This window comes from Sus scrofa, chromosome 1 (assembly GCF_000003025.6).
Source record: "Sus scrofa isolate TJ Tabasco breed Duroc chromosome 1, Sscrofa11.1, whole genome shotgun sequence".
Taxonomy (NCBI): Eukaryota; Metazoa; Chordata; class Mammalia; order Artiodactyla; family Suidae; genus Sus; species Sus scrofa.
The window spans coordinates 220,611,130-220,683,218 of NC_010443.5; the positions used below are offsets into that span (position 1 = coordinate 220,611,130).

The window sequence follows — 72,089 nt, forward strand, 5'->3', positions numbered from 1 at the left end:
TCTTTTGTCCTAAGGTGAGTTTCTTGTAGGCAGCATATTGAAGGTTTTTGCCGTTTTATCCACTCAGCCATTCTGTGTCTTTTGATTGGGGCATTCAGTCCATTGACATTTAAGGTGATAATTGATAGATGATTATTTATTGCCATTTGATCCTCGTGTTCCAGTTGATTCTATGGTTCTCCATTCTTCCTTTCTTTTTTTTTTTTTTTTTTTTTTTTTTTTTTTGGTTGGATGGTCTCCTGTTATTATCTGCTTGAGTGTATTTTTTTTTCATTTTTTGCAAATGCAATATTTGGTTTTGGCTTGTGGTTGCCCTGTTTTTTAAGTATGCTAACCCCTTCCCATAATTGTGTGTTTTAGCCTGATGGTCCTGTAAGTTCAAACACTTCATTATTATATTAAAATTAAGAAGAGAGACATACATACAAACAAAAAGGATTATTTACCTCCTAACATCCCTTGCCCACATTTTATGGTTTTGATGACTCTTTTATTTTTTTCTTTTTAATTTTATTTTGTTTGAAGCATGTTCATGATTAAATCTGTATGCTGGCTTATTTGAATGACTGCTCTCTGATTGTATCTTCCTCTGTCCTAGTTCTTCCTCTTCTTCTTCTTCTTTTTTTTTTTTTTTTTCTTTTCTTTTTTCTTCCCTTTCCTTCCTTTCTTTTGGTTTAGAGAAGCCCTTTCAATATTTCCTTTAACCTGGGTTTTGTGTTGCTGTATTCTTTAAGTTTTTGTTTGTTGGGAAAAATTTTTATTTCCCCTTCTATTTTAAATGATATTCTTGCTGGATAAAGTATTCTAGGTTGCATATTTTTTCCTTTGAGCACTTTAAATATCTCTTGCCATTCCCTCCTGGCCTGTAGTGTTTCTGTAGAGAAATCAGCTGATATTCTTATGGGGGTTCCCTTGTAGGTAACATTCTGTTTTTCTCTTGCTGCCTTTAGGATCCTCTCTTTATCACTAACTTTTGCCATTTTTATTATGATGTGTCTTGGTGTGGGTCTGTTTGGGTTCAGTTTGTTTGGGGCCCTCTGTGCTTCTTGTATCTTGAATCCAGTATCCTTTAGATTTGGGAAGTTTCCAGCGATAATTTCTTCAAATATATTTTCCATTCCCTTATCTTTTTCTACTCCTTCTGGAATTCCTATTATGCGTAGATTGGCTCGTTTTATATTATCCCATAGGTCTCTTATATTGCTTTCCAGTTTTTTGATTCGGTTTTCTGTCTGTTGACCAGATTGAGTGATTTCCATTATTCTATCTTCCATATCACTGATTCGTTCTTCTGCATTATTCATTCTGGTTTTTACTGCCCCTAGTTCAGTTTGCATCTCTGCAAATGAATGTTCTAGTTTTTCTTGGCTCCTCCTTATATTTTCTAGCTCCTTTCTGAGGGTATCTGCATTGCTGTTCATATCTTCTCTTAATTCCTTCAGTATTTTCACTATTTCTCTTTTGAACTCCAGGTCTGTCAGACTGCAGAGATCAGTTTCATTGTTGACTGTTTTAGGTGAGTTCTCCTGTTGGTTTGACTGGGGGTGGTTTCTCAGCTTCTTCATCTTGCTTGTTGTCTTCTTTCTCCTGAGGGAGTTGTACTCTCCGTTATCGGGTAGTGTTTGCCTTGTCACTGCCGTGGAATATTTCCTGAGGGCTGTCGTTGTTGGTCAATCTTTTTTTTGAGGCAGTGTGGCTTTTCTGGAGTGTTGATGGGACTAACAGTGTTTCTTTGAAGCAAAGGAGGACTTCCTGAGGGCAGACAGGACTGGGAGGTCCACCCCACGATGGTAGCAGATTTCACTTGGTTCTCAGCACCCCCTGGGGTCTTGGGCGGGTAGCAGGGCCCTTGGAGACTCAAGAGGTTCCTCCCCAGGGCAGCCCGATTCAGAAAGACCGTCTGAGATCTTTTCCCGATTCCGCCAGGCTTGTTGCAGCTTTTCTGGGCTGCAGGGGGTCCTGCCTGGAGCTGGCAGTCCTATGCAGCTGGTCCACTAGGTCTCAGCACCCCTTGGGGTCTTGGGCGAGTAGCAGGGCCTTTGGAGACTCAAGAGGCTCCTCCCCAGAACAGCCCGACTCAGAAAGACCGTCTGAGATCTTTTCCCAATTCGGCCAGGCTTGTTGCAGCTTTTCTGGGCTGCAGGGGGTCCTGCCTGGAGCTGGCAGTCCTATGCAGCTGGTCCACTAGGTCTCAGCACCCCTTGGGGTCTTGGGCGGGTAGCAGGGCCCTTGGAGACTCAAGAGGCTCCTCCCCAGGGCAGCCCGATTCAGAAAGACCGTTTGAGATCTTTTCCCGATTCGGCCAGGCTTGTTGCAGCTTTTCTGGGCTGCAGGGGGTCCTGCCTGGAGCTGGCAGTCCTATGCAGCTGGTCCAATAGGTCTCAGCACCCCCTGGGGTCTTGGGCGGGTAGCAGGGCCCTTGGAGGCTCAAGAGGCTCCTCCCCAGGACAGCCCGACTCAGAAAGACCGTCTGAGATCTTTTCCCGATTCCGCCAGGCTTGTTGCAGCTTTTCTGGGCTGCAGGGGGTCCTGCCTGGAGCTGGCAGTCCTATGCAGCTGGTCCACTAGGTCTCAGCACCCCTTGGGGTCTTGGGTGGGTAGCAGGGCCCTTGGAGACTCAAGAGGCTCCTCCCCAGGGCAGCCCGATTCAGAAAGACCGTTTGAGATCTTTTCCCGATTCGGCCAGGCTTGTTGCAGCTTTTCTGGGCTGCAGGGGGTCCTGCCTGGAGCTGGCAGTCCTATGCAGCTGGTCCAATAGGTCTCAGCACCCCCTGGGGTCTTGGGCGGGTAGCAGGGCCCTTGGAGGCTCAAGAGGCTCCTCCCCAGGACAGCCCGACTCAGAAAGACCGTCTGAGATCTTTTCCCGATTCCGCCAGGCTTGTTGCAGCTTTTCTGGGCTGCAGGGGGTCCTGCCTGGAGCTGGCAGTCCTATGCAGCTGGTCCACTAGGTCTCAGCACCCCTTGGGGTCTTGGGCGGGTAGCAGGGCCCTTGGAGACTCAAGAGGCTCCTCCCCAGGACAGCCCGACTCAGAAAGACCGTCTGAGATCTTTTCCCAATTCGGCCAGGCTTGTTGCAGTTTTTCTGGGCTGCAGGGGGTCCTGCCTGGAGCTGGCAGTCCTATGCAGCTGGTCCCCTAGGTCTTAGCACCCCCTGGGGTCTTGGGCGTGTAGCAAGGCCCTTGGAGACTCAAGAGGCTCCTCCCCGGGGGAGCCCGTCTCAGAAAAACCGTCGGAGAATTAGGTCGATCTATTCACGGCCTGGCTAGGCTTGTTCTAGCTTTTCTGGGCTGCAGGCCTTTTCTAGGGGGCTGGTGGTGTTTGGTGCTGCTCTGTGGAAGTGTAGCCCCTCCAAAGGGCAAGCAGGCCTGTGCAGGGAGAGCCCCTGCGGTGGTAGGCTTCAGGCAATTGTTGAGGCCAGCCCTCCTGGATGGCAGGCAGCCCCAGGTTCGGCGAGAGCGTAGGGGGTGGCGGGGGTGGGGGGAGGGAATGCACTGGGAAGCACAGCTTTCTGCTAGCTAGCGGGCCTGTAAGCTTGCTGTGGCGTGGGGGGTATTCTATGGGGACCCACCCCTTCTTCTCTCCCCTCCCCAGCACGGGCGCAGACCAGGCTCTTCTCCCAGGTTCCCTCTGAGGCGGCTTTCCACTTCCCCGCCCCTAGAGTATTGCTCCCTTCCTCTGCGACAGCTTTGTTTTCTAGTCTCTCAGGCAGTCTCTGCCCCGTCAAATGGTTTAGAGACCTCCCAAGCAGTTTCCGCTCTTCCCCGCCCCCCTAGCCCGGGGACTAATCTCTGGAGCCGAGGTCTCGGTGCCCAGCCCCCACCCAGGCGGCGCCCCCCGGCCCTTTCTTGGGGACTAACCTTCGGAGGCGAGGTCTCGGTGCCCAGCCCCAACCCAGGCGTCCCCCGGCCCCCTCTCGGGGACCAACCTTCAGAGCTGAGGTCTCGGTGCCCAGCCCCCACCCAGGCGTCCCCCGGCCCTTTCCCGGGGACTAACCTCTGGAGCCGAGGATTCGGTGCCCAGCCCCCACCCAGGCGTCTCAATTTTTGGTGACTGTGCCCGTAGTTCAGATGGTCCGTTGGGTTCTTGATCGTTTTTCCGTACTCCGACTTACTGCTACACTCTTCTCTGCATCTGGAGATTCCTCCGGTTCGTTTGATCTTTCCCCCGGTAGGAGACTTTCCAGGGTGCGGGATCCCTTTCTCCTCCGCAGTTCCCTTTCGGGAGCGCCCGTCCCGCTCGGATTCACCTTCTCTCACTCTCCTCTTTTCTCCCGTTCTGCCCAATAATGTCACGAACTTCTTGCCGTTATTGGAGTTTAGGTTCCTCTGCCAGCGATTGGTTGTTGTTCTGTGCGAGTCATTTCTTCTGTAGATGTGCTTTTTTTGTTGTGTTTGTGGGAGAGGGCGAGCGTGTCCCCCTACTCCTCCGCCATCTTGTCCTCCTCTCTGTTCAGACATTCTTAAAAATTTTCCAATGACTTACTTGCATATCAATTTTTTGAATTTAAATTAAACATAAATAAAATGTCAAATTCAAAACGAAAATTATATGGGGGTCACCATAGAAACTTATCCTCTTTTTCTTTTTTTTTTTTTTTTTTGCTTTTTAGGGCCACACTTGTGGCATGTGGAGGTTCCCAGGCTAAGGTTTCAATCGGAGATATTGCCTGCCAGCTTATGCCCCAGTCACAGCAGTGCAGGATCCAAGCCACGTCTCGACCTACACCACAGTTCATGGCAGTGCCGGATTCCCGACCCACTGAGCGAGGCCAGGGATCAAACTCGCTACCTCATGGTTACTAGTCAGGTCCATTTCCACTGTACCACAACGGGAACTCCCTTCATTTCTTTCTAAAGAGGGGCTTCTTACAGTTCTGTCTTCCCAGGGCAATAGACCATTCTAAGAATTTGCTACCTAGATTTGGAAAGCCTTTCCCCAGTCCAGGTCATGCACGTGAACATCCTAGTAAAAGTGAGCTGTTGCATTTGGAACATTATCCAAATATGGAACCATTCAGAGGCCCATGCTCCCCCTTCACTGCATCACCCAGAGCCCCAAGATTAGCAAGGAGAGCCCGTAGAACTGTCTTAATTGAAGTAGAAGCACATTGCCAGGTTGCATGAGTCATCCTGGTCCAGCCAGCATCTGTTTTTCCCACCTGAATAGGGATGCTTCCCCCATCCATGCCTGGAAAACACCTCCTAATGACTATGAATGGTGCCCGTGAGAGGAGGAGGAAGGAAAGAGTCACCTTCCTGACCCGACAAGCAATCTGTTCACACCTGGCAGCGTGAGCTTTGATTATCCTTGACTCAGATTATATAACTACAGATGTCTCTAATTTTCAGAAAGCAAAGGAGCTCTTGTCTGGAATAAATGAGATAGATAAATTAGAGGGGGAAAGGAAAGAGTCAAAGGTGCCCCCCTCCCCACTTTTCATCTGTGGTGATCTGGACTCTCTAATCTATTGTACAAATGTCTGCACACAGCATGCCAACAATTGCTTGTAAACTCCAAGAGAATATCACCTGGAGACAATGAATAATGTCTGTTTCATGCCGTTCTCCCCTAATATACTTTTTGTTTTGAAGGCATCATATGGATTAAGTTAGTAACACCCATCCTCACATTTTCAAGCCGCTATCTCCCCCTAAATCATTTCCCTTTGGAACTTGACAGGTTATCACACCTTGTCTCATTTCATGCTGCAGCTTCCCATGAGCAGATTAGTCTTGCTCCACAAATCACAGGCTCCTTTCCTGAGTGAAACACCTTCAAAATTACAGCAAATTTCCCCAAGAGGGATCAAAGTTCTTTTTCCCCAGGTCCGCAGTGTTCCACCAAGGGGCTTCATTGTTCCAAAACACCACACCTTGGATCATCTCCTTGGCTGAGAGTATTATCATAAAACAGCAAGAGGAGAATTCACCAAACCCATGATAACTTCATCTCTGCATTTAACAGGGTGTCCTCCAGGCAGGGCTCCAGGTGGCCTCGGCCCTGAAAACCTTCAGAGAGACAAGCAATGCCTGGATCTGCCCTTCCAGGCCCAAGGTTCAGAGAGAGATGGGTAATGGACCATTAGCAGCATCCTAGGGGTTCTGAGGTTTACAAAATCCAAGTACAACTGCTTGCAATTTGCCAACTCATTCCAAACCATGGTTATACCAAACACAACCAGATGTGGCAGACCCTGTATACATAGACACCACAGAAGTGTCAAAGAACTTGACTGCTTCCTGCAAGTATTCCTATAATATTCTTCATATTTGTAGAGCTATCTATTGCTTCTACCCATTCAATATCCATTCCTTTTCTTGTGTGATTAGCACCTCAGTTTCTCCTGGAGGACCATATCTTAGTTTATAAAATTTGGTGGGACCCAACCCTTGGTCCTAGCACTTAAGGTGAACATTTGACCAGGCCTAGCCAATGAGAAGACACCATTACCCTGGCCACAGTGATTGATTCAACAACAGTGGTGTGACACATGTCTGAGAACTTCTTCAGGAACTATTAAGAAAAAGACTGTCCCTTTCTGCAGAGGTTGCTAATCTGGTAAAATGTAACTCTGGATCTGATGGTAGCTATGTTGCCACCACAGGGTGAGGATAGAGTAGATGTTATGTGAAAATGGTGCCCTTGAAGAAAGAAGTACTGTCAAAAGTGAAAGAAATAGAGAATATTGTTTGACACCTAGATAAAGCCATGTCTGAAGTCACAGCCACATTGTAATCTTAAGAACAAGTAAATTTCCTTTCTTTCTGGGCTTCCCTCTTGAAACAGTTTTAGCTGGGCTTCACGCTTGAAAACAAGAGTCCTGAATAAATACACTACCCAATAATTTGAAGGAAATAAAAGATATCAGTTGTCCCAGATGATTTATGCATTGATTTATTCTAAAAGCATATATTGAACACATAACTTAAGTCAAGTTCTATGTTTAGTGTTAGGGACACAAAGACAAAGGACACAATCCTTGCCTTTAAGCTTTACAACAAGTATCCAATTTAACAACAAAATCCATAGTTTCAATAGCTCAAGGGATAGTGAGGATTCTTGAATTTATTTTTATTAAGATATTAAACAGCATGGATTAGCACAAGTATCTAGCAACTTCATATATCCAGATGAGTGTGCATTATACCTAATATGCAATTTACTTCTATAACATGCTTTTGTGAAATGAGCTAAATGCCTATCAAATTCTGCAAAGAAAAATATGGTGGCCATTTATCATCTATGTCTGCATAGAGTCCATTCCTTCTCCTGATAATAAATTTGGGGGACCACCTCCACCATTGCTTGCCATCTTTGTGAGACTGTCAATTTGGTCATACTGTCAACTTGGTAAGACTGCTCACATCCCAGACCAAGGCATGGCCGTAAGATATAAGTTGGTCCAATCAATTAGATCAATCCTCCTCAGACCCCTTTTCAAGTACTCCCCTCCCCCATATACCTGCCTCAGGCCTATTCTCTTTTCCATACATTCACTCACAAGTTGATCTCAACCAACTCATGGCTTTAAAAACCATTCATACACTGATATCTCCTAAATTAATATCCCCAGCACAGACCTCTCCCCTGAACCCCATATCACCTACTTGCATGTCCAACAGCCTACTCTTGATACTTCCACCTGGTCTCGCTGTTGACATGCTCAAACCACACTCCTGAATTCAGCCAACTTGCTCTTTCTTATGGTCTTTTCCATCTTAAGAACTGCTCAGACAAAAAAAAAAAAAAAACTGGGGAGTCATCCTTAATTATTTTATTTTTTTCACATTCCACATCCCAATGGCAATCAAATCTGACAGCTCTTTCTTAAAAAGAGATGTAGAACCTGATCACTTCTTATCATCATCTCCACTAAGATCACTATGGCCCAAGCCCAAATCCCCCCACCTTGATGATTACAAAAGCTTTCTTATTGGTGATCATGATTCAGCCTTTGGCCTCCTTCAGTATTATTATCAACAGACCAGCAAGTGCTTTCATTTTAAAATTAAGTCAGCACTGTTCCCTTTTGCAGGAAAGCTCATCACCACATCAATCTCCTCTAGATCTTGAATGAAACATCACCTTATAGATCAGGCATTTTCTCACCCCTCAATTTGAAATCACCCTCCAGAATCCAACAACATATCAAAAATACAGTACACCACGACCAGGTGGGACTCATCCCAGGTTCACAAGGATGGTTCAACATACGCAAATCAATCACCATCATACACCACATTAACAAAAGTCAAAAACCACATGATCATCTCAATAGATGCAGAAAAAGCATTTGACAAAGTCCAACATCCATTCATGATAAAAAAAAAACTCTTATCAAAGTGGGTATAGAGGGAACATTCCTTAACATAATCAAAGCCATTTATGACAAACCAACAGCAAATATCATACTCAATGGAGAAAAGCTGAAAGCCTTCCCACTAAAATCTGGAATGAGAGAGGGATGCCCATTCTCACCACTGTTACTCAACATAGTTTTGGAAGTCCTAGCCACAGCAATTGGACAAACAAAAGAAATTAAAGGCATCCAAACAGGAAGAGAAGAAGTAAAACTGTCACTGTATGCAGATGACATGATACTACATATAGAAAACCCTAAGGACTCAACCCAAAAACTACTTGAACTGATCAACAAATTCAGCAAAGTAGCAGGATATAAGATTCACATTCAGAAATCAGTCACATTCCTGTATGCTAACAATGAAATATTAGAAAAGGAATACAAAAATACAATACCTTTTATAATTGCACCCAAAAAAATCAAATACCTGGGAATACACCTGACCAAGGAGGTAAAGGACTTATATGCCAAGAACTACAAAATATTAATAAAGTAAATTAAAGAAGATGTAAAGAAATGGAAAGATATTCCATGCTCCTGGATTGGAAAAATTCATATTGTAAAAATGACCATACTACCCAAAGCAATCTAGAGGTTCAATGCAATCCCTATCAAATTACCCAGGACATTTTTCACAGAACTAGAACAAACAATCCAAAAACTTATATGGAACCACAAAAGACCCAGAATTGCCAAAGCAATTCTGAGGAACAAAAATCAAGCAGGCGGAATAACTCTCCCGGACCTCATGCAATATTACAAAGCCACAGTCATCAAGACAGTGTGGTACTGGTACCATAAGAGACAACAGAACAATGGAAGAGAACAGAGAACCCAGAAATAAATCCAGACACATATGGTCAATTAATCTTTAACAAGGGAGGCAGGAACATAAAATGGGAAAAAAAACAGTCTTTTCAGGAAGTCTTGCTGGGAAACCTGGACAGATGCATGCAAATCAATGAAACTAGAACACCCTCACACCATGCACCAAAATAAACTCAAAATGGCTGAAAGACTTAAATATATGACAGGACACCATCAAACTCCTGGAAGAGAACATGGGCAAAATATTCTCTGACGTCAACATCATGAATATTTTCTCAGGTCAGTCTCCCAAAGAAACAGAAATAAAAGCAAAAATAAATCAATGGACCTCATCAAACTGACAAGCTTTTGCACAGCAAAGGAAACCAAAAAGAAAACAAAAAGACAACTGAAAGAATGGGAGAAAATAGTTGCAAATGATGCAACTGACAAGGGCTTCATCTCTAGAACATACAAACAACTCACACAACTCAACAGCAAAAAAGCCAACAACCCAATGGAAAAATCGGCAAAAGACCTGAATAGACATTTCTCCAAGGAACATATACACATGGCCAATAAGCACATGAAAAAATGCTCAACATCCCTGATTATTAGAGAAATGCAAATCAAAACTACCATGAAATACCACCTCACACCAGTCAGAATGGCCATCATTCATAAGTCCACAAATAACAAGTGCTGGAGGGGGTGTGGAGAAAAGGGAACCCTCCTGCACTGCTGGTGGGAATGTAAGCTTGTACAGACACTATGGAGAACACTATGGAGGTACCTTAGAAAACTATACATAGAACTACCATATGATCCCGCAATCTCACTCTTGGGCATATATCCGGACAAAAATTTCCTTTAAAAAGACACATGCACCCACATGGTCATTGCAGCACTACTCACCATAGCCAAGTGTCCATCGACAGATGATTGGATTAGGAAGATGTGGTGTATATATACACAATGGAATGCTACTCAGCCGTAAAAAAACATGAAATAATGCCATTTGCAGCAACATGGATGGAACTAGAGACTTTCATCCTGAGTGAAATAAGTCAGAAAGAGAAAGACAAATACCATATGATATCACTTATATCTGGACTCTAATATAGGGCGCAAAGGAAATTTTCCACAGAAAAGAAAATCATGGACTTGGAGAATAGACTTTCAGTTGCCAAGGGGGAGGGAGTGTGGTGGATTGGGAGCTTTGGGTTAATAGATTCAAACTATTGCCTTTGGAATGGATAAGCAATGAGATCCTGCTGTGTAGCACTGGAAACTATGCATAGTCACTTATGATAATGTGCAAAAATAGAATGTGTATGTGTATGGGTTACTGTGTCACCATGCTGTACAGTAGGAAAAAAATTGTATTGGGGAAATAATTTTAAAAATAAAATAAAAATAAAATAAAATGTTAAAAAAATAAAAAATAAGAAAATTAAAAAATGAAATCACCCTCCTTCTACAGGTCCCTATCCTCTGCCATCCTCCTTCATTTATACTCCATAACACTTACTACCATCTAACATACTAAATACTTATTTTCATTTTTGCTTGTTAGAATGTAAGCTCCATGGGTGGTGGGGGGGTTCTAGCTGTTCCCTACTGTGACCATAAAACAGAGAAGAGTATCCAGTGCTCCTGGTGTGATGAGTGGATGAATCAATGAATGACTGCATGAATGATGAACACATTGTTCTCTTAGAGGAGAGACCCAGCAATGGGAAACAGTACACATTCATTCCAAAAGAGACCACCCTTTATTACCTGCCACCTACATCTTCTGAGCCGTCCTTTTACCTTCACTGAGGCCCAGATCTTCTGCATTCCCTTGATTCTGTAAGCTTCCCTATCCAACCAATTTCTCAATTTATATAAGCCAGGGTCAGTTTCTGTTGCTTGCAACCAAAGATTCCTAGTTGAGAGTTCCCATCGTGGCGCAGTGGTTAACAAATCTGACTAGGAACCATGAGATTGCAGCTTCGATCCTTGGCCTTGCTCAGTGTGTTAAAGATCTGGCGTTGCTGTGAGCTGTGGTGTAGGTCATTGCAGATGCGGCTTGGATCCCACATTGCTGTGGCTCTGGTGTAGGCCGGTGGCTACAGCTCCAATTAGACCCCTAGCCTGGGAACCTCAATATGCCACGGGAGCAGCCCTAGAAAAGGCAAAAATACAAAAAAAAAAAAAAAAGTTTCCTAGTTGATTCAAGGAGCCAAATATCTACACTCTATACTACAACACCATTTACAGTCATAAAGGTACAGAGGAGGTATGGTGGCATGGTGCTGTGTGTCCTTCTATTCCATAATAAGAGGTAGAGCTTTAACTGCAAATGACACAAGGAGATCTGCTTATAACTTAAATTCATACAAAAGCATTAAGTAACTTCTGAGTCTCTCCTTCTTTCCCAAAATGATTATGCTGTCTTTTTTCTTTTTTTTTTCTTTTTCTTTTTGCTTTTTAGGGCCACACCCATGGCATGTGGAAGGTCCCAGGCTAACTCCAATTCCAAGGTCAAATTGGAGTTACAGCTGCTAGCCTATACCACAGCCACAACAACGCAGGATCCAAACCACATCTGTGATCTACACCACAGCTCATGGCAGTGCTGGATCCTTAACTCACTGAGTGAGGCCAGGGATTGAACCTGCATCCTTATGGATCCTAGTTGGGTTCATTAACCACTGAGCCACAAAGGGAACTCCCTATGGTTTTAAACCAACAAGATCTCATTCATTTATTATGTATATCTTTTCCTTATAAAACAAAGATACATCAAAAACATTCTAGAGAGGTTTTATAAGTTTGTGATGAACAACAGATTCATGAGTAAAGCAAAATACCTTCACTCCATGTTATCCATCAGAACCCCAACATCAGTAAGTCTGGGAAGATAAAACATTAAGGATACAAAAAACACAACACTTGTCTTTAAGTAGATTGACTCTAATTTTTATGGAAAGAGAGCTAAGAAAGAGAAGCAGAAGAGAGCATTAACAACAGTTCTAAGTAGAGGAATGGTGGTGGTTTGTATTTTCCTATTTAACCCTTCCTGAATTTTTACAAATTCAATAGTTAACAATTTTTTCCCTTTTTTTTTTTTTTTTTTTTTGAACAGCCACACCTGCAGCATGCAAAAGTTCCTGGGCTAGGAATTAGAGCTACAGCTGCAGGCCTACGCTAACAGCCACAGCAACGCCAGGTCCAGGACACATCTGAGACCTATGCCATATCTCACAGCAATAGGGATCCTTAACACACTAAACCAGGCCAGGGATTGAACCCACATCCTCATGGACATTATGTCGGGTTCTTAACCCACTGAGCCACAGTGGGAACTCCCCATAATTACTTTTAATAAGGAAACAAATAGTATTCCTTTGGAATTTGAAAAAACAAAAATATGTAAGAGGTATGAGACTCTCGAAAACCTCTCAGTGACACCTTCTAGCTACTAACATAAAGTCTTGGAAAATTAAATATGTTCCCCACCTTCCAAAACTCCTTTCCTTCCAGAAATCACCAGAACATTGGTACAGGAAGTAAAGAAAAAAGGGAACAGAGTCATCTATTTATTAGTGTTTCACAAACGATACTTAGAAAACCATCCATAACAGAATCTCTAGGGGCATGTCCTCAAAATAAACACTCCCAACAGCCATTCCAGGGTCAGGCCCAGGAATCTGCATTGAACAAATTTGCCAGTAATTTTGATGCCTGCTCAATTCCAAGAAATACTAAAAAGATAAAGGAAGCTAACGGAGGCTCCTTGGAGATTCACCAAGCCTCCGCTTGAATGATTTCAACTGAATAATAAAGCTTAAATCAGTAGAGAGAGAAAAATTCCATCAGTCAGAATCATGGCCAGGTTTCCACTTTGCTTTCTGTAGTGTAGACACAATCGCTATCAAACGCCAGTACCATAACATCTGGTAGCTCAACCCCCCTATAAATCCATCAGCCCATTATTGGGTAAGTTAGTGGAATCTTTTTATGAAAGTATATGACAAGTTCTGATAATTGATAGTTAAAACCATTTTTCCCAAAACAAAACTATCATCAGTGAGACCCTGCTCTAACACAATTAGCTGTAAATATATCTGTTAGTCCTCTTCCCAGTATTTTAAAAGGATGGCACTGTAATATTTAATCAGTTCCATACTTGTCTGGTCTTTCCCTTCTCTTCACTGGACATTTTCCTGGCAGAATAAATGACTCTCCAAACTGTTCTACACCTTGTTTTCCCTGGATGTGCCACATCCATTCCTACCTCTGTACCTCCAGGAATGTCCCTTCCCTCTTCTCTCCTCTCCACTTTCCCGGATTCTCTCTTTCAACATCCTACCATTTAAGACTTGGACACCTAAAGCAGAAACCCAATGACCATGGCTTAACCCAAAAGGCAGTGTCTTTTCTGACTTTCCACAAATACACCTTCCAGGGCTGGTACAAGTGCTCAAAGATGTGACCAAGGGTCCAGACTAGATCACATCCTTGCTCCACCCTGCTTAGCATGTGGCTTCTGCCCTCTAGGTTGTAAAAATGGCTCACCCTGCCCCGAGGCATCACATGTGTTTTACAGACAAAAAGACAAGAGGTGAAGAGTAAAGGCAAGAGTCTTTTATGCAAACCAAATCTGGCTCTATCTATTTTTCTTTAAAAAAAAAAAGTGGGGGGGGGGAGGGTTGTCCTGGAAGCTCTGCCTTGTTCATCTATTGGCCAGGAATATGTAACTTTACCACTTAAGCTGCAAGGGACTAGGTTTTTTTAGTTAGAGTTGACTAGAATGTAAAACTGGGGAAAAAGGCATTGGGTGGAGACTGGCAGTTTCTGCCGCAAATGTCTGCAATAAAGCCTTTTGAACTCCCTTTTCCCATTAAGATCTCTCCCATTGTAAAAATCCCTCATCATTTACTGTCTATTTTCAGCCCCATTGGAAGTCTATCCATAATCATGAATCTAATGCAGAGGTTTATCTACATACATCTACAGTAGATATGAATTTCAGTCTATAATCTTGATGTACAACATAATATCTTTCTTCATTTTCTTTAACTCAGATTAAATCTGACTCTTGGCTTCATCCATCCAGTGACATAGTCATTAAGTGAAGTGAAGAATACTCCTAGGTCACAGTGAAAGACAGAAGATTTGGTGTTTTATGAGTCATTTACCCTATCACCATTCTCACCACCATCCTTATTGGTTAAGCTCCAGAAGCTCTGGAGTTCCTGCTGTGGTGCAATGGGATTGGTGGCATCTTGGGAGTGGTGGGGCACAGGTTCAATCCCTGACCCGGCACAGCAGTTTAAGATTCTGGCATTTCCGCAGCTGCAGCCTAGGTGGCAACTGTCGCTAGGATGTCATCCCTGGCCCAGGAACTCCATATGCCACAGGGCAGGCAAATAAGAACAAAATAATAAAATAAAAAATAATCCCCAATTTAAAAATAAATAAATAAATAAAGTTGGAAGCTCTGTATACAAGTCACATATGGGTTACAGGGATTCTCATGGAAGTCGGGCTTGGCACAGAGCCAGCCTCTCCAAGATGCTATGCCATTATTTCTGATATTTTCCACTGTCACAGACCAAGAGATGGGCCCCACTGTTCTTTTAATCACCACTGATTTTGAGGGGTGGGGACTCTAACGTCAGAGAAATCCCTGTCCGCTACTCTTTCCTACAAGGTCATGACAAATAAAATTTTTCTGCATCCACTCCAATGAGCCTACACTTTAGGAAAAGTTAGCAAGAGGTATGTCCTGAAGTCAGCCTTTGCTTCAAGACCAGTTGGGCCATGAGAGCCTAATTACCTTTGTAGACAAGGTAAGGGAGAAATATAAGAGGGGAAAGAAAATGAGTCTCTTGATAAAGTTTCCTGCTATGACTCAAGTCCACATCTAGGGAGAAGCTCCCAGCACCCTCAGAAGATACTCTGGTCTTCACCCCTAACATGTCATGAACATAGTACTGTTCAATAAACATCTTTCCTGTGACACTGACCAAGTCACCCAAAGTTTTGCTAAGTCACAAGAGTGAGAAACAATGAGGAACAAATTCCAGTGTCTGAAGACATTGCACACAGCTACCAACCTGGTACAACTTGGTCCCTGAAGCACATTTCCTCAGACTTCATTGTAAGTACCAGGCAATGTCATAAATTTGGGCTGCAAGTCTTAAACCTAGTGAACAATTATTAAAATGTCTATAGATGTAGAGTAGGCCATACAAACCACAACCGAGAAGTGATTCAGGGAAAAGCATGTGAATTTTCCAAGTCTAAGAGACCCAGCCTGCACTTTCAGCCTGTGAATGAGTGGCTAAAACCTCTCTGATCTTCTCTTTTCTTACCTGTGAAGTAAGGATAAAACCTTCTTAAGCACATCTAACCAGCATATCCTTACCTAACTCAAAGAAAGGTGAAATGTTCTAAAACTAAAATGAGAAAGCCTGAAAAAACACATGGCTTATTGCCCAGAAGTTGGTAGATCCTTCAGGAAATACTTCTTTCCTCCTCTGCTTTTCATTCTCCAACGATTTACCCTGACCTTGGGCTCCTAAGTAGTACATGATACTGTAAAAATGATTGCCTTTCAGTTCAACATCCCATCTGATTAGTATTTTAAGCATCAAAATCCCCACACAATTGGGATAAACCTAATAGTCATCAATGGTTTAATTCAACCTGACTCTGGGCACTTTCCCTTGGCTGTTCTAGAACCTTCTCTGAAATTAAGCTCAGCATCCTCTTCATCAAAATGCTCCCCCCAGGATTCCTGTTTCTTTGGTCCCTATGACATGAAAAACAGATTTACCTGTGTTTTCTCCCAGTCCAGGCACTAGTTTTGCCAATTTTCCCCGTCCCAAATCTCTCCTAGTTACTCTGCTGGCTTCCTTCTACGCCCTCCTGTGCCTTGGTTCCTTTCACATCATACCTAGAGTGTTGCCAGAGCTTCCTAAATGCTTTACTCAGGGTGATGCCACAGTTTTCTAGCTATCCTTTAACCATGGTCAAGTCCTTGAGCCTCATCACAGGGAAGGAAAGTGTCTCTTCTACACCCAGCAAGTGCAGACACATAAGGGGTCCTCAAGAAATGCCAGACTGGTTGGCATCATTTTTCCATCCAAGTTGGCTGTGCATTGCAACTGGGGAGCTGCACTTAGGTAAATTGGTGCTTTGTCTCTGTACAACATTTGTTCCAGAAGCTCTTTTAACTAGGTTACAAACTCACCTTCCAAATATGCATTCTTTTAAAAGTAGATGTTTCTTTCTTATATTTGACAAACAATTCATATTAACTTAAAAAAAAATCTCTGGGCATATTCTTTGGGAAAAATCTGATTTGGAGTTCCCACTGTGATACAACAGCATCAGCGGCATCTCTGCAGCCCCGGGATGCAGGTTCAATCCCCGGCCCAGCACAGTGGGTCAAAGGATCCAGCACTGCCACAGCTAGGGTGTAGGTTGCAACTATGGCTCAGATCTGATCCCTGCCTCTGGAACTCCATATCATCCAGCCAAGACAGAAAAAAAAAAAATCTGACTTAAACTAGTCGTGTCTTATTTTAACTCTCTGAAAATGCTGTTGCAAATGTATTTTCTCCCTCACAGGCATATTATTTCTCTTCATTGGTAAGGGTTATCCATCCTATATAACAAACAATGTGGTCAACATCCCTTTTCTCTTTGAGCAATTTAAAAAGTCAATACAGGGAGCTCCCATCGTGGCTCAGTGGTTAACGAACCCAACTTGTATCCATGAGGACATGGGTTCAATCCCTGGCCTCGCACAGTTAAGGTTAAGGATTAAGGATCTGGCATTGCCATGAGCTGTGCTGTAGATCAAAAATGCTTCTCAAATCCCTCATTGCAGTGGCTGTGGCCTAGGATGGCAACTATAGCTCCAATTCAACCCCTAGCCTGGGAACTTCCATATCCTGAAGGTGCAGCCCTAAAAAGCCAAAATAAATAAATAAATAAATAAAAAGTCAGTGCAACAGCCTCTAAAAGACTGTTGGGTTTTTTTTTTTTTTTAGATGTTTTTAAATGGTGCTAGTGGACCTTACATTGAAGTTTCCCTTTTCCATGATTTGAAATGCAACAATGGAATTATTGTTGAAAAAGTCAGTTTCTCCCCAAAATACAGGCAAAACACCACTTGTTCATTTCCTTTTCCTTCTCAATGCTGTCTGACCAACCTTGTTCATGTTTCAGAGAAAAACAAGATGTTTTTGGAAGTTTGCTCTGTAAACAGCACTTTGTGAACAACTTTTAAAAAAGTTTGATGTCTATCCATAAACACCTCCTCTGTGATTGCAACAGGGGTCACTGGTTGTAAACAGTTTACAGTCAATTACTCGATCAACAGTCATTGAAATAAAAAGTATTGTGGGTTCTCTTTGTGTTTCTACATTCCATGCACTCCTCCCTTTCCCAGCAGAAAAAGACCTTTTAACCAACTGCAGAAGGACTTGTTCACAAATGTTTCTAATTCAGTTAAACATCTTGATAGGAAAAATCATAAATTATATGTATAGGCCTGTCAGTACAAGTTTCAACAGGAGTAACATGAGTTCAGTTTGGAATAAAATGAAAACTTCAGACCAATTTTTGAACTTGCTACCTTGAGATTTAATCTAAAGCCCAACTGTGTAGAAAGATAAGGCAAAATTCTAGTCCTCTTGGATAAAAACCTACCACTGAGAAAGAAGCTTAAGGTGCCTCGAATCTATTCTCTACACTCTTCTGGGAGTTGGAAGGAAAATATGCCAAAGCATAAAAATGTTAAGGTAGAAAACCAGACCTAGCAAGACCTTTGGTGTACTTAAATACGCACTAAATTACCTGAGTTCAAGCTCGGCTCCCACTGAAGGAGTCCTGTGGATTTTCCTCATCCTGGGTAATTAGTAAAGGGTCTCCTAAGGGCAACAGTGTGTGACCCTAGTAGACACTAAAAATTGAAGAGAGTAAAGGAGAAGCTAGATTAGAGCCCATGACCTTGAATATTAACTACTTTTAATACATACTTTTAAAAGTTTATTTGCACCTCTAAAGCAGCATTGTCAGCTTATAGGAACCTCCCTCTTTGTTGTGGGATTGTCTAGAAAGAAAAGGAACATGTTAACAACTATTTCTAAAGAGTAAATTTGAGTGACTAGAAAATCAATGCAATACAGAAAAACAGAAAATATACGCTTTTCCTTAGTGCACGTACATGTGTATTTTGCTTCTTTTGCTTATGCATGTAGTGAAAAAGATTTCCTTCAACTCCTCATTCCCAGAGAATAATCCTATACTCCATGAAATGTTCTTTGTTTTGGGGGGGGCAGTTTGGCCATGCCCACAATATATGGAAGTTCCTGGACCAGGGATCAAACCCATACCACAGCAGCAACTCAAGCCCCTGAAGTGACAGCTGGATCCTTAACGATCATCAACATGAGAGAACTCCAATTTTTTTGGTTTTAAGACGTAATACATAAAGAGAAAGGTTTAAACTGACAGGTTATGACTATATTAAAAATTTTTTTCTTCTCTGTTTTCACTTACAAAGAAAATTCTTAGAAATCCTTTGAAGGCCATTAAAAGTATAAAGCTATATAACCAAAAAAACCCATTCAGGAAGATTCAATATAATTGGAGTTCCCATTGTGGAGCAGTGGGTTAATGATCCAGTTTGTCTCTGTGGCGTTGCTGGTTCAATCCCCACCCCGGAGCAGTGGGTTAAGGATCCTGTGTTGCTGCAGCTGTGACACAGGTCCCAGATGCAACCTGGATTTGATTCCTGGCACAGGAACTTCCACATGCAGTGGGTATGCACCACACACCTCCCCCGCCCCCCCCCAAAAAAAATGGGAAAAAAAAGATTCAATGTAACTGACACCAAGATTTTCTCCTTTCTTAGCAAGAGCATTTTATATTAACTCTGGAAATGTAATCCCATAAATTTAGTGTATTGATAGGGATGACAGTATAGCAAACTTTTAATTCCTTGTCCAGATAACAAAGGAAAATTAAGAGTTCACTGGCATCTAAATTGCAAGGGGTAATTGAAATATACTTTAAAATATCTATTACATCCTTTATGATTCTATTTCTATGACATTCTGAAAAATGTAAAACTGTAAGAACAAAAAACACATCGGTCACAGTCAGGGGCCAGGGAGGGGAAAGGTGACTACCACTAAGGGGATAAGAGGACTTTTGGAGGTGATGGAACAATACTACATCTGGATTGTGGTGGTGGTGAAGTGAATATTTTTGTCAAAACTCATGGAACTATAAACCTACACAATGCATGAAAATTATACCTCCATGAAGTTTTTTTTTAATTCAGGTATAGCTGATTTACAGTGTTATGCCAATTTCTGCTATACAGTCACACACACACACACACACACACACACATTCTTTTTCTCATACTATCTTTCATCATGCTCTATCCCAAGAGATTGGATACTGTGCTGTGCAGGAGGACTTCATTGCTTATCCATTAAAAATACCTATTGAGAAAACAATTTGCTGAATTGTTTGAGGACAAAGAATATAAATTTTTAAATTACCCTAATTTTTCAGGCAGATTAGGAACAGTGTTTGCATACAAAGAGTGTGACCCACTGAAATATCAGTGTAAGGAACAAAAGGGTAGATTATTACTGATAGATGCTAATGACAATGCTTTCTTGAAGAAGGACCTCTGCTGACATCCAGTGATTAGGTGATTAATCTATTTTCCCTTTGTATCCTTAAATGGAAGATCATTTCAATTTAAGATGCTCTGCAATCAAGTCTAGCTTTTCATCACTTGCCTGAATTAGTGGCATTGTAGTCTAGGCCAGAGGTTGGCAAAATTTTTCTCTAAAGGGCTAGATGGTAAATGTTGCAACTAACCACCAAGGCAGCCATAGGAAATAGTAAATGAATAAGTGGCTGCGTTCTAAGACATCATGCATACTGAATATTACGTAACTGTCATGTGTCACAAAAAATATTCTTCTTTTGATTCTCTGCAACATTTATAAATGTAAAAATCATTTTTAATTCCAGAGCTATACAAAAACAGGCAGCAGAGCAGACCATTGTTTATCAACACCTGATCTAGGTTATGAGTGATAATTATATGGGCTTCATCTTTGCATAAGTCCCTCCAAAGAGCCACTGATTTAAAGTCTCATAACCATGCCTCTCACACAGAACCACTTAAATTGTCTTCTCTAAATATAAAAGATGAGGAGCTTCTGGAAATATATGGACCATGAAAAAGAAACTCTGCCTGCAGTAAAAAGAAGGAAAAGAAAACCACTGGATCTACACCTAAAAAAGGTCTTTCAGATTTCCAGACCAAAATGCCTAAGAAAGCAAGTCCAAGCACTCAATTTGTTTCCCCCCACTCCAGTGTGTAAGGGGTTATTGTTACCTGTCTGGCTAATGAATTGCTAATATTAATTTTTTTTCAAAGAGTGGGTTAGACCAACCATAACTTGTGAACTTTTCTATTTTCGGATATACAGGTTGACTTTTTTTTTGTTTTTTTTTTTTCTGTTCTCCCATCATGAGGACAGGAATGGGGCACATTTATCTGAAACAGATTTGTGTGATGGAAACATTTCCAGCTGCACAAGCGCTGTAACATCTACACCCAAATTAGCTCATGAGTCAACATATCTCGTTTGGTTATTACATTTATTGCATCAATTATCTACAAATGAAATACAGCTGCGTTGTCAGTCCCCCCACATCCGAGCATCTGCTTAATGAGCTTGCAAGGTAGGAAAGATCAGGAGCACTTGCTGACAACAAATAAAGAGGAAACCCAATCCTCTTGCTTAGGACAGACACTGCCCAGCTGAAATTCCTTTCATTTATGGGCAATAGTAGTCATATTTTAAGAGACTCTGAGAGGTATTTATCCCAAACATGAGCAGCAGTACGTTCAATTTATTTGCTAAATAGAAATTGGATAAATCTGGCATCCAAATCACAGTCACCACTTTGCCTGTACAGCCCAAGGTCACCTCGGTCACCCCAGTGGGGGAGGAGCGGGAACAAGGCAAGGGGCAAGAGCTGCTTTTCCAGCAGAGCAATGCCCACTCTGACGTTTTGACAGGGTCTCTCTAATCTTTTTCACATTTCTTTCTACAGAACAGGATGATGGAACCATATGCTCCCAGTTTCCCTGAAAGTTGGGGGGATTTTTTTTTTTTTTTTAAGAGAGATAGGTCTGGAGGCCTGCATCTAGGTAGAGTCAGAGCTGGGAATTATCTCCATATTTCTACCAGTTGAAAGAATCTCCAAGGATCTCCCCCATTGCCAGTATATATTTTATAGGCACTGGGTAGACACCTGTTTTCAATCGCACCTTGAGATCAGAGGAGCCCTCGAGGAATGGCCTGCGAGCACAGGCCTGGCTGAGAGCAAAAGGAACAGTTGCCTACCAGGGGCTGTGTTTGCTGTTTGCTTTATAAATGATTTCTGAGCCACGTGTGGGAGAAAGGCTGGCCCAGGCCCTCACTTACCTCATGTGTGTGGAACTCAGGTCTTGCCCTAGGAATGCTAGAGAGGCGGACATTTGTTTAAGCCCCTGGTCAGCCAGGGTCTTCCTCATTGCAAATGGATTTGGGCTCGTAAACTATGGAAGATTAGGTTTAAGCCCTCACAGTAGACCTTGCTGTGCAGATTCCAGGTGACATGAAAGGCAGAGGAGGGGCAGCGGGCCCGCCCGTCCACCCCCTTCCAGATGTCTGGACTCAGAACCTAGGGTGCGGAGATGGATGGCCAGGGCAGCTGGATCAGGGAGATGCAGTCAGGGCAGTTTCCACCTAAAAGTGGCCACGTGTAAGATACCTCCCCTGCCCAAAAGGAAAATGCACTGGAAAAGCAGAACCTTTCATCTCCAGGTAGAGATGAGATTGTCATTAGGGAGTCAGGCCACCTCCTCTGGTGGGATCTGACCTTTAAGCACACTTGAGAAACTCCTCAGCCACCAAGTCTCATAGGACCAATGAAGAGGATTTACAATACCAATTCCCAGGCTTAAACATCACCTTGATCACTTTCTAGGTCTGTGACAAGGACGAGCCAACATCATGATCTGTAAACCAGTACACATTGTAATTAATTACTACTACTGATATTCCATCGACAAGAAGTTTGACGGTGCCACTGGAACTAAATTATCCCCTTTTGACAACCAGGTCTCAGCAAGTTAGACTTTGTGTCCTCACATGACATATCCCCTAGTGGGGGTTAGCCCATTTCCTTCCAATTATCCAGACTTTCTGTTACCAAACCCTGGTCTTGACTCTCCCTGCTCCTCACAGCTAAACACAGCTTCTTACCTTCTGTTAGGTAGGCACTATATTGGAAAGACTCAAATAAACCAATTCTGTTCATGTCTGAGAATAAATGCACAGGGCGTTTGTAGTAGACAAAGAGGACACTTTAAACCCAGAGAAGTCAGGGACAAAACATGATCAGGGGCTAAATTTGTGTGGTCGAAACAGGTGAACCAGACCACCTTCTCCATATCCAGATCATCATTTTATAATCCTTTCAGATTGAAAGGAAGGCTGTATAGTCAACCAGTAGTAGCATCACCATAAGCATGGCTGAGGTGGCTGGTGCCCTGATATCCCCAAATCCTGAGGTTACAGCAGCAGTGACTGCTCTGCCACCTTCCCTCTGCCCTACTCTTTGAGGTGATTTCAGAACACACTTTAGGTTGGGAGAGGCTATGGGCAATTTTTCCTTCCCCATCCCCATTCCCTTTCCCTCATTTCTCTTCTCAGCTCCTACTAAGGAAGATCAGGGCCAGAGTCAGGGATGTGCCATTGACTGAATATGTATCCCCTCCCCCCAAATTCATATGTTGAAACCTAACCCCCAATGTGATGGTGTTTGGAGGTAGGCCTTTGAGAGGTGATTAGGTCATGAAGGTGGAACCCTCCTGAATGGGATTAGTTCCCTTATAAAAGAAGATCCAGGGAGATCACAGTTAAAAGACAGCTGTTTATGAACCAGAAAGTGCAACCTCACAAGACCCTGAATCTGCCAGCACCTTGACCTTGGACTGTGAGAAATAAATCTCTGTTGTTTACAAGCCACCTAGTCTATGGTATTTCTGTGATAGCAGCCTGAAAGCACAAAGACAGAATGCAAATGGCAAGGGCCACTAGCATTAGTATCTGCCACCTTTGCCCAAGTTTCCCCCATATTTTTCTTGGCAAAATTTCATTTTTGTTTTGGCAAAAGAGTAAGATCCATGCCTGGAGGTTTAATTAGCTGGGCCATGGCTCAGAGAGAAGTGTGTGATTTGGTTTTCATTGACACCATGTTAAAGTGTTGGTTGATGATAGCCAAATACCCATATGGCTTACATAACTGTTCACAAAGCATTTTGCATGAGTCCCCTGGTGTTTTCCTTCCTATTATCATCATTTTGTAGCATGTAATCTCACTCAATGTCTCTTTAAAAATAAGTTATTTTGGCTCCATTTGATCTGTCATCATGGGGTTGTTTTCATTCTCTCCTCCACACCCAAGCCTACTGAGTCAGTCTCCCTCCCCTGACCCATCTCTCTCTCTCTCTCTCTCTCTCTCTCTCTCTCTCTCACACACACACACACACACACACACACACACACACACACACACAGTGCACTGTGGGCCTGCCCTTCAAAAGCCAAAAACAACAAGATCAAAAAGTCGTAAGTGGAACAGATGTCAAGTGGTCCCCCTGGACTCCTACTTAACCCCTTCCAGAGATCTGGCTGGAAACTGACAAGGAATTGATTTGGTGAGGAAAGCAGAAGGCTTGGTAAACATGACCCCACTCTTCTTATAAATCTCCCAAACGAAGGACAGTGCAATTATTTCCACACAACTGCCATCTGTTCCCAGGGAGATGGACACACAACTGCTGGTCAAAAGGTAATTTTAACTGTAGGCATACTCTGCTAATTGGGGTTGTGTATGATTCAACATAATGAAATTCGATGTTGCAAACTGGAAGTGTTTTGCTTGTTTTGTTTCCTTTAGACCTTCCTCTTTTCCTACTCTAGAACTGTTACCAAAAACCAGGTGTGGGCAAGGTCTGAGTAGAAGTTAAGTAACCAGGGGTCTTTTATCTATCTGACAGAGATATATGGGGAATTTTAAGACCTAGTGATTACAAATGGGCAGGAAATTAGCATGAAGGAACTTTTACATAACTTACCTCTAAACACAGTGGGCATCGCTAATTTATCATATTAGACTGGAGCCATATTGTGTTGGCCTACAACTCTTTCATATAATGAAAAAAATTGCAAGCCATTCTAAAAGGCCTCAAAGGCATCTTCTCAAATTGCAGCTCTTTCCAAAACTGAGGGAATACTACCCAAGTTGTATATACACAATAAGAAGAAAACGGAAATTTTTTTTGAGGGTGCTTGGTTGGAACAAGTTTACAAAATATTGACAGTAGCCAGAATGATCATGTTATTTTCCTGTAATCAGATAACTTTTGACTTCAGTTGAGTGGCCGCTTGGTGAAGGCGCAGCTATGTTTGCAAATCAAACATAGATTGCAACGTAGCATTGGACAACTTTCCAACTCCCTGAACCAAAAGTTCTATGGTCAATTAAATAACCCTCAAAGATGCAAGCAAATTCCTTGCCTTAAAAAAAAAATACTAGAGAAAAGTTGTTCTCCATGTGGCTTTAGATTCATGCTCTTTTTAATCAAAAGCATTTGATGGTCATTAATTACATGTTTGGCAGAAACTCTAGGCTGTTTCAAACACTGTTCTTTGAAATGGAGTATCACGTTCAAGGGCACTGCCAGTCGACAGAGGGTTTTATTGCACTTTTACTTCACCTTTTCCCCAGTGTCAAGTGATTCAGGTTGCAGAGGAGCTGACAAGCGTCAGTAATGGAGAGTCTATGAGGGATGATAGACAGTGGGGTTTGTAACTTTCAAAGATGTAGGCTTCCATATTCCAGGGAGCAGGCCCCAGGGACGGGTCTGCTTTCACTTATTTGTGTGTGATTGCTTTGGTCCCAGGGCTCAGTTATGGAGTTTGACATTCTCCAAGGTGCTCCAGAAAGCCATATCCAAGTAAAAATTTGCCAAGCAACAACTTAATCATAACCAGGAGATGTAGCCTTGTGTGGTGGGCCACTGTGGGCACCCCATTCCTGAAACTTTGTCTGCTGCCACTATTGTTAGCAGGAGGAAGAAAACCAGCCTGTAAGGGCAGGACTAACAAGAAGAAGCCACAAAGATCCAGGTTCCAAGTGTAACAGGAAGACAGGAACCACCTATACAGGAAGAGCGTAAAAGGAAAGAACAAATCTGACTCCATACTGCATCTGTTTCTTTTAATCTTTGTATTCTATAGCTTTTGCTACAAAGTAATCACTAAGGGGATGTGGCTTACAGTTTAAAGTATAGATAATGGCCCATCTCCAGGAACCATTCCTCCCAGGCCTAAATTTAAGCTGAAATACCTTCCTGTAGCTCACAGGAAGCAGCCCATGACTGGCTGCAGGAAAGAAGAAATTAGCACATCCCCTCCAGTATTTGCAACAACTTAACTGCTTCTTCTTTACCTACTCACCTTCCCCTCTTTTCTCTTAAAAGAAACTAGCATCCAGGAGTCCCCATCATGGCGCCGTGGAAATGAATCCAACTAGGAGCCATGAGGTTGCGGGTTTGATCCCTGGCCTCTCTTAGTGGGTTAAGGATCCGGCAATGCTGTGACTTGTGGTGTAGGGCACAGATGCGGCTCAGATCTGGTGTTGCTGTGGCTGTAGCCTGGGAACCTCCATATGCTGTGGGTGCAGCCCTAAAAAGACAAAAAAAAAAAAAAAAAAAAAGAAGAAGAAACTAGCATCCAAACCCACTGCAAGATGGTTCCACCATCTTCTCCACTTTCTGGCTTTCAGAATAAAGTCGCTATTACCTGCCCTAACAACTCATCTGTTTATTGGCCTATCATGTGGTGAGCAGTATAAGCTTAGACTACATAACAGGTGGTCTGCAGGGACGCTATCATCCTAGGTTCTGTCTTAACCAGTCATTTCAAGTTTAGCCAGTCTCTTCTCTTCCCTTAGACTGATTTGCGGAACAAAATGGGCATGGCTGCTGATTATGGTAACAGCTCCCTGCACCTCCCATTCTTTGTGCCTTTGCTCATGCTCATTATCCCACCTGGAACATCCCCCACTGCTCCCCACAGCTTCCTGCTGGAGTCCCACCCATATGTCAAGGTCCCAGTTCAAGACCTATCTCTCCCAAAGAGCTTTCTTAACATCACACTGATGTTATCTGGGGTCTCTTTCTCCAGAGAAGTTATTCTGATATCCACGAGTTCCTGGCACTTATATCCTTCTGTCACTTGTATCTTCATCCTGCCTCACTAGAGCCAGAACACACAACTCAGTCTAGGGAAATACATTTACATTAAGCATTTAATAATCTTTTAAGACAATATTAAGGATTTAGCAGTTCTTAGGGAGGAATTACATTAAGAAACATGCCACCTTGGATTACCTCCTAGCTCTATGTCCAGCTCTCCCTCCACTCTTCCTTCTCTCCCTCTGTCCTTCTTACAACCAAAAAAAAAAATCTTGCTTTGTCCTGAGGAGGGTAATTAATTCAGGACACTTGGAAAGTCAGCTCCCATTCACAATGAGGTATTAATAAATTTCTTTTGAAAAAGTAACAGCACTCAGTCAGACGGGTGCAGAGAAGCTTCTGGAAGTACCATCACGATGGCTGCCCAAGGAGAACTCCAAGTTCAGTTCAAACTTGTATTGGTTGGTGATGGTGGTACTGGGAAAACTACATTCATGCAACGTCATCTGACTGGTGAATTTGAGAAGTATGTAACTACCGTGGGTGTTGAGGTCCATCCCCTTGTGTTCCATATCAACAGAGGACCTTTTAAGTTCAATGGATGGGATACAGCTGGTCAGGAGAAATTTGGTGGACTGAGAGATGGCTATTATATTCAAGCTCAGTGTGCCATTATAATGTTTGATGTAACATCGAGAGTTACTTACAAGAACGTACCTAACTGGCATAGAGATCTGGTGCGAGTGTGTGAAAACATCCCCACTGTGTTGTGTGGCAACAAAGTGGATATTAAGGACAGAAAGGTTAAGGCAAACTCAATTGTCTTCCACTGAAAGAAGAACCTTCAGTACTACGACATTTCTGCAAAAAGTAACTACAACTTTGAAAAGCCCTTCCTCTGGTTTGCTAGGAAACTGTTTGGAGACCCTAACTTAGAGTTTTTCGCCATGCCTGCTCTTGACCCACCAGAGGTGGTCATGGACCCAGCCTTGGCAGCACAATATGAGCATGATCTAGAGGTTGCTCAGACAACTGCTCTCCTGGATGAAGATGATGACCTGTGAGAAAACAAAGCTGGAGCCCAGCATCAGAAGTCTAGTTTTATAGGCAACTATCCTGTGATGTCAGTGGTGCAGCATGTTTGCCAGTTTATTATATAGCTAAGCAGAATATGTGCTTAATCTTTGGGGTGCTGAAGGAGATGAATGGGCTTTGGAGTGAATGTGGCAATTAAAAAAATATACCTTCATTTTTTGGACCTGCATATTTAGCTGTTTTGGAACACAGTTGTTTCCTTCTTGAGTTTCAAATATAAGACTGCTACAGTCGCATCACAATATTCCGTGGTGAAATCTTGTTTGTTACTATCATTCCCATTCCTTTTCATTTAGAATCAGAATAAAGTTGTATTTCAAATTAAAAAAAAAGAAAAGAAAAAGTAACAGTGCTCACCCTAAAAAAATTCCTCTAAAAATTAGCAGTTGTGTTGCCTTCAGAATTAACATCATTCCCAAATCTCCATATCATAGGACTTCATGCCATTGTATCTTATATAACATACTTATAGTCTATTTTGCATCTGAGCTTTTTATATTTGTCTTACTCTTCCATTATTTTGAGGTTTCTCACAAACACAAATCATGCATATTCACTTCCGTATTCCCTTAAAGTACCTAGCACATTGCTTTGGCCATATAAGACTCTCCAATTCTAGAATTATATCAGAAAAAGTGTGAAATGATGCACCATTCTTCCAAGTAACATCCAACTAGTGGAGTTTTCTTGAAGTAGCATTCATAAAGAGTAAGCCCAAATACCACCAGTCCCATGAAATCAGAATACACAAAAGACACAGATAAGAGCTTTGAAGAAACTGAAAGAATCTGCTGTTAAACACTTTTTGTTCTTTTTGGGCCACATCAGCAGCATATGGAAGTTCCCAGTCTAGAAACTGAATCCTAGCTGCTGCCACAACCTACACCACAGCTATGGTAACGCCAAATCCTTATACAGTGCCATAGCAGGGACTCAATACATTTTTTAAAAAATAACTCATCTTTCAGACTCAATACAAAAACAATTAATATCCTTTATGTCTTATCTGCACAAATTTTAAAATATTTTATTTCTTTATGATAAATGTTACATTTTATACCTTAAAAATGTCAGTATTTGTAGTCTTGTATCATGTAGTCCTGTCTGTTACATGTAGTTTCAGTTTGGTTCTCACTTACGATGACTATTTTTCCTAAAATATTTAGGGAATTGTGACAGTAAATTGCTTATTTTCCTGAATGGAATAAAAATGCTTTCCTCCAGAAGGGATTTGTATTTGCATTTGCTTCTCTCAGGAGCCAGGAGGCAAGGGGAGCTCCTAGTTGGCTAACATTATAAACTCACTTCTGAAGTTTTTCTCAAACTAGTGGGAACAACATAGTTGGATAGCCTTTTAGGCTGCAAATATAATTCATGAGCACTGTGGTCATAGATTTTTAGGAACTTATATTGTTCTTCCTCTACTCAGCAGCTAAGAATTTTCCTTCCAGTACATTATGGAGAAAATGTGTGTGTTACTGAAAACTGTAAGGCATTAATGAGATAAACTGAAGAAGACAAAATAAATGAAAAGATATTCCATGCTCATGGACTGGAAGAATTAATACCGTTAATATGTCCACACTCCCCAAAGCCATCTACAGATACAATGCCATCGCCATCAAAATTCCAATCGCATTTCTCACAGAAATAGAACAAATAATCCTAAAATTCACAAGGAACTATAAAAAGAACCCAAAGAGCCAAAGCAAACTCAATTAAAAATAACAAATCTGGAGGTACAACACTCCCTTTTGTCACACTATACTGCAAAATCAAGAGAGTATGGTATTGGCATAAAAACAAACACAGAGATAAATGGAAGAGAACAGAGAGTCCAGAAATGAACCTACGCATGTATGGTCAATTAATTTATGACAAAGGAGCCAAGAATATACAATGGGAAAGGGACAGTATCTTAAATAAATCATATTGGGAAAACTGGAAAGTCACATGCAAAAAAATGAAACCGGATCACTATCTTACATCATACACAAAAATTAACTCAAAATAGATTAGACTCGAATGTCAGACCTGCAACCATAAAATTCCTGGAAGAAAACATAGGCAGTAAACCCCCTTGATACTGGTCTTGGTGATAACTTTTTGGATCTGACACCAAAGCAAAGGCAGCAGAAGCAAAATTAAACATGTGAGACTGTATCAAATTAAAATGCTTCTGCACAGCAAAGGAGATGATCAACAAAATGAAAAGGAAACCTACTGAATGGGAAAAAATATTTGCAAATCACATGTCTAATAAGGGGTTAAAATACAAAATATACAAAGAACTCAAACAACCAATGGCCAAAATACAATCAATTTGACTTTTAAAAAAATGGCAGATCTGAATATTTTTTCCAAATAAAACAGAGGACCAACAGTTACATGAAAAGATGCTTAACATCATTAATCACCAAAGAAATGCAAGTCAAAACCACAATGAGATATCACCTCACACCTGTCAGTTAAAATGGCTATTATCAAAAAGACAACAAATAATGTGTTGCTGATGATGTGGAGAAAAGGTAATCCTTTATGCTTTGTTCATAAGAATGTAAATTGGTACAGCCACTATGGAAAACAGTATGGAGGTTCCTCCAAAAGTTAAAAGTTGGGGAGTTCCCCAGTGGCCTAGCAGTTAAGGATTCAGTATTGTCACTGCTATTAAGGATGCAGTGTTGTCACTGCTGATCCCTAGCACGGGAACTTCTGCATCTTGAGGGCACGGCCGTAAGTAAATAAATAAATAAATAAGCAGCCATAGGGATAAAAAAAATCTTGCTAATAAAAAACTTTCAAGTTGGACTACTATGGAATTTAATGCATGTATCTGTCTGATTGGTTACTTGTCCTTCCCCTATGATGGTCTTTTCTATGGTGTATAACCACAGAAAGAGAAGGAAAACTAAACTTGACACAAACTGAGACATTTTTTTTTATCTCTTAATAAATGAGTTTCCAAGAAAAAAAAAAAAGTTGAACTACTATGTGATCCAGCAATTCCATTTCTGGATATTTATCTGAAGAAAACAAAAACACTAATTTAAAAAGATCTATGCACCCTCATGTTCATTGCATCAATATTACAATAGCCAAGATACAGAAATAAACTGTCTGTCAAAAGATGCATAAATAAAATATAATAGGCACGCAGGAATATTATATTATTTGGCCACAAAAAAAAGAATGAAATTTTGCCATTTGCAACAACATGGGTGGTCATTGCTAGCATTAAGTGAAATTAAGTTAGATAAAGACAAACACTGTTCAATCTCACTTGTATATAGAATTTTAAAAAATAATGATAATAATAAGCTCATAGATACAGAGAATAGATTGTTGCCAGAGGCAGTGGAGAGAGAAATCTCCAAAGGGGTTCAAAAGGTATAAACTTCCAGTTTAAAATCTTGGGGACCTAATGTCCAGCATGATGACTAGTTAATGACACGGTACTGCATATTTGGAAATTTGCTGTCAGGCAACTGGAAAATGGACATATTGTGACTACAACCTTCAAAAGGAGTCCACTGTCTCATGTGTCATGGCTTCTAAAAAAAGGAAGAATGACTCTTAAACCACTTCAAAAAACAATAAGCATAAAAGAAGGAAGAGTAGGCTGGCTGCCCTGAAATACCAAAAAGTGGGTGAGAATGGCAACGTCAGTCGCCTTTGTTGGAAGTGGCCTTCAGATGAATGTGGTGTTGCAGTTTTTGTGGTCAGGCCACTTTGACAGACATTACTGTGGCAAATTTTATCTGAGCTATTGCTTCAATCAGAAGGCAAATTATTGTATAAGGGCTAATAAAAGACAGGAACTAAAAACAATGGCAATCTTCACACTTAGCCTCACTTTCCTCTACCTGAATGATAAAATCCAGATGTGATTGTTTAAGCTGACCACAATAAGGCTCCAGCCCACCTATCCACTACTCCCTTATAGAAACCCCCTGCTACCCCTTTATAACCACAACATGGGGCCCTAGGCACAGGTTCTTGCCACTTTCATTTTGTGCCCACTTTCCTCCAATCTGATATGTGGTCCTGTTTCTTCTTCATCTTGTCTAAATAACTCCCAATCCATCAGTCCAGTTAGAGTCCCATTTCCTCTATGAAACCTTTCCCAATCACACCAATATACTTATTACCAGTGGCCAGACAGTGTAAGACAATGACAAAGACGGAAATGGGTCTCTAGATCTATGAAGGGAACGAAGTAAAACAAAAAGAAAAAACAATCTGTCCAATTTATTTATTTATTTATTTATTTATTTATTTATTTATTTATTTTTGTCTTTTTGCCTTTTCTAGGGCCGCTCCAACGGCATATGGAGATTCCCTGGCTAGGGGTCTAATCGGAACGGTAGCCACCAGCCTGCACCACAGCCACAGCAATGAGGGATCTGAGCCATGTCTGCAATCTACACCACAGCTCACAGCGACGCGAGATCCTTAACCCACTGATCAAGGTCAGGGATCGAACCTGCAACCTCATGGTTCCTAGTCAGATTCGTTAACCACTGTGTCATGACAGGAACTCCTCAATCTATCCAATTTAAATTTTCCAGGAAGTTGGTCTTAATCCCCACCTTGGTTGATCATTTCTTCTATCAGTTTTCTCCATAGATGGCTCCCTAAATGCTGCATCTTGAAGTTGCTTACTATGGTTGTGAATATCTATATTTGCTTTCTGAGTACTCAACTTCTGCCCTCGATCTCTCAATCTCTGCTCTCTGGTCTACATACTAGGCCAAAATCTGACTTTCCCAGTCTAATACTAACAGTTCACTAAGAACCAGAAATCTGACCCATACATTCCATCATGCATTATAGAAAAATCCACAAGTTTAATCCCTGTATTGCCAACTAGATTATAAATTCTTTGAAAGTAGCTCTTTCTTTATGCACCTCTCCCACAATTTTTAGACTGTGTAATGATAATCATAATAGAATTAATAGCATGTAAAACATTTATTGAGTTCTTGCCATGTCCATGACACCAAGCCAAGAGCTTTATAAGCATTACCCATTTAATTCCCACAGAAAACTTTTGCAATATTATATCTTTGTTTTCTATTTGAGATAAGAAAACTGAAGTCCAGGAGAAAAAAAAATGCTAGTAATATATTTAAATCTAGTTAATAAATATGGGTAATGAAATAAAAAATAAATAACATCTATTTTTCTTTCAGGTTTTCAAAGACAATATATGCAACCTATTCTCAATAATTTTATAAAATTATTGAGAAGAAACAAAAGCAGAGGTTTTTGTTTTTTTGTGGGTTTTTTTTTTTGTTTTGTTTTGTTTTTGGTCTTTTTAGGGCCATACCCACAGCATGTGGAAGTTCCCAGATTAGGGCTCAAATCAGAGCTATAGCCGCCTTTCTACACCAAAGCCACAGCAATGTGGGATCTGAGTCGCATCTGTGACCTACACCACAGCTCATGGCAACGCCAAATCCTTAACTCACTGAGCAAGGCAGGGATCGAACGTGCATCCTCTTGGATACTAGTCAGATTCAATTCCACTGAGCCACAACGGGAACTCTCAGAAGCAGAGGTATTAATCTCACTTCAAATTTTCAAATTTTCTGAAACAGGAAAATTTTCTGAAACTTTATATGAATTTCCTAAGCCCCCAAATATAAGAAAAACACATCTCTAACCATATAGGGCTCTTTATAAATTATATATGGATAGTTTAAGATTTCATTACTACAGTTAAGAACTTGCCATTGAAAATGAAGAAGGCAACTTTATGAGAAAGTACATTCTCTTTTTCTAGTTAATAACAGTCCTCTGATTGTTGACCCCCAAAAAGTTAATTTCCAGACCTATACTTCACCTCACACAAATATTGCACAAGCTAAAGTCATAGCATTCCAGTGCCAGAAAGAAACACTGTAAACATATGCAACACTTAACAGGTTAATTTTCTGGCAAAGACAACCCAAATATCTGCTTGATAAGAAAGTGATAGCTTTCAGCAATGAAAATGAAATCTGGCTTGTGAAGCCAGATACCTCATTCCCTAGACAGAAGTGAACTGCCTCCCTACCTATAATACTCATCTCCTTGGCAAATCATGGTCATCTTACAATTGGGAAATAGCATTCTTTTTGGTCTAACATGAAGCTTGGGAAGGCTGAGGGGTAGGAGACACCCCTACAGCTAGCCAGTTCAGTGGAATCAAGAATAGTGACCACCACAGCCCCATAGTGACATTGGCTTTGCACTTGCTATTGGTTATAATTCATTACTGCTGCCAGAGGAACTATTGTTCCCATATGATTTCACTTAAGATGATGATTTCTTCCAGGTACTTTGAGAAATAATGCCAGTAAAAACTGGAAAATATCACTATCAAGTTATTGTAACACATAGAAAGACCCAGAGAAAAGTTCCAGAATCAAAGATGAATAGCAATTCCAGAGGACACACAGTCCTGGCCCACCACACTGCCCCAGTGCACCCTTTTCCAGAACATAAGATGCACATGCTTAGTGCACAAGGGACTGCTGGAAACACTGAATTAGGTTCAGAGGAACGAGTTCAGACATGACCTAGAATTTATGGGTAATTATTTTCATACTGAAGAGGAGGGGGGAGAAATGAGTGAAATCTGATGAATGATCTATCAAGAAAAAATAAACTACATTTGGTCCTCTCACTTCTAAATCAAATCTTACCAATACTTACTAGTAAGTAAATTTCAATTCCAATTTGAGATCCAGCATAAGCAACGGATGAGTAATGAATACTGTGGTCTCTCTTCCACTAAAAAAAAACTTGTATTTGTAATAAGGAAACCAAATTTACCCTAGCAAAGCTAATCAGTATTTGAATCATCTTCTCAATGTGTGGAACCACCAATATGATCATAGAGTTACCCAAAGGACTCAATGATTGTGTCACCATTTGCCTTTGCTACACCCTACATATCCTTTTTACAAAAGAATGGCAACATACACCTCTCAGGATGGCAATTCACCAGTTAGTAAATGGCAGAGTTATGCACAAAGCACTTAACTTTGATAATGAGTGTTTCAAAATAAATAAAATTATATAAATTGTAAAGTTGGCATTAGTGGGTTAAATTCCCACCAGACCCAGAGAGAGAGTTTGGATGCATGCTACTTTAAATTCAGATTTATTTATTTCAAAGAACTTCTCTAGCTGGTGCATTGTGAATAGAGTGATCAGCTCTTTCCAGTTTTCCTAGAATGGATGGTTGGTCATACTAGACAAGACACAAAAAATAAAAATATTTTATAGACCTTCATTTCATCCATCTTGAAAATCTGTGCTTTCCTGGTAGAATTTATATGCATGTGTAAACAGTACTAGTACTAGGCAAAAACAGAGCATACAATAAACACACTACTATTGTTTGGAGTTCCCATCGTGGCTCAGCAGGTTACAAACCCAGTTAATATCCATGAGGATGTGGGTTCGATCCCTGGCCTCAGGATCCGGCATTGCCATAAGCTGTGGTGTAGGTCACAGTCATGGCTCTGATCCTGCATTGCTGTGCTGTGGCGTAGACTGGCAGATGCAGCTCTGATTCGACTCCTGGCCTGGGAACTTCCACAGGCTGCAGGTGATGCCCTAAAAAGCAAAAAAAACAAAACAAACAAGCAAAAAAACCCTACTATTGTGTAATTCTCATAATAAACTAATAAAGAAGACAGGCAATATAGTCTCCTTGTTTTGAAGATGAGAAAACAGAGGTGTAAATAAGTAATTTTTTCAGTCAACTTGTTCATTAGGATATAAGCTAGACCAAATAATGCAGTGACTGAAATATAAGATAGTTCTATTTTCTCTCAGTTAACAGTGCAGAGATGGGCAGATGGGCCGAGATCAGTGAGCGGCTCTGTTCCATGTGATCATTCAGGACCCAGATTCTTCCTATGTTGTTGTTCTACCATTCTCTACACTGCAGTCCTCACTGGCCTGATGGGAGTTGGCTCTTCAGGGCCACATCAGGGTTTTGATGCATCAGAATGAGTATAGGTAAGCCATGAAGGGCAGATGATTTCCTTTAAGGAGGTGATACTGGTATTGCACCTATCACTTCTACTCACATTCCTTTCTGAGAACTTAGTCATTTTCCCACACCTAAATTAGAAGAGATTTGGAAGTAAAGTCCCAACTTGAAAAGTGATGTGTCCCACTTTTCTATTTTCAAAAGAAGGTAGGAAGAATACAAACTTGGGTACAACTAGTTGTCTCCAACAACTAAATAACTGGTATGTGGAATTAATACTGTCAGAACTCAATTCTGATTTTACAGACCACACATCTTCCACCATGCCTTTTTTTTTTTTTCTGTCTTGCCAGGAAATACATCAGTCAATGAAAGTGCTTCTCAGAACTTATCTTAAGGAAAACAAGCCATTGTGAACACCCAAAGACCACCTTTCCTTCCAACTTATCCTAAATAAGGTTTAAACAAATATACCCATTCGCTTAAAGTTTGACAGAGCTCTGCCTCTTGAGTGTGAAGTGAAACCCAAGGCCTGTCAACTTCAGAGAGTGATGTTTATACAAAAATGTGAGCAACAGAAAGCACAAAGTTTCTGCTAGAAAAATAGAAAACTATCATGGAGAGTTTCTCTAGCCAAGTCACCCAAGAATGAGGAGGAGGCATGCAGTGAGTATACCCATGAAACAAAGCCTGCTAGTACCATCAAAACGGGAACAGCTTAGGACTTAACTCTCACTGGTAACATTACTCATAAAGAATATTCCTGATTGGAAAGTGGCTTAGGCTACTTCTCAGCCTTTTCAAATGCTTCTGAAGGTAACATGAGCCTGAAGATGGAATTTCACTTTGAGTTTATCCCAGCTTCTGTTGCTGTGGACAAACCTAATTTACACAAGACAAAGCTCTCTGTTGTCACTGGTACTCTCATCCCATTTGGTTTTCTCATTATTCATTGCAACTTCCAGCTCCTTGTCGGCACTTTGGGCTCATTACGGAGAACTGCAGCCTCTGTAATACCAGCTTTGTAGCTTGCTTGAGGAAATGAGAATACAAAAAGGATGGGCCTGCAAAAGATTCACCTCTTTAAAAAGAGATTTGTACTGGAAAAGATATCAGGAGAGAACGTCATGGGCTGCGTTTTTGTCCATTTGAAATTAACAGAGCTTTATAAAACGCTGTGGAGTAAACCCATATCTTAAATTGATGCATTCAAACACTCAGGCACACACAGCATACATACACCAAGCAGATGAGGGTCACACCATAAGATGGTGAAGGTGGAGCAAGAACACAAAGAAAACCTAAATGACCAAACAGAGCAGAAGCACTGGCCCAGCCCAGCCCAGCCCAACTCAGGACTGGTATTTCAAAGATACTGCTTTTGTCTGGTTTTGATAACAAGGCAGAATTAGAAGTCTCACAACCACTTCTTTAGTAGTAGTAAAGAATATTTCCAGGAGTTCCCATCATGGCACCTTGGAAACGAATCCAACTAGGAATCAGGAGGTTGCGGGTTCGATCCCTGGCCTCCTTCAGTGGGTTAAGGATCCGCCATTGCCGTGAGCTGTGGTGGAGGTCGCAGATGAAGCTCAGATCTGGTGTTGCTGTGGCTCTGGCATAGGCCAGCAGCAGGAGCTCTGATTAGGCCCCTAGCCTGGGAACCTCCATATGCCATGGGTGTGGCCCTAAAAAAGACAAAAAGACCAAAAAAAAAAGAGAGAGAGAATACAAAAATATTAGCCATGCAAGAGAGACAACGTTTTGATAACTTACATGCTAATAACTGGGCATATGTAAAACAGAGAAGCAAAGAAATAGCTTTCTAATCTCTTTCCTTAAAATTAGATCGTGGGTTCCAAATAAAAGTTAGGCAAGCTGCTTGTAACCCTCTGGTCCTGCATTGTTATCTCATAATTTAAAAGGAAAAGCTGACCAAGATTTCTGACTTAAATCTGACAAATCAACACTAGATAAACTGATCAGTCAGTAAGGTGCTGGTTCCCTGTCTGTGGACATGTCCCAGGATGATGAAGATCTCCTGGATTTGAGCGTAAAAGACGGCACAGCTGCTCACAGCCACCCACAGGCACCCTGCACAACCTTGACTGACAGCATTACCACACCCCAAGCTTCCCTTCCTGAAAGTTCTGCCACTTCCCAGGTCAAGCCTTCTGGGGTTTGTTTTGTTTGTTTGTTTTGTTTTTTGCTTTTTAGGGCCACACTTGCAGCATATGGAGGGTACCAGGCTAGGGGTTGAATTGGAGCTGAAGCAGCTAGCTTCACCACAGCCACAGCAATGGGGATCTGAGCCATGTCTGTGACCTATACCACAGCTGACGGCAATGCTGGATCCTTAACCCACTAGGTTTAAAGGGTTAATCCCTTAGTGAGGCCAGGGATCAAACCCACAACCTCCTGGTTCCTAGCCGGATTAGTTTCCGCTGCACCATGATGGGAACTCCCTCAAGTAACTACTTCTTAACTAAGCCTTCCTCCCTAAGAGCTGGCCAAAGGCAACTGAGCACACTTTGAAGTCACTGCAACTGAAGAATATTTCCCAAGCCAAAAGACTTTGTGCAAAATCATCATTCTAAAAGATGCAATTCAGCAAAGTCCAGGTGTGCATGGCCTAAGACCTTTCTTTTTCCCACCTCTCAGTTCTCTCCACTCTCACTTCCTATGCATTCCTGGGAAAACTTAATCCACAAGTTTCTTATTCACTGATAGTTGACTTTTACCAGAACATTTCCATGAGGACTATAAGATAACCAGGGAAAAGTAATATGAAGACTTTTACTCTCAACCAGAAAACTGGACTTGCCTAAGCTATGGAAAGGCCAATGAATCTTCCAAAGTATTTCACTGCACCCAAAAAATCAGTTCCCAGATATAACCCCTTACATATACAATTTATTCAAAAATGAAATACTCATCTCTATATTCCAAGTGGATTCTTTTTTTAACATTTTTATAACTGTTTCTTATTATAGTTGAATTACAATAGTCTGTCAATTTCTGCCAACTGGATTCTATATTACCTTAGGTAGGGATGACTATCCACCTCCCAGTTTTATACATGAGATTCGCCAAGGCTCAAAGATACAAGTATCCAAACTATAGCCCGTAGGCCAAAGTTAGTCCCCTGCACCTGTTTTTACCAATAAAGTTTTATTAGAACACAATGGTATCCATTCATTTACATATTTTCAAAGGCTGCTTTTGCTATGATACCAGAGTTGAATATTTCAGACAAAGATGGTATAGTGACAAAGCTGAAATTGTTTATTGTCTGGCCTTTTACAGAAAAAGTTTGCCAACTTTTCAGAGAGAGAATCTGATTTTCACAAAGTCATTCTTCAGCAGTTTCCCAGAAGGCCTTGAGCCTGATGTACTTCCCAGGCAAAGTCAAATAACCTCTCTAGCCCAGCACCTCTGACTCTTTTCACTCTGCCACAAAGCCTTCAAGTCTCCAGAGGGCTCTCTGGATGGGCCAGCAAAACCACAGTTCAAACTACTATTGTAGAGCACAGAGGGGCTGTACGGAATGGAGTATACCATGAAGAGAGAAGGGCACAAGCCCCACCCTCCATTGCAAAGCCCTCACTTGCAAGTCATAGGAAAGATGAACATATCCAAGACTCTTCAAAGTGGCACCCATGACCTTGGGCTTAAGGCCTCAGGGACATTTTCCTGTGCTTTGACCCTTGAAGGAGAGATAGCTGCAGGCCATTACATACCATTCTTAGAAATTTAAGTGTCTATCTTTTGTGTTTTTACTCTCCTTGCTTCTATTATTGTTTCATGAAAGGTTTGGGGGTGGTTTTTTTTTCTTTTTTTTTTTTGGCTTTTAGGTTTATTTAGTAAGTTAAGTTCTACATTCATAGAAAGATTTGGTGGATGTTTATTTATTATCAGGATGACACTGAAATGTGGAAAAACCCACTGGAATTGAAAACGATCTTTGTAAAAGTCCTAAAATGCTTATTATGAATAAAGCAGTTCTCAAGCTTAGAGACTATTTGCTTCATTTTGGGGGGGGGGTGTTTTTATTTAAGGGGATGGGGAAGAAGCAAGAAGTAAGGATAGGAGTACTAGACTCACCAGTCTAGAATATATCATGTTTCTCCTAAAGAGCAAAACCCATCCACATGACATATCCAGGTATTCCCCCAGTAATTTAAACACATACCCAAGTGCTGCAAACTGCAATGTTCCAGATTATGGAAACATAACCAGTAAAATACATACTTAAAGATATACTGTTCTTGAAAGATTTCTCCACCTGAAACAAATTTGTACTCACTCAGCTAATGGTAAAATAATTCTCATGTTGCAACTGGTTTGAAAGATTCTAGGAATGTGTGTGCTGAAATTTGTGTTTGAAATTTTTGAGTAGATTGCTGCTTTTTGTATGTTTTCTGTTTGACTCTGATGCAGTTATTTTTATTGGAATGTTTTTGAAGAAATGCCCTTTGGTAAATATGATGGCTGAAAGAGGGAAGAAAAACATAGTCTTTCCAATCTCTGAAGGTTATGAATTACAACCTAGGAAAGCTGCTTCCTCCAAGAACAGCCTCACTGTCAGGGTTTAAAGGTAAAACCTTAGTACAAGGAGTTACCTGGTGAGATGACAGCCAGCCAAGTGTTAGGCAGTCTCTTAAGCTGTCCTAAATTTTTAAATTCTTTATCATTTTTTCTATTCAGCTTTAGCAATTTCTGCTAGTCTGTCTTCTAGATCTACAGATTCCTCTGTACTGTTAATTCCTTCTAGTGTATTTTTTCAATTTCATTTATTGAATTCTTCAGCTCTGTTTTGTTCTCCTTCATGTCATCTAATTCTTTGTTCAGATTATCACTGTGTTTATTCATTCTTCTTCCAGTACAGGGAGTATCTCTATGATCATTTCCTCGAACATATTATGAGGTATATTTCTTATCTCTATACTTTGTGTAGCTCTTTTTCTAAGGTTTTTGTCTTGTTCCTTTGTTTGTAAGTATCTCTTTGTCTCTTAATTTTGCCTAGTTCTCTGTGTTTATTTCTATATGTAAGGTAGGTACCCTGCTACAGCATCAAGCATAATAACATTTGAAAATAGGGGTCTCTCAAGGAGAAGAGAGTGAAAAAAAGAGTAAGAAGTTATTTGAAAAAATAATAAATGAAAAATTCCCTAACCTAGAGAACAAATAAGACATTCAGTTTGAGGAAACACAGAGTAGCAAACAAGAAGAACTCAAAGAGGTCCAAACCAAAATATATCATAATTAAAATGGCAAGAATTAGGGATAAAGAGAAAATCTTAAAAGCATCAAGAGAAAAGCAACTAGTTACAGACAAGAAAACTACCATAAGACAGTCAACTGATTTTCAGCAGAAATCCTGCAGGTCAGAAGGGAGGATCATGATATATTCAAATGATAACAGGAAAAAACAACCACGAATGCTCTACCCAATAAGGTTATCACTTAGATTTGAAGGAGAGCTCGAGAGTTATACAACAAGCAAAAGCTAAAAGAGTTCAGCACCACAAAATCAGCTATGCAAGAAATGGTAAATAAACATCTCTGAGAAGGTAAGGCCACAGCTAGAAATATTAAAATTGAAAAAAGAAGGGAGTTCCTGTTGTAGCTCAATGGTAACAAATCCAACTAGTATCCATGAGGATGCAGGTTCACTCCACGGCACTGCTCAATGGATTAACAGCCTGGCATTGCTGTGAACTGTGGTATAGGTCACAGACATGACTTGGATCCCACGTTGCTATGGCTGTGGCATAGGCCTGAAGCTGCAGCTCCAATTTGACCTCTAGTCTGGGAACTTCCATATGCTGCAAATGCAGCCTGAAAAAGCAAAAAAAAAAAAAAAGACCTTAACCAGATACAAAGGACAAATACACAGTAATAAAAGAATCAAACAATCAAGAATATATAACAATTGCAAATATATATATATATATATACACTTAATATAGAAGCACCTAAATGAATAAGTAAGTATGTACAGACATAAGGGGAGAAATTAACAGTAACGAAATAATAGTAGGGGACTCTAACATCCCAGTCACATCAATAAACAGATCATCCAGATAGAAAATCAGGAATGAAACACTAGCTTTAAATGACACATTAGACCAAATAGAATTGATACATACAGAATATTTTACCCCAATAAACAGAGTCCATATTCTTTTCAAGTATACATGAAAACTTATTCAGGACTTACAACATATTAGGCCACAAAAAAAGGCATTAAATTTAAGAAAAGTGAAATCATCTCAATTAAGCATATTTTCTGCACAACAACATGAGGCTAGAAATCAATTACAAGGGAAAAAAAACTTTAAAAAATATGAAAATCTGAAAATTGTCATTATATGCAGATGATATGATACTATATATAGAAAACCCTAAAGACTCCACACGAAAGCTACTAGAACTAATAAATTCAGCAAAGTAGCAGGAAACGAGTTTAAGATACAGAAATCAATCACATTTCTTTACACTAACAATGAAATATCACAAAGGGAATGTCAAAAAATACCTTTTAAATTGCACCATAAAAAATAAATTATTTAGAAATAAACCTAAGGAAGTAAAAGACTTATATGCCAAGAACTATAAAACATTAATAAAGAAAAGTGAAGATGATTCAACAAAATAGAAGAATATCCTTGCTCCTTGATTAGAAGAAGTAATACTTTTAAATGGCCATACTAACAAAAGCAACCTACAAATTTAATGTGATCCCTATCAAATTATCTGTAACATTTTTCACAGAACTAGAACAAATAATCCTAAAATTTATATAGAACCATAAAAAAAAACAGAATTTCTAAGGCAATACTGAAGAAAAATAACAAAGCCAAAGGCACAAACCTTCCCAGGCTTCAGACAATACTACAATGCTATAGTGATCAAAATGCCATGGTACTGGCACAAAAACAGACATATTAATCAAGGGAACAGAATAAAGGCCCCAGAAATAAACCCACACACCTGTGGTCAATTAATTTTCAATAAAGAAGAATATAAAATAGGAAAAAGAAAGTCTCTTCAGCAAGTGTTGCTTGGAAAATTGGACAGTGTCCTATAAAGCAAATGAAGTTAGACTACATCCCTTCATCAAGCACAAAAATAAACTCAAAATTGCTTGAAGACTTAAATATAAGACAGGACAATCTAAAACTCCTAGAAGAGATCATAGGCATCCTCTGATAAACCATACCCACCTTTTCTTAGGTCAGTATCCCAAGGAAATAAAAATAAAAACAAAAATGAACAAATGGGACCTAATCGAAATTACAAGCTTTTGTACAACAAAGGAAATCATTAACAAAATGAAAAGATAACCTACAGAATTGGAGAAAATATTTACAAATGATGCAACCAACAAAGGCTTAATTTCTAAAATGTACAAAAATCTCACACAACTCAACAACAACAACAACAAAATTAAAAAATGGGCAGAAGACCTAAATAGACACTTGCCCATAAAAGAAATACAAGTGAACAGTAGATACAAGAAAAAATCCTCAGTATTGCTAATTATTAAAGAAATACAAATCAAAACTATAATGAGGTATCATCTCAAACCAGTCAGAATGGCCATTCATTAAAAAGTCTACAAATAATAATTCTACATCCTGGAGAGGATGTAGAGAAAAGGGAATCTTCCTACAATGTTGGTGGGAATTTAGACTGGTACAGTCACTATAAAAATTACACTGTGTAGAGTTTCCTCAGAAAACTAAATATAGAACTACCATATTATCCTGCAATCCCACTTCTGGGCATATATCCAGACAAAATTATAAGTCAAAAAGATACATGCCCCCCTATGCTTATAGCAGCATAATTCAGAATAGCCAGGACATGGAAACAACTATATGCCCATCAAGAGAAGAATGTATAAAGAAGATGTGCATATATACAATGGAATACTACTCAGCCATAAAAAGAGCAAAATACTGCCATTTGCAGCAACATGGATACAACTAGAGATTCTCATATTAAGTGAAGTAAGTCAAAAACAGAAATACAAGTAGAATATGATATCACTTTTATGTGGAATCTAAAACAATGACACAAAAGAACCTATCTATGAAACAGAAACAGACTCACAGACATAGAGAATAGACTTATAGTAGCCATGGGGGAGGGGATTGGGGAAGGGATGGAGTGGGAGGTTTGGTATAAGCTATTACACATGAACAGGATAATCAACAAGATTCCATATATATCACAGAGGACTATATTCAATGTCCTATGAGAAACCATAATGGAAAAGAATATGTTAAAAAATATATATATACATATACATAACTTAATTATATATATATATATATAAAAAAAACTGAATTACTCTGCTGTAAAGCAGAAATTAACACATAGTAAATCAACTATACTTCAATTTTAAAAATACAAAAACCTGGAGTTGAAACAACATATTGCTAAACAATCAATGAGTCACTGAACAAATCAAAGAGAAAATCAAAAAAATATATACATATAAATGAAAATATAAACCCAGTGATCCAAAATCTATGTGACACAACAAAAGCAGTTCTACGAAGGAAATCTATGTTGATACAAGTTTATCTTAGGAAAGAAAATTTTCTAACAGAAAAATCTCAATTAAACAATCTAACTTTACACCTAAAGAAACTAGAAAAATAAGAAACAAAACTCAAAATTAGTAAAAATAAATCCTAAAAACAAGAGCAGAATTAAATTAGAGAACAAAAAAAATAGGAAAGATGAAACTAAGAGATAATTCTCTGAAAAGATAAATAAAATTGATAAGCCTTTGGACAGACTCATCAAAAAAAAAAATGACAAGGCCCAAGTAAGATGAGAAATGAAAAAGAAGTTACTACTGACACCATAGAAATACAAAGGATCATAAAAGATTATCTCAAATTATTATATGCCAGTAAAATGGACAACCTAAAAGGAACAGTAAAGATGTATGATCTCTCAAGGTTGAATAAGGAAAAATAAAAAATATGAAATGACCTATTACCAGTAATGAAAGTGAATCAATACTTTTTTTAAACTTTCAACAAACAAAATTCCAGAACCATATGGCTTCATAGGTGAATTCCACCAAATATTTAAAGAAGAGTTAACTGCCCTAAAAAATTTAAGAAGGAGTACTTTTGAATTCATTTTATGAGCCCAACATCAACCTGATACCAAAAGCAGGAAAAAAAAATCACACTAAAAGAAAATTACCATCCTATAACACTGATATAGATGCAAAAACTGTTGACAAAATATTAACCAACCTAATTTGACAAAACATTAAAAGTATCATATATCATGATCAAGTGAGATTTATCCCAGGGATGCAAGGATGGTTCAATATCTACAACCAAAGCGATATGCTATGTTAACAAATTGAAGATTAAAACTCATATGATAATCTCAATAGATGCTGAAAAAGCTTTCTGATAAAATTCCATATCCATTTATCATTAAAACTCTCTACAAAGAGGGTAACGAGTAAAATACCTCAACATAAAAAAGGCTGTACCTGACAAACCCACATCCAAATTCACATCAACAGTGAAAAGCTGAAAGCAGTTCCTCTAAGGTTAGAAACAATTTGAGGATACCCGCTCTTGCCACTTTTATACAACATAGTATTGGAAGTTTTAGGCATAGCATTCAGACAAGAAAAAGAAAAGGAATCCAAATTGTAAAGGAAGAAATACAACTTTCACTGTTTGCAGATGATATTACACTACATATAAAAACATTCTTAAGACACCACCAAAAACTATTAGAATGAGTGAATTCAGGAAAATTGCAGGATATGAACTATCATAAAAAGAAAATTAGGATATAAATTATAATTACATCAGAAAGAATAAAATATATATGGAGTTCTTGTTGTGGCTCAGTGGTAACAAACCCGACTAGTATTCAGGAGGATGCAGGTTTGATCCCTGGCCTTGTTCTGTGGGTTAAGGATCCTGCATTGACCTGAGGTATGGTGTAGGTGGCAGACATAGCTTGGATCCTGCATTGCTGTGGCTGTGGTGTAGGCCGGCAGCTGCAGCTCTGATTCAACCCCTAGCCTGGAAACTTCCATAAGCTGCATACGTGACGAAAGAAAGAAAGAGAGAGAGAGAGAGGGGAGGGAGGGAGGGAGGGAGAAAGAGAGAGAGGGAGGGAGGGAAGGGAAGGAAGGGAAGGGAGGAAGGGAGGAAGGAAGAAAGAAAGCAAGAAAGCAAGAAAGAAAGAAAAGAAAAGAAGGAAGGAGGGAAGAAAAAAGAAGGAAGGAGGGAAGGAAGGAAGGAAAAAGAAAGAAAGAAAGATTGATTCTAGGAAGAAATCTAAACAAAGACGTAAATGACTTGTACTCTGAAATCTTTAAGACACTGTTGAAAGAAATTGAAAATGATGCAAACAAATGGAAAGATATACCATCTCGAGGATAGGAAGAATTAAGATTTTTTAAATGATCATATACTCAAGACAATCTGTAGATTCAATGCAATTCCTATTAAAATGCTGAAGGCATTTTTCATAGAACTAGAACAGGCAATTCTAAAACTTTTATGGAAACACAAAAGACTCAAAAGAGCCAAAGCACTTTTGAGAAAGAGCAAGGCTAGAAGTATCACACCCCCTGATTTCAAACTATACAGCACAGATAAAGTAATCAAAACAAATTGGTTCTGGCACACACAAAAAAGAGAAATTAATGAAACAGAATAGAGAGCTCAGAAATAAACTCATAATTATATGGTTAGTTTATCTATAACAAAGGAGATAAAAATATACAATGGTAAAAGACAGTCTCTTCAATAAATGTTGCTGGAAAAACTACATGCAAAAGAATCAAACTTGACCATTTTATCATGCTATTTATAAAAATAATTAGCAATGAGATCCTGCTGTGTAGCACTGGGAACTATGTCTAGTCACTTATGATGGAGCATGATAAAGTGCAAAAATAGAACATATACATGTATGTGTAGCTGGTTCACCATGCTGTACAGTATAAAAAAATGTATTGGGGAAATAACTATTAAAAAATAATAATAATTTTTTAAAAACAGTCAAAAAATAAAATTAAATTAAAAAATAAAAATAAACTCAAAATGGTAAAGATATAAATATAAGGCCTAAAACCATAAAACTCCCAGAACAGAAGCAGTACACTCTTTGACAGTGGCCTTAGCAATACTTTTTTAATTTATATCCTCAGACAAGGTAAACAAAGGCAAAAATAAACAGACAGGATGATATCAAACTAAAAAGCATTTGCACAGAAAAGGAAATTATCAGCAAAATGAAAAGGCTGCTTGCTGAATGGAAAAAGATATCTGCAAACTATATTTGATAAAGGGTTAATATTAAAAATACACAAAGAACTCATATAACTCAACATCAAAAATACACCTGGTTTTAAAAATGGGCAGAGGACCTAAATAGACATTTTTTCAAAGAGGATATACATATGGCTCACACATGAAAAGATGTTCAACCTCACTAATCATCATAGAAATGCAAATCAAAATCACAATGTGGTACCACCTCACCTGTCAAAATGATTACTATCAAAAAGGCAACAGATAACAAGTGCCAGCAATGATGTGGAGAAAAGGGAATCCTAGAACACTGTTGCTGGGATTGTAAACTGATGCAATCACTATGGAAAACAGTATGGAGATTCCTCAAAAATTGAAAATAGAGCTGCCATAGAATCTATCAATTTCCATAAAACGAGGAAACCCAGACACTAATTTAAGAAGGTATTTGCACACCAATGTTCATTGCAGCATTATTTTCAACAGCAAGATATGGAAACAAATTGCGTCTATTGACACATTAATGGATAAAGAAGATGTAATTCACGCACACAGGAACATTGCTCAGACATTAAAAATGATATCTTGCCATTTGCAACAACATGGATGGATCTGGAGGGTATTGAGCTTAGTGAAATAAGTCTGACAGAGAAAGACAAATACTGTCTATTATTACTTATATACGGAATCTAAAACATGAAACAAATGAATAGAACAAAACAGAAGCAGACTCACAAAGAGAACAGACTAGTGGTTACCAGTGCGGAAAAAGGAAGAGAGGAAAGGCAAGATAGAGGTATAGAATTAAGAAGTACAGATTCTATGTATAAAATAAATAAGCTACAAGGAAATATTGTACAGCACAGGGGTATATCCTATAATTTTAAATGGAGCATAATCTATAAAAATACTGAATCACTCAGTTGTACTTCTGAAATTAATATAATATTGTACATCAACTATACTTCAATAAAAAATAAATTTTTCAATTTAAAAAATAAGAACTTTCAGGTCTAAACAACCAAAAAGAGTGAGTGAACCTTCCAAGGTTATTGGTTTAAATAAATCAATTGTAAAAGAAGGAAAAAAGACAAATGCCATAGGATCTCACTTATATGTGCAATCTAAAACATAGAACAAACAAAACAAAAACAAAGAACAAAAAGGTAGTTGGCAGAGGGGAGGGGAGTGGAGGGGATGAGAAATAGGTGACGGGGATTAAGATGTTAAAACTTCCAGTTATAAAATAGACTATAGGAATGTAATGTACAGCATAAGGAATATAGTCAATAATACTGCAATAATTTTGTATTGGGACAAATGGTTACTAGACTTACTGCGATAATCATTTCATAGTGTGCAAATGTAAAATCATTATGTAGTACCTCTGAAACTAACATAATACTGTATGTCAAATATATTTCAGTTAAAAAAAATGTGGGTTTTCTTCCTTTTAGGGCCACACCTACAGCATATGGAAGTTCCCAGGCTAGGGGTGGAATCAGAGCTGTAGCTGCAGTCTATGCCACAGCCACAGTAACAACAGATCTGAGCCATCATCTACACCAGACCTACGCTGCAGCTTGTGGCAATGCCAGGTCCTTAACCAACTGAGTGAGGCCAGGGATCGAACCTGCATCTTCTCAGAGACTACGTCGGGTCTTTAATCCACTGAGCCAAAACAGAAACTCACATACAATTTTCAAAAAATAATAATAATAAATAACACACAAGAGATGCCTTTAAAAAAGAGCATTAGGCGATAGATCTATTGGGCTGAGTCTCAGCGCGCTGGGATTTATCCTCCTCTTTTGCCTTAACTCTTCCAACATGCCATCTGGCACAACATTAGACAAGGTATCTTAAACTACCAGGGAAATATGAGCTCACAGCTACTGCTGCAGAGCAAACTTGTAATATACAAATTGAGCAACTCTCCAAGGAGGCAGAAGTAAAGAATAAAGAGATAGAAAATATAAAAGAGCATTTTAGATCTACAAAAGGCAAAACTGCCTATATCTGGATAATGGGACTTTTAGAAAGAAAGACAAAAAAATGAAGAAGAGGGGAGTTCAGGTTGTGGCTCAACAGGTTACAAACCTGACTAGTATCCATGAGGAGGCAGATTCAATCCCTGGCCCCGCTCAGTGGGTTAAGATCAGGCATTGCCACGAGCTGTGGTGTAGGTAACAGATGCAGCCCAGATCCCATGTTGCTGTGGCTGTGGCTGTGGCCTGCATCTGTGGCATAGTCCTGCAGCTGCAGCTCTGGTTCGACCCCTAGCCTGTGAACATCCATATGCCACAAGTGTGGCCCGAAAAAGAAGAAAAAAAAAAAAAAGGAGAAAAATGCTTGAAGAAATTATGAGGATAAATTTCCTAGAAATAAAGCTAGATGAAATACAAAGACCACAGAATGCAAAACAGAAGATATAAGATAACATACACTTTTACCTAGAGATGTAATTTAAAATTGGCAAAGACAAAGCAAAAATTATAAAAGCTTCTATAAGTTCTGTTGTGGCTCAGTGGGTTAAGAACCCAACATAGTGTCTATGAGGACACGGGTTTGAACCCTGGCCTTGCTCAGTGGATTAAGAATCCCACATTACCACAAGCTGCAGCATAGGTCACAGATGTCATGGCTGTGGCTTAGGCCTGCAGCTGCAGCTGCAGCTCCAATTCAACTCCTAGCCTGGGAACTTTCATATGCCACACATGTGGCCATAAAAAGAACAAAAAAGACGAGAATGTATTGCTCTAATAAACTAGAAATAAAATTCTAGAAGTTATCAATTTGACAGATGGAGTTAGTGGGGGAGACAAAATGGCTAAGAATGAATGTGAGTGTACTTCCTTTATTAGGGGATAGTATATAAACATCTGACATATTTAAACATAAATATCTGACATATTTGTTAGGGAATAGTATATAAATATCTGACATATTTAAAGAACATGAACCTTATAATGAATGCAGCTAAAATTAGCTAAAAATATAGAATAATTTTTCCACAAGCAAAAACAAAAACTTAAATTTCAACTATCCGAAGGAAGAGAGGAAAAGGGAAAAAAGAGAAAGGAGAATCTAAACCTGCTGTTCTCCTCAGTATATCTACCATGTAAGTCACATAATTCTCCAAGGTCCAAAAATATAATCTCCTAATATTAACTTCTAATAGACTTTTTACTTCACTTTTCATACTTAGGACTTTAATGCACCTTTTATATATGGAATGAGAGAAACATCAAGTGTTACTTAATATGGAAAAAAAGCACTTATTAATGAAAAGATGATCTTATTCCTACTCTTCTTCAGGGCCACCTTTGCTATAAATCAAATGACCACATGTGTAAGTATTTTCCAGATGTTCTATTCTGTTCCAGGGACCTATGTCTATCCCTGCTCTAACACTATAGCTATGTAACAAACTTTATACCTCTTAACTTTATTCTTTAAGGAAGTCTTGACTATTCGTGGACCTTTGCATTTCAATGCACTTTAAAAATTAGTTTATCAATCTCTACACACACACATACACACAGAAACCTGGCATATTAATAGGAATTATATCTTTGCACTGTTGAGTTTTCCAATCCAGGAATATTATGCAGCAATTAATTTAAGGCTTCTCTAATTTCTCTTAATATTTTTTAGTTTTCCAAGAGCTCACAAGTTTTGTTGTATTTCTAGATAGCTGATTTTTTGAAAATTGAATTGTTTAATTATTACTGATATATGCAATATATAGTTTTGTATATTGACACCATATATTTGGCAAGCTTGTTAAACCCTCCTATTCTTCTACATAATTTACTTATATAGTATTTATTTTGGATTTTCTATGATTATTAGTTTTATTTTTTCTTTTATAGACATTACCCTTTTCTATTTTTTTCTTCTTTATTGCACTGGCTGCCTAGACTCTCTAGTGCAAACATTGAATAGAAAATGGTGATAGTGGATATATTCGCCTTGTTTCACATTTCAAAAAGAGACATAGCTTTTAATATTTCACCATTGAGAAAAATGTTCATTGGAGATTATTTGCAAGTACTCTACCAAATTAAGGAAGTTACATTCATTACCAGTTTTCTAATGTTTTTTTATTATTATTATTATTAATGTTAATTTTATTAACTGTGCTTTCTGCTTTCCTTCTTTGTTCTTTCATGCAATGTATTATATTGTTTGAATTTTGAACCAGCCTTACATTTCTAGCACCAAAAACTCCCCCCCTCCTAAAACAAACAAACAACAAACTTGGTCTTGATATAGTATACTTTTTGTATATTGCTGGATTCAGTTTTCTAATACTTATTTTGTATTTTTTAATCTATCTTCGTGAGTGAGATTGGCCCATAATTTAACTTTTCCATAACACCTTTATCAGACAAACTCAAGATTAGGCAGGCCTTGAGTTTGTTCTGTAAAAAGGAGAACTCTTCACACCTCATGGAGGAGCCATTAGCCACCAGCCAGGGCTGCCTGATGAGGCTGAGCCAGCAACACCCAGGCATGCAGTGAACTGACTGACCACTGATCTAGCTGGTGACAGTGAGTACCTGGCCAGATAGGTGCTGTAGGCTGGGCCTGTGGGGAGCCAAGGTGGGAGCACAGATGGCTGAGAATACGCTGCAACATTTTCCCTCTCCTCATCTATATACAAAGCACCTCACACCCTTCAGAATAACAGTTTTTACCTTCATATTCTAGGGTTTCTTTTGTCATAGAATTCAGCAGAGTTGCAATTGATGAGCCAGCCCTGAGCTGAGTAAAAAATGTCCAGCAGAGATGACAAACATGACAAACTCCATAACCTTCCAAGGTTATCTGCCAAACTGTCACTGAATTTACTGCTATATCTACTATAAAACTCATTTAGCATGTCATGCTATGTTGATAACCAAGTCCTTTCTTGTTACCCAACCTCAAGCCCACCTCTCATTCTGCAATGCAGTGGGCTATAGCTGAGCAGAGGCCAGTCTCTCTCCCTAGTGAGCATGCTGCAGTGGATACCTATTGTGAAAATTATAAAATTACTCTTGGTTGGATACATGAACCTATCTTTGAGAGCAATCAGTGATATATGAGATGAAAGGTCACTCTTCACCTTACTCGTGCATTCAAAAACAACAGTTGAGAGTAAGAATTTTCCACTCTCTTTTGAATCCATTTTTGTGAAAGAGACTGTAAACAATATGGAGACAAGGGAACATCTTGGATGACTGTTTCTTGAACTTGAGTCTCACATGAACTGCAAAGCTCATGACACTATGGTTTCTCTGGTTATTGTTGGATGAAACAGCCCCTTCTTGCATACAGCCCCTTTTATGAAGTTTCTTCTGAAGTTCCTAATGAACATTTTTAAAACTCTCATGGTTTAGAGAGAGAATGAACTGATACTCCATCTATCAACTATGTACTCTTACGCTATTTTTTTATTTCATTGTGGTACAGTTGATTTAGAATTTTTATTAGTTTTAGGTGTACAGCAAAGTGAATTAGTTATACATATAAAAATATCCATTCTTTTGTTCCATATAGGTTATTACAAAACCTTGAGTAGACCTCCCTGTGCTATACAGTAGTAGGTCCTTGTTAGTTATGCATGTATATGCCTTTACTCATGTTCAGTACATAGTGATAATTCCCAAAGAATATAGGAATGGAGTCTCTTTTATATAAAATGTCTCACCACTACCCTTTATTAGAGTGAAAGCAATGGGGTGTTGTGGTTCATACCATAAAAACTGTAAATGTGGAAGTGGGATGGATGGGGAGTTTGGGATTGGTAGATGCAAACTATTATACTTATTGCTTTATTTTTTTTTTAAGGCTGCATCTGTGGCATATGGTAGTTCCCAGGCTAGGAGTCAAATTGGAGCAGCAGCTGCCAGTCTACACCACAGCCACTGCAATGTGGGATGCGAGCTGTGTCTGCGATCTACACCACAGGTCATAGCAACACCAAATCCTTAACCCCTGAGCAAGTCCAGGGATCAAACCCACATCCTTGTGGATATTATAAGCCGCTAAGGCACAAGGGCAGCTCCCAAAACTATTACATTTAGAATGGATAAGCAATGAGGTCCTACTGTAGAGCACAGGGAACTATATTCAATCTCTTGGAACAGAACATGATGTATAATAGGATAAGAAAAAGAATGTATATATATGTATGACTGGGTCACCACGATGTACAGCAGAAATTGACACAACAAATAAATCAACTACAATAAAAACTGTATAAATATTAAAAATTTAATTTTAAAAAAAATTTTAAAGAAAAGGAAAAGCAGAATTGATGATGATAAAACCTAAGAGAACACTTTGTAATAACCAATAAGGGAAAAGAATCTAAAAAAGAATAGATATATATGTATGTACGATTGAATCACTGTGTTGTACACCTAAAAGTCTTAAAACTAACAATATTGTTGATCAATTATACTTGTATAAAAATAAGGGGGAAAATGCAAATGTAAATTAAAAGGGTATTTATCCTGAGATTATTCCTTCCTCTGCAATTTTTTGGAATATTTTCAGAAGGATAGGTGTTAGCTCTTCTCTAAATGCTTGATACAGTTCGCCTGTGAAGCTGTCTGGTCCTGGACTTTTGTTTGTTGGAGGTTTTTTGATCACAGTTTCAATTTCAGTACTTGTGGTTGGTCTGTTCATCTTTTCTATTTCATCTTGGTTTAATCTCGGAAAATTTTACTTTTCTAAGAATTTGTCCATTTCAACTAGGTTTCCCATTTTATTGGCATATAGTTGCATGAATTAGTCTCTTATGATCCTTTGTATTTCTATGATGTCCATTTAACTTCTTTTTAATTTCTAGTTTAATTGATTTGAGTCCTCTTTTTTTCTTTGTAAGTCTGGCTAAGGGTTTATCAATTTTTTTAATCTTTTCAAAGAACTAGCTTTTAGTTTCATTGATCTTTTCTATGGTTTTCTTCATTTCTGTTTCATTTATTTCTGCTCTGAATGTTATGATTTCTTTCCTTCTGCTAACTTTGGATCTTATCTGTTGTTCTCTCTCTAGTTGCTTTAAATATAAATTGGTGCAACCACTTGGAAAAGTTGCTTTAAATATAAATTGGTGCAACCACTGTGGGAAAGAGTATGGAGTTTTCTCAGAAAACTATAAATAGAATTACCATTTGATCCAGCAATTCCATTCCTAGGCATCTATCCAGAGAAAACCATGACTCAAAAAGACACATGCACTCCAATGTTGATTGCAGCACTATATACAATAGCCAAGACATGGAAACAACCTAAATGTCCACAACAGAGGAGTGGATAAAGAAGATGTGGTGCATATACCTGATGGAATATTACTCAGCCATTAAAAGGAAAGAAATAATGGCATTTGCAGCAATGTGGATGGACCTAGAAATTACCATGCTTAGTGAAGTCAGTCAGACAATGAGACACCAAAATCAAATGCTATCACTTACATGTGGAATCTAAAAAAAGGACACAATGAACTTCTTTGCAGAATAGATACAGAGTCACAAACTTTGAAACACTTACAGTTTCCAATTGAGACAGGTTGGGGAGTGGGGGAATGCACTGGGGTTTGGGATGGAAATGCTATAAAATTTGGTTGTGATGGTCATTGTATAACTATAAATGTAATAAAATTTGAACAATTTTAAAGATCAAAAAATAAAATAAATGATTACAATAAATAAATAAATAAATTTTTAAAGGTGTATTTATCTTGGAGATGAATTGTTAAGTTACAATATATCTTCTAGAAGCTATCACTAAATTTACATATCAAAGATATTTGTACTTCTGCTCAAAAGAAGCTCACAACTTTCTGTAAGTAGTTAATGGAGAAATGTGTCTAATATAAATATCTTGTCTCTTTAAGCAATGAGGTAGCTTATCTAAAAAGCAAATGAACTAGTTGTTATAAATTACTCCCTATATAGAGACAGACAGGTGCATTCGTTATTAAATATATGTGTCCCCTGTTCAGTTACTGAAATTGGAAATTGTACCTTTAATGGTAGTAGTAATTTACACATCAGTAGATTATTTTATGACTAGTTCAGTGAAGGTAAGAGTTCCTAGTCACTATCACTTTACTTGAAGAATAATTAGTTTTGCATATTAAAGGGGCAGTAAACAAAAGGAAAATTAAGTACCCCAGACTCTACTAAAAATTTTTTTCAGAAGTTTTAATTTATAAGACAGGTTTTAAATTTTTAAGTGAATTAATATTTGCTTTGGGATTTTTTTTAAAAGACTGAGTTGATAAGTGTTCCCTTTTCCTATTCACTGTAAGAGTCTGTAAAACAGGTATTGTTTCTTTCTCAAGTAATTAGTAAAATTCATCAGAGAGCCTTGAGTTTTGAGTAAAGATTTTTTATTTAATTTTAAAATTCTTACATCATTCTTAAGATTTTGTTCTTGCTTTGTTAAGTTGCACTTTTCTAGTATATTTTCCATTTCATCTAAATTTGGTACTTTTGTATTTTAGTAATTTCTTCACTCATCTAAATTTTTTAATGTATTGTCATAAGATTGTTCATAAAATTTTCAGGTCATTTAATATTTGTAGGATACATAGGGAAGTCTCATTTTCACCACTCTGATTTTGTTGCCAATATATTTATTACCAATTATTCAAACCAGCTTTGGACTTCAATAATCTTTTCTATTGTTTAGGAAACATTTTCATTAATATCTGTTTAGTATTTTATATTTCCTATTTTAATTTGCTGTTCTTGTTTCCCAGTTTCTCATGTTTAATCATTTTAATAGATGCTGAGATGTATTTACTTTTACCTTTTTCTTTTTTATATATATCCCTATATCCCTTTCTGTAGAGCTTTGGCTGCATCCTGCAACACATCATATGAAAATGTCATATTTTCATTTTCATTCAGTTGAAAACATTTTCTAATTTATTTATGTCATTTCTCCTTTGCCTCAGATCTTTAGAAGTGTACTGCTTAACTTTCATACATTTGAGGGTTTTCTACTTATATTTCATTTATTGATTTCTTCCTTTTGTTTCTGGCTTAAATGATCAGTTCCTATAATGCTTATCTGTGAAATTTGTTGAGACTAATTTATGACCTAGCATATATTCAACTTTGAGGAATTTAAGTGCATTTAGAAAAACATGGATTTTGCAACCATTGGTACCGTGCAGGGTATGCTTATTATGTTGCTTTTCATTATATAACTCATATGTTTTATATCTGTATTGAATTTTTTTTAGTTGTTCTATCAGTTACTTTTTTAAAAAAGTATATTAAAAATCTCCCCCAGTTTCCACTGTTATGCAGTGGGTTAAGAATGTGACTGCAACAGCTCAAGTCGCTGAGGCACTGGTTCAATCCCCGGCATGACAGTGGGTTAAAGAATCCAGTGTTGGAGTTCCCGTCGTGGCGCAGTGGTTAACGAATTCGAGGCGCAGTGGTTAACAATCGACTAGGAACCATGAGGTTGTGGGTTCGGTCCCTGCCCTTGCTCAGTGGGTTAAAGATCTGGCGTTGTCGTGAGCTGTGGTGTAGGTTGCAGACGCGGCTCGGATCCTGCGTTGCTGTGGCTCTTGCGTAGGCCAGTGGCTACAGCTCCGATTAGACCCCTAGCCTGGGAACCTCCATATGCCACGGGAGCGGCCCAAAGAAATAGCAAAAAGACAAAAAAAAAAAAAAAGAATCCAGTGTTGCCACAGTTGTGGTATAGGCTTCAGCTATGGCTCATATTCAATCCCAAGCCTGGGAATTTCTTTATGCCACAAATACATACATTAAAAAAAAAACTCCCACTAGGATGGTGGATTTGACTATTCTCTTAATTCTGTCACTTTTTGCTTTAGATATTTTGAAGCTAAGTTATTAGGTAGATAGAAGTTTAGAATTGTAATATCCAGGTGAATAAACATTTTATAATTATTAATATTCTTCTTTATGTATAGCATACTTTTTGCTTTAAAATGAACTTTTTCTATATGCACATTATTAACTCACCTGTTCTGTGCTCTGATTTCTATCCTTTCCTGACTTCAGTTACATTAAGTGGTTTATATTATTGCATTTTACTCTCCATTATGTTGTTACACTTTCTCTTATTATTGGTTTAATGATTGATAACCACCTTAGCAATTACATCTTTGATTTCTTAAAATCATTTACCATTTCTCAATGCAAGGCCTTTAGAGTATTTCCACTCTATTTACTACCTACTTGACAAGCATTTTAATTGCACGTGTATCTTATTTCTTCTTCAATTTTGAAAGACAATTTTAATGAACATGAAATTCTAAGTTGGCAATTATTTTCTTTCAGCACCTTAAAGCTATCTTTCCATTCTTCTCTGATTTTTAAATTTCTGTTTAGAAATTAACTGTTGGGATCCTGAACGTGCTCAACGACCTCTCCTTTGCTAAGTCAACATGATGCTTTTCCATTGTCTTCACCTTTGACTTCTTAGTGACATGCGTCACTGTTATCTTTGTCTTTTTCCTTTATATACCTTTCAAATTTTCAATCAAGCATCTATGTTGCTGATTTAAAAAATTAATTAAATACTTAGGCATATAGCTCAGGGGTAGAGCATTTGACTGCAAAAATAAATACATTTCATAAGGAAATGACCCAACTTCATAGTTAGAAGATAGTTCTTTCAGCTCAAGATTTTGAACAATGAAATACCAATACCTCAGAGAAGGTATAGCAGATCTATGTGCTTTCTTGCTTCCACTACTTCAACTTACTTGCTAAAGAGACAAAAAATAAAAACAATTTTTAAAGTTCATTTCTGTCTACAACTTCTTTCATTGAAGAATTGTCCTGGAATAAGAGTACAATGAGGATGTGGATCGGCTACTGCCTCCTCTCTTAGTTCCTATGTGTTTCTCTTTGGGTTCGTTTATCATCTAAAGTGGAAATTTCACTTAAATTGAAATGAAATACAATTTAAAACTACATTTGTGCCCTGCAAAATATCCCTAAAATATAAGCAAACTAATTTATTTTGTCAAGTCATAGAACTGTTCTAAAACAGGTAGGGAAAAAATATATCTGTGCTGGACTTTTCTGAAAGATACACTATCTGTTATATAAACAGATATATAAGTATCTGTAAATATTCAACCAACAGTGGTTTGCTCACTTTGACTATACTGCACAATATATATAGTACAATTCTACTATGATAGTCATTACCAGTTATTTATACATTTAAGTTGACAAATATATACTGAATGCTTACTATTTGATAGGAATTCTTTTGGTACTGGAAATCCAGGAAGCACACAGATTTAATATGGAGATTGAGTATAGAATAAGTTATAGGAGTTCCTATCATGGCTCAGTGGAAACAAAGCTGACTAGCATCCATGAGGACGCAGGTTCAATCCCTGGCCTTGCTTAGTGGGTTAAGGATCCTGCATTGCTATGGCTGTAGCATAGGCTGGTGGTAACAGCTCCAATTCGACCTCTGGTCTGGGAAACTCCATATGCCACCAGTGCGACCCTAAAAAGACAAAAAATAGTAAGTTATAAATTAATGTGATCAGTGCTGCAACAGTAGTTTGCAGAGAGCTTTTGGAGGCAGATACATCCCTACTGGTGACAGCATTTTGTTTCCATTACACTAAAGATGGTGAAAGCAGCCACAGCTGCTTCTAAATTTGGAGAAACCCAGTGCTGCATTTCAACATCATAAGAGCCACTGAAATGAAAGGGTCACAGTAGTACCTGGGCTCCAGAGCTCTCAAACCACATGCCAAGGAGCTGCATTAAATACTATGCTTGAGCTCTCCTCCAGTAACCAATTTCCTGATAGAGCCCTCCAAGAAACAGGCCCAGTGGGAGGTCTGACTACCACAGACATCTCATAAGATACATATTTACCTGCCTTCTATTCCTGTATCTGGTAACCACCAAATGGCTATCATGAAGATGCTTTTTATTGCCCCTTCCACCTATCTATTATCAAAAAGAATGCTCCTGGAGACAGAGACAAAAGGTTTTTAGGCAGGTACTTCCCAGGGTAATTTCTGTCCTCACACCTTTATTGAGCCCTTTAGGTGTGCCCTGAGGCCTGGCAGATTTAAACAGACACAAGTTAACTGGCTCAGATATTCTCTATTTATACTAATATTTGTGCCCTGCAAGGAGGTACAGAGAGGAAAGAAGTAACTAAATCTGTAGAAGGGGCATTTAAGTCTATGAAAGAAGAGCCTTTCTCTCTCTCTCTCTCTTTTTTTTTTTTTTTTTTTTTTTTTTTTTTTTGCTAGGGTCAAATCAGAACTATAACTACAGGCCTACACCACAGCCAGAGCAATGCAGGATCTGAGCCACATCTACAACATGCACCACAGCTCACAGCAATGCCTGTTCCTTAACCCACTGATTGAGGCCAGGGATCAAACCCATGTCCTCATGGATATTAGTTGGGTTCATTACCACTGAGCCACAATGGAAACTCCAAGAAGAGCCTTACTTGGATAGAGGTTAATGATAAATAAGAGTTCATAAGGCAGTTGAAAGCTGGGAAGAGAACATTTCAGGCAAAAGACAGTCATGGACGAAGGCATAGAAGAGTGGTATAAATGAGGAATACAAATTTTTTTATTTTTTACATTTGTAATTATTTCTATTTTACTTATATTCATATTATTGTAGATCATTTTTTATCAGGATCTGAAAGAGGTAGGTGGTAGCCAAGTGAGGGATGCTTTAGAGAAAAAGAGTGGACAGGGATATCAGTGTTCATTTCACTCATTTTTCCTTTTTCCAGGTCTCTAGCCAGTAAGGTCAACACAATTCCCAGTCTGCCCAGGACTGAGAGGGTTTCCTGGACATGGGATTGTAAGTGCTAAAATAGGGATAGTCCTAGGAAAACCAGGCTAGTCACCCAACCATCCAGCCAAAGCCCATGAGTTCATGATTTTCCAATTCTACTAAAACCTTAGGATGATAAGGTCAAAACGTGTACTAGCAAAAGTTGAGTGAATTTCCCACCACGACTGCCATCAGTTTTCTGACGTACCTCCACCATCCTTCCTAGCAGCAGCTTTAAGGGAAAAGGAGGTAAACTTGGACAAAGACTCAACAAATTCAATATGTCTACCAGAACCTAAGTGGAGGGAAGCATCAGGGACCTTCTGGACTAAGTCTTTTCTGCATTATTTTTATTAATATCAGGTCCCATCATTGATTTCAAGCACTTCCATGTTCTTCCTGATTCCTCTCGGAGAAGTACAAGTAATTACTTCATCTGCCTATTCAAAACTTGTCATAAACAGATTAACAGTGTATCATTCACAATTTCGGCAATAATGTCCCTCCTCCACCACCACTATTTGCTATTTCAATTATCTATTTCAACACATGGCCTGCATCACTTATTGACTGGGGTCTCTCCTGAGTCAATTATCTTTCAAGAAGACAAGAATATACTAGCATATTGCCATAAATACTCTAGAAAAACAAATTACGGTTACTCTTACTCTCAAATTTATGGTCTCATTGGGAAGGCAAGACAGAAATTCCAGCAAGGATTGAACAATTCAAGGCAGCACAAACATAAACTCATATTTTATTGCTTTGCTAGACAGCTCGATGTTGTCCTGTCCAAACTGGCTTGCACTGTGCCACAGATGACACTTGCAATAATTTTTTTAATGGCCACATCCACTGCATATGAAAGTTCCTGAGCCAGGAATTGAATCCGAGCCACAGCTACAACCTATGCCACAGCTGCATCAATGCCAGAACATTTAACCCATTGTGCTAGGCCTGGGATTAAATTCCCAACTCCACAGTGACCTGAGCCACTATAATTGGATTCTTAACCCACTGTGCTACAGTGGGAACTCTGCTCAATTTTTTACTTAAAAAAAAAGAAAATGTAGGTGTTCCCATCGTGGCGCAGTGGAAATGAATCTGACTAGGAAACATGAGGCTGCGGGTTCGATCCCTGGCCTTGCTCAGTGGGTTAGGGATCCAGCGTTACCATGGGCTGTAGTGTGGGTCACAGATCTGGCTTGGATCTGGCATTGCTGTGGCTCTGGCACAGGCCAGCAGCTATAGCTCCAATTAGACCCCTAGCCTGGGAACCTCCACATGCCGTGAGTGTGGCCCTAGAAGGACAAGAGACAAAAAAAAAATGTCACTAAGAAGACTATAGTTTAACCAAGAATGAGGGACATCAAGTTCTACTCTACCAATAACTCTTCCTCTTTGCCTAACTGGAAAAGGAGGGTAACAGCTACCTACAACTGTGGATATTTGAAAATGAATTTTAAATCTATCAGGAAAATAAAGGAATTGCGTCTGTCCCTTTTTATGTCTTGATTAGGCATGAAAACTTAATTGTGGTAGCCCAGGGCCAAGAGAAAAAATGTTTTAGAAAAAAAAATATCTAGGTAATGGGAGTAGACCTAGCGTCAGAAAGCTCAGCTTGATAAGGAAAATATAGTAATCTCTGAATCTGAAAGTTAAGCAGGTTAAACTCACAAGAGAAACTACTGTTCTCACTCTGCAAAGACCTAGGTGACTAGGCAGCAGGTAGCTTCTGCAAGCAAATAAAAAACCTAGGTACCCAAGTTTGGCTAAGTGACAAAACTCCAGGTTTTGGGTGGGGTGTGGTAAATATAGGTCACAAACCACTCATTCAAAGATACTTATGGAGCCAATTCTGCACAGGGCTACTACATACCAGGACTGGAAGTGCTGCAGTAAACAAAGTAAGCATTGGTTTCTGCCCTTATAAGAAATTTATACTCATCAGGTAGAAAAAAGTAAGGAGACAAAATAATTATAAATTGCATTAGTGTTATGAAAAACATCAAATAATGTACTGAGATAGAAAATGTGCTGGAAAGGGTACCTAATTTAGAAATGATGGTCAGGGCATGTTCTCTGGAGCAGTGTCCTTTAAGATGCAATACAAAGGATGACAAAGAGCTGGCCATGTGAAAGAATAGCATTCCAGACAGAGGTGCGACATGTGCAAAGGCACTGAGGTAGGAAAGTAGTTGGTGTATGTAAAGAGATAAAGTAAGATCTGTGTGGGGAGGGCAGGCTGAAAATTAGCAGAGTGGCTTGGATTGTTCAGCAGAGACCAGCTCATGAAGGACCTAGCAGAGCATGGTAAAAAGCTTGGATTTCATTCCAAACTCACTGAAGGGGTAGCCCAAGAAGAATTTTATGTGATAAAAGAGATACTATCTAATCCACAACACGAGAATATCACTTTGGCTGTTAGGGAGAGAATTGATTAAAGGAGGGCAAGAACAAAAGTGAAAACCAAATTAGGAGAAATATGGTGGGAGATTAGATACAATAAAATGGTAGAGATGGAGATAAATGGGTACATTTAAGATTCGCTTTGGAGTCTGACTTGAGAACTTGATGTTGGATGGAAGGTGAGGACTTAGGGAGTCAGAGAATGAAGAATGACTTCTGGATTTCAAGCCAGAAAAACTAGAAAATTGTTACTATCAATTTCCATGTTGGAGAACATTAGAAGGATGAGAGAAATTCGAAGGGCAAAACAGATACACTACCTTTGAGATAAGTGTAAGGCTTCCAGATGGAGCTATGAAGTAGACAAATTTGTGAATCTGGGACTAACATGAGAGGTCTGACTAGTGATACAAATATTAGTGTTAATGGTCTGAAACAGTATGGACAAGATCACCATGGTCAGAGAATTAAGAGGGGGAAATGTAGTTAGTTAAGGATCACTCTGGAAGGAATCCCATAAGGTAAAGCAAAAGCTCTCAACTTGGCTTCACATTAGAATTACATAGGAATGCCTGTGACATGGTCCTGCAGCCATCAGTGCCCTCTTTTGACAACACCCAGTCATTGCTGTCTTTGAATTCCTATAAATCCATTAAGATAATAATAAACTGGTCTAAATAAAATCAGGATGGAAAATTACCTATTGGATTTGGCCGCATGAATATTTGTGGCTACTTTTGCAAGGAGAATTTCAGTCCTTGGCTTTAGAGGATCTGGGTTTTCGCGGGGGGGTTACTGAAAAACCATCTTAATTAACAAACTTGAGCTGTAAGCTGGACTTAGTACCAAGATTTCTATGTAATACTGACAGCTCCTTCAACACCCCAACCCGAACTGAGCTTGGAATCTGGATGAGGGAGTTGGGGAGTACCCTCAAATATTAAGAGAAGGAAGACTACAAGGACCAGAAACTACAAGATTCAACAGAAGGAAAGAATACATATGCAATTGGTACCAATAGTCAATTTTTCATGAGAATGGAACTGAAGGACAGATGAAACAAAATTGTTCAATCCAAAATGGGATTTATGGATTAATTCAATGTATATTTCAAGCTCTGAACAGATAGTAGAATAAGAGTGGGGTTGCCCAATTTAACAAATAAATATACAAGGTGTCTAATTAAATTTGGGTATCAGAGAAACAAGAAATATTTTTTTCATATTTGGAACACATTAAGTTTTTTCTCAAAGTGGCTTTGAGATTCTGTCTTTGTATTAACTATATATTCTTATTTTCTGTATTCCTAAGGCTCTGGCATCTGGGGCCTCAATGACTAGGGAGGAACTACCCCTCCCAGGGTCAGCTAATATCTAAAGACAGCCAAGAGCATATCAGGGTGCACACCTTTCATCTGTCCAAAGGGGGGTATCCACAACTACCTCCCATAGGGCTCCCACAGCCAAGCCACTATCCACCAGCCCTAATCACTCTGTGTCAGATATCAGATAACTGGAGACAGCCCTTTTCCCTAGAGCCCACTGAATTTAACCATACCAGGCAACCCTGAATCTACTTACATAGCCTTGCTTTTCCCATGGAAAACACAGTTTCCTCTTGTTCCTTCTGCCTCCTGACCAATCCTGGTGCTTCCCAATGTAGCCCTGCATGGAGTGGGGCACCCCTCCTCTTGGGAACTGGGAGTATCTTTTCAATCATATCCTCATCTGCTGGTCTCACAATTCCTGACTAGTAATAAAACCTACATTTATAAAACACTCTCCTTTTAGGCATGTCCAGAAAACTCCCTGTAGTGATTAAAAATAGGAATAAAGTGTTTTCATTATTGTAAAAAATGGCCAAAAAGTTAGAAAATTTTAAATGTCAGTTAAAGTTGGAAAAGCAGTTCCTTGGACTCCAAGAGGTTATACAAAAAACAAAGACAGTCTCAACCGAAAGATGATTCCAAAATATGGAGAACCTATAAAACCTGCTCTGGAGTGTGAATTGAGAGTTTTAAAGGTTTGCAGACATGGCTCTCAAGAAGCTTGTGGCTCCACAGCAATGCAAATTGTGACCATAAGGTCCTTTAAGAGTAGATTTCCCATTCACGTTAAAATGTATGTCTAGATCCCAATCAGTGTAGGGACGTAACTAAACCTTTGCCTTTGCAAGCAAGCATCCAGCTCAAATTTAAGACATAAAACCGCTGGTTCATTACAGCACAGCAAAATCCAGTTATGCATAAGAATAACAACACTTAATACTATTCAAGTGTTTACCACGTGGCAGTGTTCTTCCTTGGTGCTTTATATACATTCACTCACCTAATCCTACAAGCACCTCTGACAGAGGTACTTTTGTAGTTCGCATTTTACAAATAGAGAAACTAAGATCCAGAAGGATCAAATTATGCCCACAAGCTTACACAGCTAGTGAGGATGGAGCCAAGATTCTCCACTCCATGCTGCCTGAACACGCACATTCAACCATGAAGGTTCCCACCTCTGTTTCTGGAGTAAGGAACATGCTGAGTTGACTCCAGATGATCCTCACAGCACAAAATTCAAAGCTGACTCTGATTGGCAGCAGACTATAAACTTTCTTTCTAAAACTAATCCAGTCTTCTCTTTGAGACAGCTTGCCTTAAGGCTGTGGTTCTCAAAGTGTGGTCCCCAGGTCAGCCACATCAGTATCTCCCAAGAACTTCTTAGCAATGTGAATTCTTCACCTTACCCTGATCTACAGGATCAGAAACTCAGGGAATGGGTCCCAGTAATCTGCTTTTACAATCCTCCAGGTAACTCAGATGCAAGCTACACTTCCAGAACAAATACCATAAGTGTGCTTAGCTAATATGTTAAAAAGATCTGCATCCTTATCTCATTGTTTCCAGGACCTTTTTTTGTTTAACTAACTAGTATTAAGTTTAACAGGGATTTTCTAGGGAACTCTTAAGGATGGAGGTAGAAAAGGAGTTCCTATACTCTGCTTTCTAACATGCTTGCAACTTAAGCTCAGTACCCATCAGTACTCAAAGACCTATAGTCCAATTCAACATTTCACAAAAGGAACAAAACATTAACAGTGATGTCATTCTATCATCTTAGAGAAAGCCACTGAATAGTCAAAATTTTTAATCAAGTTTATGTTTGCTTAATTTTCCCCACTTGAGCCTAAGTATTGCCATGCCTCTGACTTGGTTCAAATGTGGATTTTCTCTCAAGACTTCAATCTCCCTGAGCAACCATGACTTGTTTCCATTTACCTTTGCACCAAGACAGAGCCTGGCTCATAATTGGTGCTTTGTAAGTGACTCTAAAACATAATTTCATCCTCCAGCCTCCAGTTCACACAGATGTTCCATAGCCTGTTGTAAATCAAGCCAGGAAATTAGCATTTTTTTAAACCCACATTTACCTTTGGTTACTTTCTGTCCCTGGGAAAGAAGTTACTATAAAATTCACAGTATAACTTAGGGAGGAGACTATGTCTTCACCGGACACAAGTAAAGTTCTGGCCAAAGATCTTGATTTATTGGGCACTAGGAAAATCTGATCACTACATATTTATAGCAGTAGCTACAGATAAGTGCATTCAGGAAAGTGCTACTGAAATGCGTTTCCTTCATTTCCTTGACAGCAAAAGGAAGCAATGAATGCTTTAAATCATAGAAAATATTTAGAATATGAAAGACAAATGGAAGTCACAATTTTCTCAACCTGCAGAAGAGCCATTATTTTACAAGGTTCACCAAGAGTTTGTGGGAAACTTTGGTCCCACCTCCTCTGCTTCTGGAAGAATCCATGAAGCCCCCATTTGTTTACCAGGCTCTGGCAAGAAGGTGTCACTGAAGAGACAAATGTGATATCAAATGGAGGGTCATGATTTAAAGACAGGTTTGTTCTTCTTACTTCTTTCATTGTTCAAGGAAATATAGATATCAAAAAAAACTAACCACATGTTAATTCTATTCTTATTCCATTCCAATCTTTGAAACCACAAATATTACAATAGAACACAGCTTCATTTTGAGTTCCATTTTTCAATATTTTTGTGATAAAACATTCCAATGGTATAGAATATTGGAAGAAAACTCTGGGTTTCATCACTCTGTCTCCTAAACTCTTAGAATAACCACTACCAACAATTCAGAATGTGTTCGTCCATATGTTTGCACTTTATTTTTAAATGTTATTATGCTTGTCATCTGTATTATGCTTTTTCTTGCATTTATATGTTTTTAAATTTTAAAACAAGAATTTTTACATTGAACTTTTTTTCTCCAGCTTAATTGAGATATAAGTGACATAACGTTGTTTAAGTTTAAAGTGTAAACCATGATGGCTTGATACATACATATATCACAAAATAATTACCCCAGTATGGTTAACTAATATATCAACTTAGATGAATTTTGGGGGTTGTAAGAATATTTAAGATCTACTCTCTTAGCAACTTTCAAGTGTAAACAGTAACATTGACTACAGTTACCATCCTATATATTAGACCCCCAGAACTTATTCATTTTATAGTTGAAAGTTTGTACACTTTAACCAGCACCTCCCCATTTCCCTCACTCTGCAGTCACTTTTAACCACCAATTTAGTCTCTACTTTTATGAGTTTGGCTTTTTTAAATTCCACGTATAAGTGTTATCATATAGGATTTATTTTTCTTTGTCTGACTAACTTACTTAGCATAATGCCCTCAAGGCTGAAATGAACATGGGGGTGCAAATATCTCTTGAAGTTCCTATTTTCATTTCCTTTCATTCATGTGTGTGTGTGTGTGTGTTTGTGTGTGTGTGTACATACTCTAAGAAAAATAAAACTACCATGTGATCTAGCAGTCTCATTTCTGGATGTATAAATGGTAGTTCCAGATCACATAGTAGTTCTATTTTTCATCTTTTGAGGAACCTCCATATTGTTCCCCATAGTAGCTACACCAATTAACATTCTCACAAACAGTGCATGAGGATTCCCTTTTCTCCACATCCCACCAACACTTTATCTCTCTTTTTCGTAATTGTCATTCTGGCAAGTGTGAAGTAATCTCATGCTGATTTTTATTTGCATTCCTCATATGATTAATGATTTTGAGCATATTTTCATGTGGCTGTTGTCCTTCTGGATGTCTTTGTTGGGAAAGTATCCATACAGAGCCCTTTCCTATTATTTAATCAGATTGTTTTTTGTTACTGAGTTGTATGAGTTCCTTATATATTTTGGATATCAACCCCTTATCAGATAGATGGTTTGCAAATATTTTCTCCCATTCTGTAGGCTGCCTCTTCACTTTGTTGACTGTTCCTTTTGCTAACTGAAAGCTTTTTACTTGAATTTGAATTTTTTTTTTTTTTGCTTCTGTTGCTATGCTTTTTAATGTCATACCAAAGAAAATATCATCAAGACCAGAGTTAAGAAGCTTTTTCCCTACGTTTTATTCTAGGAGTTCTACAGGAGTTCTGAATGGCTTCTCTTCAAGTCTTAAGTCTATTTTGAGTTGTTTTTTATGAATGATGTAAGTTAGGAACCCAAATTTATTCTTATGTGAATATCCAGTTTTCCTCGCATTTAAATCTCAGCCCCAGCCAAGCTGAACGCAAAAAAAAAGATATGTACCAATTTACAGTTCCAACAACTGTGTATGATTCCCTCTTTCTCCCACACTATCACCATCTGACAGACATGCGATGGCACCTCACTGTTGCTTTTAATTTACATATTTCCCAAGTTGGTCTGTTTCTCTTATTGGTTTGTAGAAGTTTTTGTTATTGTTGTTGTTGTTATTGTTATTGTCACCTCAGGATGTTACTTAAAGTACTGTGTTGGGATTTTTGTTGGTATTTGAAAGCTTACTTTGGATAGAAAGAACATTTATACCTACATAGTATTCTCATCTGACAGTGTCTTCTGTTCAGTCCTCTTTTCTGTCCTTCAACAAAGTTGTTACCATTTCTTCATATAAGACTAACATTTCTTCATGTAAGCCTTACTTTTCTCTATCTAGTTAATTCCAAGATATTTGAGGATTTTTGTTGTTGTTGCTGTTTTGAATGGGGTTTTTCTTCTGTCCATTGCTAAAAAATAAAAATGTTATCAGTTGACACATTTTAATTTATAGCTGAAGATTCCCTTTTTAATTCTAATAATTAAACTCCCTTTTTAATTCTAATAATCTCCAATTGTCTGAGACTTTCTTACTAAACAGTTAGCTGGTATGTAAATGCAGTTTTCTCTACTCACTACATGACGGTTACCTCCAGAAAAATACTGGATCTTTGCCTTGTTCTTAACTTTAATGGGAATGTTGCTAATATTTCCTTAGTATGTTGCTAACTACAGGTTTCTTAAATACACTTTTCATGCAAATTAAGAAAACTTCCCTTTACTCTTAGGTTACTGAGTGTTGTTTTAATGGGAATGGGTGTTAAATTTTAATAAACGCTTATTTTACGTCTAGTGAGATGATCTCGTGGTGGGCACACAGTGAATTCCATCGAGAAGTTTCCTAATGGTGAAATTTCCCTGCATTCCTGGGATATGTTTTCATTGGCTTATGACTCAGTGTAGATGTCAGTACAAGGTAGCCTGGAAAAAAGAGGAGATCAGGAGAAAAATTCTTCTGCCCACTTTGGGGGAATGCATTCCTCAGGACACAATAAAGAAGCAAGAGTCTGCAATTGCCTGACCTAAACATGTCTATTTTACTAACACTCCCATGTCCTAGAGTAAAACTGCATAATCTAAGAGGTCATGTGACCAGTTCACCATTAAATGTTATTATCTTGGGGAAACAAGGGGAAAAGTAAAGCCAAGGGAAACTTCAGCGAATCATATTCAGGGAAAGACACCATCCAATTTAGAATACTGCTAGCCCAATACTGCCCTCAGTATTTCTTCTAGTACCTATGAAATCCAATACCCAGAAGAATTCTATCCCATCCTACTCCCAGTGAGATCTCTTCTCTCAGCCCAAGTTCCCAATGGACTTCGGTCCAAACTAGTGATAAAGCATGCTTTCAATTTCAAGATATGATGAGAAAATGGCAGAAAAATAGTAGCACCAAAAATGACCTAGTGTACTTCTCAAAACCATGGAGAGGAAAAACCATGAGATATAGAACCCTGGGATAGCTTAAGCTGAAGTTGCCATATTTAACAGATGAAAATATAGGATAATCAGTTAAATTTGAATTGTTCCATGTACCATCTGGGACATACTGCTTGTATTAAAAAGTTGTGTGTTGCTTATCTGAAATTCGAATTTAGCTTACTGTCAAATCCTAATTGGACCCAAAATAATTTGCCTGTATTTTTATCCTGGTCCCACTGCTTGTTACCATGGGACCACAAAATATTAGGAACTACTCTTAGACCAGTGTCTTCAATGTTCAAATGAATTACTTTGAAGTTTAAATGTTTGAAGCATGTAAAATCCTCAGCACATAGGAAACAGTAAATGGCAGATGAACCTGAGGATTGAAGTAAAAGTTACACACAGGAGTTCAGAGATGTAAAGAAGTTTGGACTGGGCATTAGAAGACATGTGTTTTACTGCTGACTATGTTTCAAACTAGTTGTGTGCCCTTTAGCAAGTCCCTTAACCTCCCTTCGTCTCAATGTTCTCACCTACAAAATAAGGAGGTTGAACTAAATGGTCTCTTCCCAGTCTTAAAAGCCTCTGATCCTGGACCCCTATTGCTTACACTATGGAGAAATATATCAAAGTGTTGTCAATTTTCCTTAAATGAATTCTTTCCATGGAAGAGTAGATGATTAATATCTTTTGAATACTACTGAGAGTAAAAGTATGCTGAGTTGAGATTTTAGTAGCTTTTGCTTTGAGGAATACAGGTGCAATTGGTCATACTTAGTCTCAGACAACAGACCATGTGGTTTCATGGTTTCACCTCAAGTTATAAATCAATTCCTGGAGCCTGAGCCCAATCTGACACCCTGAATACAAGTTACAGTATCTTCAGCTTTAGCACAAGAAGCAATATGGTATCTTGTTTGTCACTGTACAGTGGTTTATGGCAGACAGAGGAGTAAGTTGTGGGGATTCCAAATAAACAGACATACCTTAAAACTAAACAAATACCACCTTCTAATTTCATTTTAACTTAACTGAGGATTAATTTTTATATTTTTTTCTCTATAAGCTACTAAAGAGCTTTTGATTTTTCAAGTGGAATTATTACTGTTACTCAATAAACCAAGAAGAAATTATTAGTCTACATCATTAGAGATTCATTTAATTCCATGTGCAGGTAATTTTCCGAACCAAAAATCACCTTCCCATATATTATGTCTACAGACCAAGCCAAACACACACATGTAGACACAAAATGTCTCAGCCAAAAGTATTACTGAAAAGTTCATGCTTTTTGAGGAGAATCATGTAATGTTAGCACAGGAAGGAAATTTGGTGATCTAGTCTGACTCATATATAAGGAAACTCAGGTTCAGATGAGTTAGATGAATTTTTCTAGATCAAAAAGCAATAAGCCCATCTTTTCTCTGATATTCTCTTTGCTCTGAAATACTCTGATCAAAACCACATCCTCTAGTCAACAGCATTTAAGTAGTCAGTGAAAATGTGACAGAGAGATCAAAGTTTCTACTGACCTACCCCAGAAACCCATGAACCCTCTGAATAGATGCTTTATGCTGGACACTATTCTGGGCACTGGGATATTAATAATGAATAAGACAAGGTCCTACCCTTGAAAAGATATGTCTTCTTCCTGTTAACTGAAGAATCAATAAGCCAAGCCACCTGTCTATTTCATATTCACAGTAATCCCATGGCATGGATCCAAAGGGTACTGTGGTTATCAGGTACCAGATTTCATGAGAAACCTACTGGAAAGGGGCTTCCAAAACATTTTTTTCTTTTCTTTTTAGAGCTGTACCTGCGGTATATGCAAGTTTCCAGCCTAGGGGTCAAATTGGAGTCGTAGCTACAGCTTTATGCCACAGCCACAGCAACACCAGATCTGAGCCACATCCAAGACCTATGCCACAGCTTATGGAAGCCTCAGATCTTTAATCCACTGAGCAAGGCCGGGATCATACCTGCATCCTCATAGGTACTAGCAGGGTTCTTAACCTGCTGAGCCACAACAGCAACTTCCCCAGAACATTATTTTACATTCTATTCTGGAAAGCCAAGTTTACTGTTTCAAGAGTTTCCTGCGATTACTATAAGTTGTGTTTCAGGCATTGTTCAGGTAGCACAGCATCTTGGAAAGAAACATGGGTTCTACCCCCAGACCTGCCACTAACTAACAGAGACACTTGGAATAAGTGCCTAAATTTCTCTGGTTTCCTCCCCCTTTCCCATCTTTAAAATGAAGAGTTTGATTGACAGGACCCCAAATACTCTCCAAGTCGTAACACTTCTATCAAGGGTACAATACATATAATCACCACAGGATGTTAAATGATAAAAAGGGATCAAGGGAGCTTGAGTACGGCCAAGGATGAAACTAGCCAACTCCAAAATTCCAAGTGGGGACACTGGTGGTATGACACATAATTCCTCCCAAGTCTCAGTCCCAGAAATGAGTCCAACAATGAAAGAATATTCTTAGGTGTAAGCAAGTGTGTCTGCCTCATTTAAGATCCCAGAGGTAGCTAAGACCTTATTAATGGACACAGTTGTCAGGGAGAAGACGATTCTTTTAGAAAAATAATGTATTCTACTGTACCTCTCACTTTACCGCCTGGCCAAGGGCTACCATCTTATCCATCCACTCTCTTCACCTGGGATTCCTGAGGCTATCCTAATAGTGTCCAAGTCTTATTTTGACCATTGGGGAAAAACACTGGCCCTAGACAGGAAGCAAAACTACCCCAGATTATAAAAAATATACCATATTGGAAAGAAACTATTTGCCAGGACATTTCTTCCTTTGCAA

At 38.9% G+C, this 72,089-nt stretch overlaps 1 pseudogene; it reads left to right on the forward strand.

Moving 5' to 3' along the window:
• On the forward strand, positions 26,922-27,864 carry LOC100625507 (annotated as a pseudogene).